This window comes from Neopelma chrysocephalum, unplaced genomic scaffold, assembly GCF_003984885.1.
Source record: "Neopelma chrysocephalum unplaced genomic scaffold, ASM398488v2 Primary Assembly neopelma1_44, whole genome shotgun sequence".
In the NCBI taxonomy this organism is placed as follows: domain Eukaryota; kingdom Metazoa; phylum Chordata; class Aves; order Passeriformes; family Pipridae; genus Neopelma; species Neopelma chrysocephalum.
Window position 1 is genome coordinate 17,771,196 of NW_020897703.1, and position 72,089 is coordinate 17,843,284.

Sequence of the window (72,089 nt, forward strand, 5' to 3'; positions counted from 1 at the left end):
GTCGTGTAAGCACTCTCCGCTACGCTCTTCCCCCCCACCAAAAAAAAGGACAAACGCGGGGCAAGCCGACCAGCTCCATCAGGGAGGGCAGCGGCGGGACTCCCGCCCCAGAGCCTCGCGGAGAGCTCCGCCAGCCTCTTCCCCTTGGCCTCACCCGATCTCCTGCTTGCAAAACGGCGAAGTGCTTTTTCCAACACGACGTTAATGTTTTGCCAGGTTTATTTTACTTGTTATACACAGACGATACAAACGGGCAAAAACCGAAACATTTCTCAATGGAGCATGTACTGGTATAAATTATTCAGTTCCACAGACGTAACAGAACAAATATAAAAATCACAACATTCGATTTACAGAAGAGTCAAAAATATACACACGTTTATGACCCTGAATTTCTATTAGGAAATTTCCCATCGAGTGTAATCTAGACTGAATATTTAGCCTGATGCATATTTCAGTTTGTAATTGGTGTTTTTTCCATATAAAAATGTGTTAATTGTATAGATTTGCTACTCAAAATTCGAAGACTTACTATTCTGCTTCGCCGGGGGGGAGTCCTGGAGGGATATTAGTTCTCCTTCAATAATATTATATAATAAGAGGCTTACAGGAAAGATCACTCTTACTTTCGATGTGCATTTGATTCCCCAGGAAGTCAGATCTCGGTCAGCTACTTTATGAAAAAGTCAATTCCAAAACTAAATGCAGTAAAATATACAACTCACAACTCATCTTCACTGGACTACACTATGGTTACCAACAATTCAGTCGTCTATATCTTTTTTCTTCTTTTTTCTTTTTTTCCTTTTTTTCTTTTTTTTTCTTTTTTTTTTTTTTTAGATTATTCATTACAAAGATTTACAGCAATATAAAGAAAGAGGGGGAAACTGCAAAGAAATTCGAAAATAGTTTGTCAGCATATTTGGCACCTGCGGGGACCAGTAATGGATTTGGCACTTGGGGGTGGGGGAAGATACCACAGAAATAATAATATTGCTGATCTCGAGCTATTCCTTTTAAAGAAAAATAAGAGGCAGTTAATTTTGCTTTTGGAAGGCGTCATGCTACTTTAATCGACTTTCCTACGAGATGTATTTCTGTTCTTTTGAAGGGAAAACTGAGCTATTCCTTAGCTGTGTTAGCCCAGGGCACCGCGTAATTATTTCATGCGAGGAATTGGAAAGAAAGTGAGAAACCCATTACTCGCTGCTACAGCTATGGACCACTTATATTTCCAGAGGCATTTAGGAAGAGTGTGTACCTGGGGAGGGGCACGAGGAAGAGGGAGCAAAGTGCGGGCAAGGGGGTAAAGAAATTTAAACAGGTTTTAAGTTTTGTGACTTAACAAAGAAAACAAAACAAAAAAATCCAAACAAATAATAAATAAACAGAACCAAAGAAAAGTAGTCTGTTACAATAAATAAATACTATGTACAGGCATTTCACAGGCTCTTTTCCCCACTATTACTGTTTCCCCTAGAATCCATCCGTGGTAAATGGAAGGAAGCGCTGTACGGTTTGAGAGTCTAAGCATCCTACTGATCAGTGGGTTTTTCGGATCGGCAGTGCCCCCCACGCCCCCGGGGCGCCGTCGGGCCGGGCCGGGCGGGGAGCGGGGCGGGGGGGGCGGCGGCGGCCGCGGCTCAGCCTGCCTGCCTGCCTCCCTGCCGGGCCGGGCCGGGCCGGGGCACGGATGGGGCATCAGGGGCGGGGGTCAGTGCGCTAACGCGGAGGAGTTATTGTGCAAAAGGACGGCGGGCCGGCGGCCGCGCCTAGCTGTGCGAGTAGAAGCCGTAGTAGCCGATGTCCTTGGCGCAGGTCTTTTCGCAGTCCCGCTGGGTAAGTACCTCGCTCTTGAGGGGCGAGGAACTCTCGGACACCGGGGTGTCCGAGGGGGAGATCCGCCTCCTTTTGGCCTGCTCGTAAATCCCAGAATCAGAGGAGTCGATGGATTTAATGGACGACGGCGTCTCGATCCAGCTGGAGTCGGACAAATCTTTGGGCTTGGAGTCCTCGGCGCCCGGCAAAGGGGACCGCTCGGGGGCCAGGCTCTCCGCCTCCTCCCCCAGGTAGGGATTGCCGGCGGCCATGCGCGCCGCCGCCGCGCTGTTGGGCCAGCAGGAGAGTACAGAGCCCGACTTGCTGCAGTACTGCGGGGGGCTGCGGGCCCCCCAGCCCGAGGGGTCGGCATAGTAGCCCAGCGGCCGCCCGGCGCAGCCGGCCGCCTGCAGCGGCAGCGCCTTGACTCCTGCGGCCGCGTAGGACAGCAGCGTGGCCGCGTTGCCGGCGAAGTCAGTGGCCGTGTCGTAGGCGGAGGCGGCGAAGTCGAGGCGGTTGTTGGCGGGGGCGACGAACCAGCGCTGCGGCGAGGGGGCCCCCGGGTCCTCGGCTTGCTGTGGGGAGAGCAGCCCGTTGGTGTGGGGCACGCTGCGGTCGGCGCCGGGCCCCGGGCCGGCTCCTGCCCCGGGGTGGAAGCGGGACTTGGCGTAGTTACTCACGAACTGGTCCTGGAGGAAGGAGCCGGCCATGGCGTAGCGGGCCCCGGGCACGATCTGCGAGCGGGGCGAGTCGTTGGGGGAAGGCGTCAGCCGGTCCATGTCGCAGCCCGTGTAGATCCTGCCCAAGAGAAGGGGAGAGAGCTGGGTGTCCGCCGCAGCCCGGCGCCCTCCTCGGCGCGGCACCCGGCCGGCCGCGGCCCTCGGGGGACGGACGGGAAGGGACGGCGCCGTCCCAGCGCGCTCCTGCCCGACCCGGGAGCCTGCGCTCCTCTCCGGGCTTTGCCTCCGGCACCAGTAGCGCCAATGGCCTTTAACGGGGAAGAGGAAAGAAAGACGGGGAAAGAATGAAGAGCCAATCATTCGGAACCTGTTGGCCATTTCTTGACGAGGCCGAGATCCCTCTCTCGAGTCCGAACCCGCATCCCCAACGGCTTGAAATCCCGCGCGGTGACACATTGACCGGTCCCGCCACATGCGCAACAGGCAGCCCGGTCATTTGCCGCGAACAGCATGAGTGGCAGACTACGGAATTCTATCGGCTGTTTAACACTTATTATTGGGAGTCACAGACGAACCATCAACATTTTACCGAGTTTAAATTAAGCTAATCTTTAAACACCTACTGTAGGAAATGTAAAGCCAGACACTTCCAGTGTTCCCTGCGTGGCCTATATATAATTCTCCCATGCTGGGCTGCAATTTGCGATTATAAAAACTTTAATGGATGAATAACTACTATCTGTATTTACTTCAGGCTAAAACTGTGCTTTAATTAACCCTCCACGCCTCCTGGAATTTCTTATCCAAAATAAACTTGGCCCTTAAACAAATTCAACGTGCTAGACAACATTGAAGCTTCCCCCTCCCCCATCTCCTTTCAAGTGACGCCCTATAAAGTTTTTTTCCTGTTAAAAAGAGAAAAGCACTTGTGGCTGGGGGCGAAGGCCGTGCAGCCTTTCCAAAGGCCGCACATACTCCTCGCAGAGGTCCCGGAGAGCAGACAGGCCCGGCTGCCGCCCTCTGTGGCACCAGGGACAGGCCGGCTCCTCTCCACAGCCGCCGCGACCCCTGCCCGTGGGAGACAGCGGCCGCACCACAAGCTGCCCCCTGAGGAGAGTTAGAGCTCGGCCTCGGGCCCCTCTCTCACTAGTTCAGCCCTCGGCGTCGTTTCCACGCTTGTCCTGAAATCCTGCTGCTGGTGGGTGCTAGACTACGGTCCAGCAGAGAGAGGCTGAAGAAGGCGTTGAAGATACGCGCTGAGGAGCTGCAAGGGAGGCCGCTCCCCGCTGCAGTTTAGAGAGCAAAAAGGCTTCCCTTCTCAAAGCCGGGGTCCTGTCCCGCAGACCTGGAGCTTGCAGCGGGGCAGGTAAGTTCCAAAGCCGCTCGCCCCTTCGGGCGTGTGAGCCGCACTGCGCCCTCCACCTCCCGCTACCCCGAGCCAAGGGAAGCCTTCCGGCAGGCCTGCTAGGCCGGGATATCCCCACTCGAGACCCGATGGCCGGGAAAGGCAGCGGCGGGGGTCGGGGGTTGACGCCCTCCCGGAGCCTCACTCGGAGCGGCACCAGCCGCATCTACCGCAGAGGGCACGGCCGGTGGGTCAAACCGTGGGAACGCCTCGAAGGCGGACGGGCAGAAGCAGTACAGGGACAAACAACGATTAAAACTTCTGAGGTTTTAGCTCCACCCAGAAGGGAGAGGAGGGCGAAAAAAAAATCCAACCCCGAAGAAGAACAAAACGACATGAAGACATTTCCCTCTGGACACCGGCTCTGCGGCCCCCGGGATGATGCAGACCCGGCGGGTTGCCGGGGACCGAGCCCGTGATGCTCGGGTGTTTTTTTCGTAGCCCTTGTGCGCAAGTGAAACGGAAACTTGGAAAGAGGCGCCAAGATATGTGCCAGGAAAAACCAACAACAAAACCGCCGCAAGTGCCAAAGCGAGATGCGGACTCAGGTGCGGGCAGCGCGGCCCCAGGCGCGGAGGCGGCCACAGGGCTAAGTGGGGCCCCGCCGCAGGGACAGCCCCTGCGCGGGAGCGGGCGGGTGCCTTGCTCCCGGAGGGCTCTGGAAAAGCCTGACATTACACATCTCGGTGTGAAATTAAGCCAGCCCGCCCGCATCCTAAAGCTTCCCCCTTTGACATGTGTGAGCAGCCGGTAGAAGGGTAATAAAAATCAGGTTTACTTACGTGTCATAATTGTCTCGGAATCCTTTTGCGAAAGGATTGTGATCTATTTTCAGCTGTGTGATCTAGGGAAAGAGAGGAACAGAGCTGACGTTGTGAAAGCCTGAAAAATATACCCCACTGCAGCCAACACGTTTTTAAAGGACTAAGGTTTACTCTAATCAATCAAATTGCTCTTAAACAATGAAAAATAAAGATCTGGCGTGCTTATAGACATCACAGTCTAATTTTAAGATTTGCCTTATTTTAAAAAGTACGATGACATTTAATATTTAACCCCATGTTTTGTGACGTGTCAGAATTCCTACTGCAGGCGTACGAAGATATTGAAATCTAGAAATGAGGCAAAACGTACGACAGAACGGTATCTAAGAGTTTGCATTTGCATGGAGCAAAATAATTAAGGCGCGAATGTGGACTGAACATATGTCATTTGAAAAGGGGGCACCAGTCTGTAGCAAAGACAGACCACTCCGAAACACATCCAGGCATTAACGAGCTTTTAATTTGAGGAAGTTTCTCTGTCACCCCCGGCGCAATCAATGAGGATGTTAATTGATCCTTGCAGACTTAAAGCTTAAGCTAACAGCTTAACAGCTAACTGAGCTGTTTCCGACTGGGAGATAAACGCGAAGCAGCGCCCAGCCCCGGGCGGAGGGGCAGAATCGCGCCCGGCCCGGAGGGGAGGGCGATGTCGCTGCGGGAGGGGGCTCCCGGGTTGAAGACGGCGCGAGCGGCTATGGCCGTGCTTGGAACTGGTCAGGGCGGAATGGCACAAAGGGAGAGACAGGGAGGCTCATCTCGCGGCGCCGGAGACCCGGGGGAGAGCGCGCAGCCGCCAGGCTGGCCCTGGTGGGGTGTCCTGCGGGGAGCGCGGCGACCGCGAGCGGAATAAACCAGGGAGCTCTTTACATCGGTGTTTTGGTAGGCGGTGACTGCAATGAACTGGGTCTCAGGGAAGGTGAAGGTCTGCACTCTGCCCGGCTGGTTGGTATCCTCTGTCCCATCTTCGTTCACCTCCACCACATGCAAGCGGGGCTGGTACTTGTGGAGGGACTGCAAAACCACCATCTGTCAGGCATGGCAAAAGGAGGGAGGGGGCCGCGGGGAAAAAAAAAAAAAAAAAGAGAGAGAGAAGAAGAAATTAGAGCGAGAACGACGAGGAGAACCATGTCCGCTGGCCGCCGCCTCCCTGGGACGGCTGTGGGCTCCTCCGGCCGCACCGGGCAGCGGTGCCACCTTGGGCAACGCGCTCGGGGGCGTCGAGGCCCGTGGCAAATAAACGGGAGGACTTTCTCACCACCCCTCCTCTTTTATTTTCACCTAACGACACAATCTAAAAAAATACACGTCCTTTCCGAAACGGCAGGATTTTGCCTGAAGCAATAAAAATAATTCTGGCAGAGCGCCTGCGTTCCCCCACTGACCTGTCCGTTGTTGTTTGATGCTCCTTTATTGTTTGTAAGTTTTAGTTTCCCAAATGAGATTTCCTGGCGCATCCAGTGGGCTCCCGTGTTGGGGGAGTCGGGGTGCATGTAAACCCGGTTTCCTGAGCAAAACAGCCAAAAACACAACCACATCACAGTTCTCGCGTATACCTCGGGTTCTGCCCGTGAAGCAGCACACGAGGGCGAAGGACCCCGTTAGGTTACCAATATTTTACTGCCAAACTGCCTTCATTTTAACCGAAAAGGATTAAAACAGCTCTTTCCGAACACATTTTACTTTCTCCTCCACCCTCCGTATAAAAAAAAAAAAAAGGAAAAACAAAAAAGAAAAAGGCATCGTTGGCCCATTCGCGTTTAAGAATTCGCCAGAGCCAGTCCACGAAGGCATTAATTAATCATTCTCACCTACATATGTGTCGGAAAAAGTGTTAATTGGAGAAACTTGCCTTGTACATTGGTGTCCGCCTTGCCGCAAGGAACCCATTTGCCTCCCTGAAATCTCCAGTGGTTGGGATCCGCCAAAATTACATCCACAAAAATATTGTAGTGAGCCGTGGGGTCGAGACCAGAAATATTAAAGCTTAGGAAAGGGAACATGCGCCTATAAAAAAAAAGAAAAGAAAAAAAAAAGAAAAAAGAAAAGGAAAAGGAAAACGAAGGGGAAGAAGGAAAGCAAGCTAGCGACAGGCACACGCGGAGGAACCAGCCGTTGTGCTTTATCCTCACGGCTGCCGGTATTGACCGGGAAATAAAAATCAAAAGAAATCCCCTCCCCGGAGAGTCGAGCTTTCCGCGGGGAAGGGATGAGGGCAGCGGGCGCGGGAACTTGGAGGGAGGCAGGGAAGGGTGCCTCTGTGGGGACCGGCGCCGACGCTCCCGACGACCAGGGCAGGGACCCCGGTGACGGGCGGACGGCTCCGCCGGGGCGGTGGAGGCTCCGGGCGGCTCCCGCTGCGGAGCCCGCGGCTCAGCCCCGACACGCAGCGAGGGTCCGCGCGGTGGCTTACCTTCCCTGCTTCGTGATGATCATCTCCGTCTGGTGCCGGTGAAATTTCAGCCAGAGTGGCCTGTTGCACAGGTAGACCTGAGCCTTGCCGGGAACCAGCCCCGGCTGGGTGGAGGAGAACTGGTAGAACGGTGCCCCTTGGTAGGAATGGCCATACTGCTGGGGGTACGGGTAGCCCGCCGTGGGGTAGCCTTGCGGAGAAGAGTTGGATAGGAGGCTGTTATAAGCTCCGTTGGTGATCACAGGATGGTGAGCCATGTAGCGGCTGGGGCTGGCGATGGAGAAGGCTGGGTGAGCAGGTCCATGCTGGCTGGGATAAGGGAACATGGTACTAGGAGCAGAGGCAGCAGACTGGGGCTGGCTGGACTGAGAGAGCAGATAGCGATCTGCAGCAGATCCATCGAAACTGTGACGAAGCTCAGAGACCCCGTCCAAGACGGGAGAGAGTTTATTTCTCTGGACGTCCCCTGGTGTGTCCTTGGAGTCAGGAAAATTGTCTGTATCTGACTGATTCGTCATCCCCCTGGTAATTTTTTTCAAAGGTGAACTTCTCTCCAGGTTGTCAGTGGTCGAGATAATGGGATGATCATGCAAGGCAAGCTCAGATCCGCCTGCATGTGGGTAACTGCTGCTCACATTGAGAAATTTCTTGGAGAGCATGATAGAGGGAGAAAGACAATGCTCCAGCTGCATAGCTCTAGCACCACAGTAATAACCCTTCAGTCCCTGGATCTGAAAGGGCTCCTTAGTATCAGAAGCTAGACATCCTGGGACCCTCACTAGGCAGAAAGCACTTCATCCACCAAATGCTTCCCAAACGTTTGATTTACTTTTTTTTTTTTTTTTTTTTTTTTTTTTTTTTTTTTTCCCCTTCCTCCCTTCCCAGGGAGAAGAGATTGGCCAATTGACACTATGCAGCAATCAGGAAAGACTCACTTTTGATCTTGCTGCTTGTGGAGAGGATGAAACGGCTTCTGCCATTGGTTAACCGCTGACAGTAATTTAATTAGATAGACATTAATTAGGATAATCACCTGGCTCCTGGTCGCGATGATCATGGCAAATTGAAGGAGATGATTTTATTGTGAGATAGAAGGAAGGGAAAGGGGGAAGGGAAGAGTGTGTTTGCTGTGAGAGCTCATTATTATGTGACCTTTCCAGCTTTTTTTTTTTTTGACTACGGCTGGAAAATAAATCCAAGCCCTACGATTCCCCAAATATTGCGCACGTGTGCTCTACCTTTGTGCGTCAGGATGGAGAGCGGGTCCTGGGGGCTTCGGGGACCGGTTACGAGGGGAGTGCCGGGCTGGGCAGCCGCTGCCCTCAGCTCACTCCCGCGGTTTGTCCCCAGCGGGGCTCAGCCCCTCTCCCCCACCTCTTCTGAGCGACCCCCGGCACAACGCCCCCACCCTTCCCACCCGTGCCTGCTTTGCGGGGGAAAATACACCCTCTGTCCCCGCTGACAGAGGCCGCCTATCATCTCTTTTAACTTCTGAAATAATCATAAGCTCCGCAGCCGAAGTGCCCTAATGTATTTGCCGCGATGTTTATGGGTTCTTTAGTAAATAAATATTTTATCTGGGAGCCGTAATGCCGGAGATTATCAGCAAAACAGCGTGGAAGGCGTCCACCTTCCCATCCTGCTCCGGATTTCTTTCCACCCGGTGCCTGCTTTCCCCTTCATGCTCGGTCCCGCGGACAGCCCTCGATTTTTGGTAGCACCCTTGCCATGAGCCGCGGCCCGGCCCGGCTCGGTCGGCAGGTTCGGGCGTAGCGGAGAAGCCCAGACCACGGGGGTGCTGCGGAAGGAGCCGCCGACACCCTCTGCCCAGGGGTGTCTCGGCAGAGCCGCGGTCGCGGCCGAGCCCAGGGGAGAGCGGCGGCCGCGGCCCCGGGCGGGGAGGCGAGGCCCGCGCACCTTCAGGGGAATGCGGAGACCCCCAGTTAGCGGAAGGACCGGCCCGCGGGTCCCGCGGTGTTCCCAGTAGAGCCTCGGGCTGTTGAAAGCGGGACCATCCAAGGCGTGAAGATGCGCCTGAGTTCAGGGGACCCGCTCGCCACCCCTCCTCTGCCAAGCACCGGTCTCAATTTCCCTTCCTAGAGAAGCTTGAGAGTTTTTAAAAGCACGAGTTTTGTTTTTTATTGTTTTGTTGATTTTTTTGGGGGGGGGGGTTGGATTTTGGGTTTTATTTTTACCCAGGGAGGAGCTCTCCTCTCCTCTTCCATTTTTATTAGTATTGTCCCCTTAGCAGTTTGGACTTCAGGTATTTTACAGACCACATCTCTTCCCAGGTGACATCAGCAGCCGGCTTCAAATTCAACTGACAGCTAATGCGGTCTGAACCATCACATAATAAGACCAAATAATCGTATAATTGCCTGAAGCCAGGCTGAAACTTTTGCAAACTCAAATCCAGAGAAGACTAGAACCAGGATGACTTGTCAGAATGTGTATTTCAGTGCTCTCATCCCGTGGTCATTTACTTTTCTTTGCTTAACCATGAGCTACTTCAGTTATTTAGTGTTTCATAAATGCCAACATACACACTCTCTCTGCAAGGAAATGATTCTAATAAGATAAAGTATGAAGCAAAAAGCAAGCAGTTCACTGTTCCAGTCACAGTCGGGTGGTACAGTGCATGCAACTTTCCATACAATACCTTCTCCTTTCAGTGCTAAGAAAATAGTTTTATTATTATCAGTTCTAACTAATGTTTCTGACACTTGTTTCACCATCGTATTCACCCTTCCCTTTCCCTGCTTGAACCAACAGGGACTTATAAGTAATGGACTTATACAGGCAGGAGATGGATCAAAACGCAGATAAACCCTCGGAAATGCTGCCCTGAATTACAGAGCTACACCCATATAGATGCAGAGCTGCAATGAATTCAGTGGTATGCTGCCAATCACATGGAAGTGCTAATATATGCCAAAAATCTTCAGAGCACAACTCCTAAACTGGTATAATAGGGGGATATGCAATGGCAGGTGGTGTTACAGAATCGTCATAGAATGTAGAGAGGTTTGCTAATACAATATGCCCGTCCTTCGCGTTGACAGGTGACAAGGGGTCAAGCTGCTAATGAAGGTCTGCTCCATTGCGGCTGGAGGCTCAGAAGGAGGCTGCTCGAAAACCTCTTTCTTCCTCCAAGATGGTATATGGGCTGCTGCTTTTCAGGTTACGGCATACACACACTCTTCCAAATCCTTTGTGTAGCTCTAAAGCACTGGACAAATATAAGGAAAGATGCCCCAAAAAACTACCTTTTTATTATTCATGAAACATCTTGGTAAATGGAAAATTGTGCCTCCAAGTCAAACTGAGCAGTGAACAGAAAGCAGGGTACCACAGCACAAGCTTATACTACAGGAGATCTGCATCTCCAACAGACTCCCTTCAGCTACCCTCTGCAAGATGTACATTTGTCAAAATTAATTTAGAATATGCAAGACTCACTGGTTTGTCTCCCTGCTTACACCAGCCTCTCACGCATGTATACACTGCAGCACTGCGCTAGCTTCTCTTCTGCTCTGCAGTGCCATGTTACCCACGACCTGCCAAACTCTGTCTCCCTCGTGGTGTTACACGTGCGCGTGGGAGTAGAGAGCGGCAGGGATGCAGAGCCCCGCTGGCAGACGAGACCCAGGGCAGCTCCCCCAATCAGCTCCTGCCCCATCTCACCCCGAAGTGCCCATATCCCACAACAGCAAGGCCCAAATGCAGCCTTCCTCAAGAACACGCAGGTTTTCAGTGTAAATCACCAGAAAGTACTTCAATTTAACTACACTCAGGCAAATGTGGTTTGGTATGTCTCCATTTTCCCAGCCTGATATTCCACTGCCTACTGTGGGGGCAGAGGGAAGGCCATAAGGAGGGCAGCTGCAAAAATCTGCATGTTTCCCTCTGAAGTAAGTGCATGCTAAATATACTTCGAGAGAGAGTTATTCTAAAATAGTAAATTAAAAGGCCTAAATAAGAAATTCCAAACAAAAGAAAAATCTTTGAATGGTAAGGAGTAAGTAAATAGAAAAATAATGGGCATAAACCAGAAAATAAGACAATTTTATGGGTTATTCCTTTAGTATGCAAACAAGAAGTCAAATTTTTAAAAAATCATTGTCAACAAGAGATGTATCTAGTTTTAAAATATTTGCTTGCCACTATTATTGTCATTTATTGAAAAAAACAGAAAAATAAAACTTCTGCCCAGACACAAGAATCAGATCAGTCTAAGTACCATCCACTAGTTGAAAAAAACCCCCACCCCAACAAAAAATTCCAACCAGCCCCCTGCCCAAAACCCAGAGCCACTCCCTAAAACCAGTTATTTGGCTTTGCCTGCTTCAAACCAAGCAGCCAACCCACCTGCCTTCCTGTGTTTCCCTCCCCAGTCAGTGGAAATGGTTTTAAATGTCATATTCTAGTTGGGACTCTTTCCATATATTTATATATATGGACATCTCGTGTATGTTCTCTTTCACGGGAGGGAGGGTTCATGTAACCTAGAACAGCCTCTATCACTTTAATGTTTATTCTCAGAATACTGCTATTTATGACACCACTTGTGAGAGTTGTGTGATTCAGTTATCAGCAACTGAATTAATTTTTTTAAGGTCAGTTGTCTTCTGTAGATATTAGGGTTTGAATAATATTCAAAGGGAGCTGACGGGAATTTTCAGCATTTTGGGTTTTGTACGTCCTCAGAATTAAGCACTACTACAATTTTTGTGGGTTTTTTTTATTTTTTTTTTAAATCTCCATGACAGTATCTGGTAATCAATGGGAGCCAAATTCCATTAGAGAATTTTTGCTGTCCTAGTAATTAATATCTCAGTAGTTTTACAGTGGGTAGAAACAAGCCTTTAATAACACTTTTTCTACTCTCTTATTTCCTGCTGTCCTTTCTCAAAAAAGATTGCGCAGAACTTAAAACAGGTTTGTAAATGTATTTTTATTAAGTTGCAACAGTCAAAATATATATGTATTACTGATTTTCCCCCCAAATATTAAATGAAAATGTAATACATTTTTGCCCACATGGTGTTCTTGAATACTTTGTAATCTGTGAGGACCCTGACATAAAGAAATTGAAGCAAATGCACAATTAGAGACTGAAAGGTGTTATAGTGATGCACTTACATTGCAAAAGTCAGATGTCTCTGTTTAATCAAATAGAGCCTCAACAGTCTCTGTTTTGTGAGTATTAGAAACAATAAACAAATATACACAGAAAGCACCACAAACGGTAAATTGGTTATTTAAATACAACTGTATCCAACATAGCAGCTAAACACTGGACAATGTTTGAGGTCATCAGCACGTCCACATGCTCTTCTAAATGACGTTTGGGGTCCTGAAATACAAAGGATGCCATGAGAGGAATGACTGAAACACATCTCTGAAGAATTTCATGTATTTCAGGTCTACTGAAGATGTCCATGAGTTAATGAACACAGGCCAGTAATGCTCCTACATTTTCCATTTTAGCAAGACCTACCAAATGACTGAATTTCTATGAAGAAGATTTTATTTGCCCATACTAACAGTTAAGCCGAGGATAGGTTTAGGAAGTAAATTTCTATCCAGCATCTGAAGAGTAACCATGACAGCTGTGAGTTTTAAGGACAACACACAATATGTGAAATTTACTATACATCTCACTAAGGCCAATATTTTAATCTTAGTTCTGGTACATTGCAATTTGTTTTCAGATCTTTGCACAAATGTGTGTTCTAATCCTGTAAAGCCTCAAGCATCATCTAACACAGGCTTTGAATAGTTGTGTTGACTGCAAGAAAATTAGCATATCTATACCACAAAACATGTACAATGCTCTGTTCAAATGTTCTGAGAAACTGAATGTTAAGCCTGAGCAGTTTTCTGAAAATACACATCCCCACACACCATTACTCAATTGATGTGGGCATTTGTGGGCATCTGCATAGAACAATGAGATTATTCTGGTTGAAAATCATACTCATGCACTTCTTCAGTTTCACAATTGATATTGAGTAATTAATTTCCAAATACTGCAAAAATATCAGGCACATTTAAAAAACATCTCTAAAATTCATTATAGTATTATTGCAGCATTCTTTTGTGTAAAGAAATTAAAATACGGAAGACAATCATGCATGGGAATTAGAAGTTTTTTTAAAAAAGAATTACTGTCAAAATGTAATGAACCCATCTAAGTTTGCATAGAAGTGTGCTAGGCAATCTATGTAACTTTCCTTCTTAAGTAACTCATTTTCAAAGATCACACCAATATTTTTTCTGTTCCTAATAAATCAAGCACCTAATAACACTATATCCCTATTGTGAGAGGCTCTTTGTTTATAAGGTTTTTTATATAAGTTCCATCAAAAAAAGCAAACCCACTTGAAAATTACTTCACTGAACAATTTTTTAATTTAAAGAAAACTTCAAAATTTTAACGGGAAAAAATTTCTTTGCTTTTTGAAGAACTGTATCAAAACAGATTTTTTTTCATGTATGTGTAACAGCTAGTGAAGCTCAAGTTCTGTTTGAGATGACTTCATAACCCTTAAAATACAACCCTTCTTACATATTTTATATGTATATATTTATGTATGTGTAGGTGTGTATAAACTCCATTGTTCTGAATGCTACAGAAATACATGAGTGACTGAACAATAGTGCAGATGTGTTATGACATTGCTGCTAGAAGCTGACACATAAGAGCAATCCAGAATCCTTTAAATTCTTCTACTGCTACTAGCAATACAATAAATACTGGTTCTTTAAGGACATGCTAGATACTTTAAAAGCTATTTCTCGTTTCCATTGTCCTTCTTGAATTTGAATACAAGCTCTTACAAATTTGCTTTGCTCCCCTCTTGGTCACAAAAGCATATTTCCTCAATCTTTATGTTGAAATCAAATACAGAAATAGTTTTCTGCTGAGTCTTTATAGATAAAGACATTATACACTGCCATTGCAAAGGGATGGAATGAATCGAGTGGGTGTTTTCAGTTTCAGCTATGGTCCTGAAGTGTTTTCCTCAAGCACCAACACAAAGGAACACAGCTTAACTTGCCTGTGTGTGGATCGAAGCACAGCACTGACAGTGTGTTCATGAACTGAGGACGGAGGTGAGCTGGCTCTTTAGCCATGATAATGTATAAATAACACTCCCACCTTTGTTTCCATGATTACTACTTTTTAAAAGCCTCCACAGTTTGGGCTTCCCTGACATAGACTTGGATGTCTTTATGCCTCTTAGAAGAAGTTAAAACAAAAGAAGAAGAAAGAAAAACCAAATCTCAACAATGCTCCTCAGCATGTAATACAAACACATGTAGATAGCTTGCAGATATTCTGCCAGTTACCTATAGTCAAAAGCCCAGTTCCTTACACAACCTTCAACAAAAATAAATTTATTACTTAAAGTGTTGAGAATATCATGCACGTAGAATTAAAATCACCTACGCACATGTAAAAAAATTAGTATTTAGAATGAACGAAGCATATCATTCCACCTCACTCTAATTCATCACACCTCACCTGCTTGCCAACATTTTTTATTGCCAGCTGTTCAGGTGTCATCTTATCTTCTTCCTCAACAGCCTGTGAAAGAAACACAGAAAAGGTCAGTGTTTCAGATTTCATTTACTTTCTCCCCAAGCCACAGATTCTCAAAATACAATTCTCTTTCTCAAAAAAAAAAAAAAAAAAAAAAATCAAACAGCAACACATTTCAGAAAGTCAAAAGGAAAAGTACTTCAGCTTTTCAGCAGACGTGGTTTTAATTACCAAGTGTTAGTGCAAAAGATCAAGGCAAATATTCATGAATGGTTTTATTGTCAGATATTCACAAAACTGTTACTGAGCAAAACTCTGAAATGAGTAGTATCAAAAGTTAAAGATAGTTGAACATAGTTAAACTAGTAAAGCAGAACCAAAAGTGAACGTAATAATGAATTTTGGTTTTAAGGACTTGTAAGAAGTTAAAAAACCCAGCACTCATCAAGAATGACTGACACGCTTACTGCTCCTAGAGTGCTTGTTGAGATCTAGTATTTCTAAGAAATATTTCTAAGTGTAAGTGCCAGTATTAAAACAGTAAAAGTAGCTGTGATTCCTCTTCCTTACAACACCAATAACAAATTCCTTACCTAACAAGAACATTGAATTGGGCTCTGGAATGTGTTCTAAATATTTATTATTTATCTATCTACTGGACTGATACAGACAGATAACCTTTACTGTGCTTTAGTGATCAAACAGTCCTTGACTGAAGGATTGAAAAATATGATTAACTGATTATTTTGATCTACAGGAATCTTATATTCTCTTCAGTAAGTAAAAATACAAAATTGATGTGATTACTCACATTTCAAAGCAAAGTACGTAATTAAACACTTTGACAGCTTAGGGCAAAAGGTCGGGTGGCAAAGCTAATATAGGCAACTTCACACAGAAATGATATGTAGTTGATTACTAAGAACCACAGCCATTCTGAATAAAATTTGCGATGATCAACTCCTTATGAAATGAAGTAAATAATTTTTTCACTTCAGAAACACAGCTGCAGTTATACTATCATTATAGGATATGAATACCTTGTTGTAATTCTTAGCTAATTCTAACATCTCCTTCACTACTGTTTCATTGAGTTTGCAATGGTCACTGTAGTCCTGAAGTGTCAAACCTTCCATCCAACTCTTCTTATGCAAATTTAGCAACATCTGCAAAAGAAAACCGCTTTAGAGCATTCATCAGAAAATACTTTCAGAATACGATGATCTCTTTGATAGAAACCCAATTTATAATAATAATATAATTTAAAAAAAGATCTTAATGTTTAAAGAGAGGAAATACAATCATCAACTATTCTGCTAGAGTAGATGATAGATTTTGCATACATTTTTCAAGATCAATCTTCTTGAACGCTAAATATGAAAATGAGGCATGGAGACCTGGGAGTATGTAGGTTTGCTTTCTGGGATTTCCTATTTTTGCTGAAGGTTGAGAATGCACAATAGCATTGTAGAAGAGCTAACAGAAAGGTGAATACTTTAGCTGCCAAATAAGGAATAGTTAAAGCTTCTGCCCTCTAACAAAACTGAAAAATATTTTAATGTTTGGATTAAATTCATAATCAATAATTCATTCATTAATTATCTGATCTGTATGCGTGCAACTGACAGAGTTATGATGAAGTGAACTTAGTAAGCAAGCAAAGCATGACTTCTTGTGTCTTTGTCCTCCTACAAAATAAACAGCCCTAATAACAACATGATAAAATGTTGTAGAGTTTTGAAGGTGGTAAATGCAGGCACTATTAGAAATATTTGAAATGCCTTACTTGACACAGATGTCGTTCTTGAAAGAGTGAAGGAATAGCTACAAAGGCAATTTCTGTATTTTCATGAATAAAGAAAGCATATTTTATAGATCTCCTGCATGTTTGAGGACTGTAGCGAGAACCTTTTCAGCAAGAAGTTTCAGTTTATCTTCCATTTACAAACATTTACTAGACATCTTTGAGAACTGGTAAAACCTGGAACCGCTATCAGCTGAATAAAAGTACCTGTTTCATCCTATGTACAGCTTTCAAAGAAACCCGGCTTTGGAACACATGAACTGAGTTGAAAGTTTGTGTCATAATTTGTATTAGCAAGATCTTAGCTACTGACAGAAGGAGTCGTAGGCAAACCGCATATGGACAGTTTAGCTAGGCTATCTTGATTTTAAAATTATGGTTTGGTGTGATGAGCTCCTAATCTAATACATGAAGCATGTACTCTTCTTACTACAGATGGAGACAACAGATCACCACCGCCACGAGGGGGGTTTGAGATATGTATGAAGCTGCCTTATGAAAGATGTGAGAGAGAGTTGTTGCCTCACAGATTAAAGTCTTCCTAACTCGGTCAGGATTATTCTCCCACTTGCAAAGGTAATAACTTACTTATGTAAAGCCATTGAAGAAAATACACACTTGGAACTTCAGAAAAGACTGGATTTGCCATATTGTTGCATTTGAATGGAAACAATAACCCCTGGAAGCTTCACAGACATTTCCTGAGAGAGCTGGTTTTGTTGAATCCATTATTCTTTTCAGTAACAGTGAGGTCTTGAAAGTCTGATACTGCCCTAAAAACAGTTGTGCATCTCACAAATTCTCTCCAACTCCCTGATTTGCACACATATTCTTCCATTACTAATTTTTTTCTTATTATTACTTGTAACTCTCTAAAAGTCCAAATTAAGTGCAAAAACTATTCTGACCATCTTATCATAAACTTCAGCTATGAGATCAATTTACAACCCTAACAACGCTATAAGCATACACAGGTATAACTGAGGACAGAATTTGGCTTTTCAAGAATTAACTTCTGTAGATGATAAATAAACCTTTCTCTTTCTTTCTTTCCCCTCCCCCCGCCCCCGTTTCTTTTCCTGCTTGAGGCAGTTTGACGCAAAAGTAACAGACAACATTTGTTGCAAGTCACTTAATAATATTTCTTCTGTAAATGCAGGACATGACTACTTCCTCATATTCAGCCAAGTCTTGGGGAGCTCCATTCGTATCAACAGAAGTACCTTCTGTCAAAGTGACTATAGCTAATAAAACCCCAACATCCCTTGGTTATACAATTCCATTTTGGAAAACATGGACTCCCAGCCCGTGAAAAACTAAGGCAGCTAGTAGGTCTTTCAGCTTCATCACTGAAAACATGAAACTTTGCACAAACTGGTTAAGTGCAGAGAACAGCGTAAGGACTCTCCATAACACGTGGACAAAAGTGTTATCAAACTATTTATATGGTTATTAGAATGTGGTTTTGGAAAGTTTCATCATCATGACTACATATCTAAGTGCTTTCTGGAAGAGAAGCTATCTACTCCAAGAGAGTTAAAACAACTACTGAAAAGTAACAGCAGTTGAAATCAGAATATTGCCAAAAATCTTAAACAGTTTGAATAATGTTCTTTGTCCTCTGAATAAAATCTGAAACAATTACCTTCTGTTCTAGTTCATTCTTCCTGTAGTTGATGGTGATGGAATAGTAATGTCTGTTTAGTCCATGAATTAGTGCCTGTAAAATTCAGGAGAAAAATTTAACCTCCACTGAAATGAAGAAATATTAGAAGGGAAAAGCTCATTGAAATACAACCACCTTCAAACATGACTCAAATAAAAGAAAAACCACAAACAAACAAATACACAGAGATAACAAGTAGGTATCAAGTAAATATACCTGGACCTATTTCTCTTTTAGTGTTCATTTACTGACAGTTCTGCTTTCTATTTCTAAACCACAGATTTTTTTCACACAGTAACAACTATAATAAGAAAAAATGGTAACTGCCTGCAAACATTTGACCGATACATATGCACAAACATATTTCTCTCAAATCCTTCCTCTTTCAATAAATATGATTATCACTTCTATTAAAATATTCAGCTGTGTTACAAACAAAAGAATATTAGCTATCTATTTATTTAAAACCACTGTCATTCTCAAAGGTACAACACAAAGAGAGAATACCTGAAGCAGTGAGTAAAGACCTCAGTTATCAGTTAGACTATGTGCATCAAATCAACCTTGGATATTACAGCCAATTTTTAACTTTAAATTTAAAAAAGACCACTTTTTCATTATAATTATGCCCTTCGTGAATTTGTTAAACTTGTACATCGCAGCCTGAGCTACTGAGATTAGGTTAAGTGATAGCCATATGCATCTATCTTCTATTTTGTTTACGTGCATTTTTTTTTTTAAATTTATGACCGAAGGGTGATTTGGATTAATATTTGGGGGGGGTTAAAAATTCTATGATAAATCCACATCACAACTAAAATTGTCTATTTGTCAAATAAAATGTTATAAATGAAGTATACATTTACAAATGAGATATGATAAATCATACATACAATATGCTGAATTAGTGGTATTTCTTATGTTTCAGACATTCCACCTATTTATATTTAAATATGTTTTAGAGCTATACAAAATGAATGTGTATTTGCATCTTATGCAACTTAATATTTCAGCGTTCCAATATGACCTGTATGAAAGCTGAAAATGTTCTCACATACATTTTAAACATATTTCTTTTGCTAACACATATACAAAGATAGAAAACTACTTGAACAGTTATGTTTACGAGAACAGCAGTTAGAGATAACCATTACTTGTCCATTTATTCTAATTAAAATTGTAAAATACAGGTCTTACCATCAATCAAGTAATTTATAGTTGAAACTGTTAACAGTAAGTAGTTTCCACTACCATCTTCTTATCCCACCCAAAATGATTGCATGTGGGATTTTTGTGTTTGTGTTTAAACTCAGGTGCATTAGAGGTACTTAGGAAGTTTTCTCAAGCTCTTAAAATTTGACAAATATCTTTGCCTTCTCCCACTATCCTTTCCTTTCCTCTCCTTTTTCAAAACCCATTCTTGAAAAGAGTGGACAAATGTAAAAGATAAACAACTGTAAAAAAAGCTGTTGATAAGGGAACACGAGAAACACACACACACACAAAGGAAGGAACAAAGTCAAGGCATGTACTATTCTACCATTCTTATTGCTGAGATTTTAGGGAAATTCCTGCTTCTGGCCTAGCTGAAATAAATATTTAGTTTGCTTCTGTCCTCAATTGGGTCAGAATTCTATTCATGGTCCTAAAATAAAAGCAACACAACACTGTGAGAGCCCTTGCAGTTTTAAGAACAGAGTCATTTAAAACTATGATTTTTAGCTTAACAGTGACACTTGCAACAGCTCACTGCCACCTTGCAAAAAATGAACACAAACAAAAAATACCCACTTCAACAACAGAAACCCCAAACTCCCATGGCCAAAATATGCCATGCTGTAGTGACAGTGATCTTAAAATAATGAAGTTGAACAATACTACAGGGGTTTCCAAGGGAGAACATTACACATGGTCTAGGAAAGCCCAGTTAGAAAAGCCCTGAAACATGCAAGCATGGGCTTGCCTACATCCAATCAAGAGTACTAGCTCATTATTTCATATTCATGACTATTTGCAGTTTTAACCAATTAAAAAATAAAAAGTAAAAGAGCCTCCTGAACCAGGCACTTTAATTTAAAGACTTCTTTTTTTCCTAGCATTTTTTTATAAATAGGGTTTCAACACATTAGTAACAAAAAAACTGCTCTTTTGAAAGATAGGGGTATGGCAGTCTAGTACCTCATAAAGTTCAGCCTTTATTTCAGTTCCGCTGTTACTAGTGTATGGTCTTTTTCTTGGATTTTTATTTAGCAAATATTACTTCTACTGTTCAAGTAACAGAACAAAAAAGCAGGGATTGGGCTTCATGGTTCCAAGTACACATGCCTTTTAGAATACACAGTAAGGGAGGCAAGTTTTTAAAGGAAAAAACATTGAGGCAGAAGAATGACAGGGATAAAAGCATTAACTACTCCAGAGAACACTTGTTTCAGGACAGGAGCTATTTCTCAAAATAAAGGCTTGCTTTGATGAAGATCAAAACTTTTGTCTTACTAGTGGAAGTCAAGTTTAGAAATCAAACTTTGAATATTTAAGTTTCACAAATGTGTATTCAAAAGAAACATTACAGCAGAAGCCAATCAAGCACTCATTTTATCCATGGAATATCCTCTTCCACCATTTTTCCAACAAATTACTGCATTACATAAAAATCAGAAATTAATTATTTAAGACATAATACAAGGTTTAGTCTAGATTACATAATAAGCAAGAATCTCTAAAAACATACAGTAAAAAGACAAGATGAAGAGGGAACTTCTTCCACAATTTACTTGAGAGTAACTTACCTTTAAGTTACTTATCTTAAAACCTGAGATGTTAATAAGCAGCAGTTTTTAAATTGCAGGACTGAAAACAGTACCTATCTTGCATCACGTTATGTCATCAATTGTCACTTTTAAAAGTTTGCATTTCCATAAATCTGTACTTGAATCTTTGCTGTACACGTTTAATACATTCATTCCCACTTAGGTAGCTAATTTAGGGCTGAATTTTAAACCCCTCACATATATATCTCCACTGATGAATCCCATCAATTATAAAAGCATGGAAAAATGCTATAGAGAACAATAAACAATTTGTAACCTACAGTTTTTAGGTACCTTTCCCCAAAATTAATGAATAAATCTTGAAATGTACAGGACTATCAGCATTGGGTTTACCTGGATAGATGGCTTGTTTAAGTGACCCAGATTTGAAGTTGTTTGTCTTGGTTCATGTCCTAAGACCATCATATTAGCATTGATCAATCTGAAGGCATCAATAACAACCTGTAAAAACAAGATGTCAAGTCAATTCTTTTTATAAAATGCAACTAATAGAGCCAAGCAACAGTGGACAAGGCACAATCAACTCTCATCTGTTTTTGGCCTTTATCCAGAAAATCATTTAATTATAATATTAATAAAAAAGAGCCTCCTGCTGGCTATGTGATCAGCACACTACACTACCTTGTATTGTAAGGTGACACCAATTATTACCTTTTCCATGGAACTGCAAGTTTTATATACATTATATCATCATATAACATTGAATTTTGTGTACACTTACTCTAAGCTTCAAAGCTATGCATATGTTTGTCACCTAAATCTTATCCAATCAAAATGAATGACAGAGAGAGACTAAAACTGAAAGTGAGCACAAGCTAAGGGACCAAGTCTAAAGCCCAGTCCTGTCACATCAATTACACTACCACAATACTTGAAATGACAACAAAATTATAGCCAGCAAGGAACTTGCCCCATGTATTCCCTTCTAGTCAGATGCTTTTTGCTTCTTGTGACTACGAAAGGGTCTCTAAACTGTCTGATGGATTAAAAAGTCCTTGTCAGTGTCATGCTCACAAGTGAAAAACAGAGTAAAAGAAAATCAAGGTCATTTATGATTTAAAGGTACACAGTAGGTAGCATTCAGTGCTATTTCATTACAAATAAAGTAAACCCATCACTGATTCTTACTCTGTCCTGTGCTGAATTTGTCTGCAAAAATTTTTCAAAACAGAATTTCCCGGTCCCATACAATAAACACCACACTCCTATCCAACACCTATATGAGGTGAAACAGACCTAAGGACGTACCAACAATACACGCAAACCCACTCTTACTGGATCCTCACCATTACAGGTTTATAACTGCAAGATAAGAATTCTTGTTTAGGTTCCAGACTTTTACTGTACCAGTGCACGTACAACCTTGTACCTCCACAAACAGTACCAGACAGACTTTGCAGGCATCTTGTCTGCATATGCTTGAAGAGTTACTCTAGTTCAATAAACTAAATAATTTAAATCTCCTTTTAACAGCTTTTCTATAATAATTTTTATTCTCTTCGTCTTTATAATATGAGTTGGGCAACAACAGATGCATTTATATGGCTGGTTTGGTATTTCGAGGAATTAGATTTGAACCAAATCTTTTATGTTGTGCAAACAAGAAATCAACCACTGTCACTGAAAGTCTTCAGAGAAAGTGACATCGAGTCTGCTACCTTGTTCCAGCATTTTCCTCTCCATTTACACAAATAATAATAAGTACATATGCAGGTTTCAAGATTACTAGATAAATATTGAGGTCATTAATGTGGAAATAAAGTGAATCAGCAAGTATGTATAACAAAATAAATTATCAGGTGTGAACTGAAAAAGCCCACCAACCTATCACCTGTTGTATTTACTTTTGAGAACCCAGTAGAGACAGTGGTGTTGAGTGACTGGGTGCCACTATGGGCTGTTGCCTGGACCCTCAGCTGCTGGCCAGATCCATCTGCATATGTCGTGTCTTAAAATTGCATGCAGAAAACCTTCCAAAAAAGATCTTATTAAAAATGTTGTGACCCAATTAAAGTGAGTTAACAGTGATATTTTTTCTCTGGACAAAAAAACTCACAATTCAGATTTAATATGCAGCAGAAGCATGCTATCTGACACCAATGCTAAAAAAAAAGGAATTACATTTAAAAGAATTTAATTCTCAAAAATATCTGAAACAGTTTCTCTATATCTATACACTCTTTCTCGTAACGTACAAAATAACTCTGGGGTTTTTTTCCTTTTTTTAGCACTATCAGATTTTTCTCTATCTCAAAACACTTGCGGATAAGCTTTTGTATATATCTCTGTATTCCATTTTAACCAGATGCTCTAATTTATGAACACCTGGAAATGCCCAACCATAACAAACAGGCAGTATAAATTAAAAAGTCAAGCAAAGCAAAAAAGAAATCCACACAGGTTCTCCCACGACTAGTTACATAACGGGAAAAAAACCCCAAGAAAGCAAAAATTTACCCTGAGGAGCAAGAACATGAACTTGGCAGTATACTAGAATGACAAGGAGCTGCTTTAAAACTGACTAATGGCCACACTTTTAGATCTCAGTTTAACAAAGTGCTTCACTAGACAATGTTGAGTTTATCCAAAAAGAATGGCATCGTCCAGCACGGATTTCTTTTGGGACTTCAGTCATGTAAAATAGAAAGAGAATCCAAAATAAGAAAAAATTATTTAATTTTGTTTCAATAAGAAAATTCAACATTTCAGTTAGTGTTCTCAAGATTAGTCAAATTTCACATTAAAATATGAGAATGAGTTGCTAAAATATTTCCGAGCGATACTGAATTTTACTCTAGCATCTTAATCCTGACCAGAAGTAACTTCCGATATGTTTCAGGTACTATCTGTTTAGGAAAATACTGCACTGTCTATCTGTCCTCCTGAAGGAATGACATGAAAGTATTTCCAAAGCAGAACAAACAGAAATCTAACAGAATGTGGCATGAAAAATTAAAACCACAAATCGCAAATGTTATGATTTTAAAAGGGATAAAACTGCAATTCCTACAATCTCAGAGGGGTACAAAAAGTATGTGAGCAAATGATATTTTTCATCTCAGTTGCACTGTAATGACCAATGGAAACTAAATACTTTAACTACACTAAGATTAAAGGAATTTGCTGCTATCACTATAGCAACCATCTTAAAGAAACTAACATGCTCAGCAACCTGAAGGCTAAATTTAGACCTAATACGCAATAAAAACATAAATACAACAATAAATCCTACATATTCATTTCTATGAAATGCAATTGCTTTTTTCACAGTGAGCATAAATCAGTCCCGCCTTTAGAGGATTACATAAAAAAAAAATAGACTCATTAATGTCCAGTGTACTAATGAGCAATGGGTGAAGTAGGTGTTAATTATGCCACAGTAAGATCCAAGAAAAAAGCCCCAGTGAGCACTTGGAGGTGTGTACAAGCTGAAGTCTCATCTCTACGTTTGTGTATTTCAAAGTACAGCATGATGCAATCAGATGACAGAAACATGGTCACCCCATATTCTACAATGGAAACTTTGACACAGTATTTTGAACAAAGAACTTCTAAGGATTAATTAAAAGCAGTATAACCCCCCACTCAGTTTCTTAGATTTTTGTTAGTAAGAAGTCAGCATTTCCCAACCAAAAATTTTAAGCTTTCATTGTACTTGAATTACCTAATGCAGCATGTATCTTTTAGTAAAAACTCCAGTTTCCAAGCTTCATGCTAAATTCCCTTTCTGAAAAGACATTAAAAAGTTGAACAAAAGTCTATGCCACTGGGATGTTTTCCAGAAATATGAAGGTAGATTTTTTTTCTAAATGCACTTCCATTGTGCAACTCTTTCACCACTCTGACCATTTAATTTTTCCTTGTGTAAGTGTCTTCAGACTTTTCAGAGGTCATTTCAACAGCAGACAGCTTATAACAAAACCATTAGCAGTTTGGCTAGCTTAAGGAAACCTCTTACTTTCCTTTTTTGTTTATTATCACTGCATGAATCTGCAGCATATGAGAGTTTATAATTTCTCAGGCTTGTTAAATTCATGTTAAAGGTCTGTTTTCTTGTTGAATAAATTTTGTTCATATAATGCTGCCTATTTCATATACTGAGTCTTTAATAGCACCTTTGGTCTATGCGCAACTCACAGATCAAAACAGAGGACTAAAATAGGGGTTGATGATGCTATTTACATGTGTGATTCCTGCTGTCTTCTTGTTAGTAGCTTTAATATAATAGAAGACCTTGTCTGTTTTGTAATTAACACATCTTTACTGGAGAGATATTTGGAAGTGATTGCTGTGAATATACTGGTTAGTAAAATAAACACAATCACACACCACTTTCTGTTATCAGACAAATTTGTGAATTGTACACATTATACTCCAGATCAACAAACTGTGATATAACAGCCAAGTAGAAGACACATTTATATAACCCTTTATTTTTCTGAAAATATGTATTCAATCTGACCTTGCAAATATAATTAGCTTGTGGGATGTGTGGATTTCAGTACCATGGATGCTTTACTAATTGCAGCTCTTGGAAATAGATACTAAATATTTGGAAGCTGCCAATACAAAATAAAAACTGCATCTTTTTGTACATCTGTCTTAGCTTCAAAATGCATAATAATCTAAAAAACAATAACTATACAGCATTTTTTTAGCATTCGCCTGGGATCAACAGTCCATATAATGTATTTTTAGAAACAAAATTTACAATTATCTTGAGTGTAAATTTCAGCACAGCTATAATTAATATGATTCAAAGTTACTCACAGTCTAAGACAAGCGCTGGACTCCTCAACTGCTAACTAGATAAAAATCTGGCCTCTTATAGTCTGCACAGTTATTAAAAATAATGGCTTGATTAAAATTTAAGATGTTTAGTGCCAGACTTCTTTTAGCTTCTTCTGAAAGTGTGAATGTGATATATATATATTACCACTTTTTCTAAAACAGTCTTCATAATTTCATAGGGTATTTAAAAGAAAAATAAGATAAATTCAAGAGTATTTTACACACTTGATTCTTAAATCCCTCCAATATCAAATCTCTGAACAATACTGAATGAAATAGTCCTGTTTTTCAAGACCCACTATATTTTAATGGTAAACTTCAGTTAGAATAAGTCAGCCTTTATTGTTTAAATTAAAAAAAAAATCTAACATCAATATTTTTCCACTGAGGAATCTATGGCATATGGTGACTATCTTTAAAAATGCATTGTGTCCTTGAATTCAGATAGCGATGTATTGTTTATGCCATATGTTTATGAACAAACATACCAGTGCTTAAAGACAACTGCAAAGTATATAATGTGGTTACGCCAGGTGTGGAAGAAGAAGTAATGTCCCATCTAAAATCTCTTTTATCACCTGCAACTGACCTGTTATCAACTGCTTAGTTTGTTTCTAGATTCTTTAAAAATGAAATGGAACATGTGACCTGAGAAGTGCAGCTCGGGTTTATGACCATTTCGTTATTTATGCTGCCATGCACTGTTAGACAACTACAAGTGAAGAACATCTTCTGTCCCCTGCAAGCCCACAACATAAAAAATTCAAAGAAATCTTACTTTTTATGCCATTTCCAATGAAAAGCACTAAGAACTGAAACTGACTCATGCCAAATGCATATCACTGAATTGCTGTGATTGTGAGTTTGAAGTTTGCAACATGGAAATTATTTATAAAATGTCAATTTTAGCTCTGGAAAACATATTCCTGGGAGTATGTGCATTTTCCTTCTCTATCCTTAGAGAATTGTTTACTTGTGGTCAAATCTGCAGTACAACTTCAATATCTATACTGGAAGGAGAAGAGAACTCAGTATAATACATTTATCTTGACAAGTGAGGGCATGCATCCATAACTCCCAAGTAGCAGAGCCACAAGTTTTAAAGCTATAAGCCTTAATGAAGATAAATGGACTATTCCACATCCACCACCGCAAAAGGAAATTAAACATTTAATACTTTTCAACAAAGTCTTCTTGGAACTTTCTGTTTTAAGGAAGGGCATGAACTGAAGTAACCTATGTAAATGCTTTAGTAGGTAAACATACATTAGTTAATTACATCATAGCAAGTCCAAAGGACATTGTATAAAAAATTTTAAAACACTAGCATTGATATTAACAATCCTGGCATTCTATTAAAAAATTAGAAGGTAAAATATGCAAAATATGTTATTCTGAATATGTACAACTATTAAAAAATGTTGGTTTTCAAACAAAACAGTAACAAAACAGTGGTATACTGGCAGTAATAAAATTTTAGTTTATACTGAGGTTTAGAAAAACACACCCTGAACTCAAAACACCAAGTGGCCTACACTGTAGTGTAGATGTAATTCATCTCTTACAAATGTGATTCTCCAGGAAAACGAACATCAATCTTTACTGAATCAACAGTGATCAAACCCAGGACAAACATACAGTTTTCTTACTTTCCAAATCAGACTCCTATTGAAATTTGGTTCCTGTCTAGATCAAACTAAAATGTTTCTGTCCAGTCAATGGTAAGAAATAGCACAGTACTGTGACAGTATCTAAATGTACTATACACTGTGCAAAATGTTCAGTGTACTCTCAGTATTTCAATCAAAACTACATATTGTAAATTTATGTTATCTATTTTAGGTTTTTTCACTTTACAATAGAAAAGTGTTAGCAAATCCAGGTCTAATAATGAAAGTTGTTCCAAGTACAAAAGATTCTGACATAAAATTGTAGGTATCATGTTTTAAAATACATTTTGTTGTAAAATGATATCTGCATAATAATCCACAATAAACAGATGTCTCCAAAGCAGTAGTGACAATACAGACAATTTACTGCTTTGTTTGGTTGTTTTAATGAATAATTTCGAGCTGTACCCTAAAGACTGTTGAATTCACTTGTGTCTAGTGAAGATTTATTATGGTAAAGATCAAGAAAAATACAAGAAGTGGGAAGGGGAAGTTGGGTATATTTAAAGTTCTCATAAACTTAATTCTTAATGAGCTATTTTGAATTTCAGGCATTACACTAGTGTCTGCACACATCTCATTTTAAGGATTGCTTTTTTTCCCGCCTTCTTAAAAAACAAAGTCTCTATCAATCCTGTGGTCAATTAAAACAACAAAGGGAAAACGACAAGTTCAAAAGAAAAATAATAGCACTGATAAAAGAATGGAGGTCTGAAAACATGCAATCTTTCAGAAAACTAGTGTAAGACTTATGTTCAGCCGAAGAAAATCTTGAAGCTAGATGGTAATTCCAACAGTCAGAAAAGTAATTCTTAAATTACTATTGGTTTTACTGTTTTAGACAAGTATCAAGTAATTACCAAGTTATGAAACCATTCACATACATATTTGTCTTGATAAACTGGGAGGATTTACAGCACAAAACTGTCTCAGAAAAGGAGTTCAGCTGCCTATCTCCAAGGAAGTCACCAATTTGAGACACTCTAAGGTACAGACAATTTAATCTAAACTGGAAAGTAAAAGTAGCAGAAGAGATTAAAACTACTTGCAAATCACTATTCTTATGATCAGCCCTCAACAAAATGATCATCTATTACTTTGAAGAGTTAAAAACTGAAATCAGGTATTAACAAAACCGTAATGCTCATGTACATGACTAACTACACACAGGTTGTCACACAGATTTACAAGTACCAATGGACAAAAAAGGGGAAGAGGTCGCCAAAACAAGTCATCCAGCTCTCCTCAAGTCTTCATGTGTTTGTAAGGATAAAACCAGCATTTATCTTTCTCTCTCTTCAGATAATAGCTATTTTAGGACAAATAATGCCTTTTTTTTTTAACACAAGGTATAACTGTCACTCTTTGGGGCTTCTAGGAGCATGGTAATTTTTTTTTCCACACTTTAAAAATTAGTAAAAGAACAAATCACAAAGTTCAGCACATTTGTTATTCCTTTTAGGATAAAATTCTAGAGATTTCATAAACTGAACAAAAGAAAGCGATTTTCAACTTCTAATGAAAAGAAACTGCATGCACAAAATGGTTTTAGATTACAGAACTCCAGAGCAAGGTTCTTCAGTGCTGTATGCGGCAGGAGATAGCAGTAATACGCTGAAAAGGGGAGCTGCTGACTGTATGCACACAAGGGGAAAAAAACAACTGCAAGAATAATAAAGTACTGGAACAGGTATTGCTATGAGGTTGTTGAATCTCAAGACTCAAGTGGATAAAATCCCAAGTGAGCTGGTCTGAACTGAACGTTGACACTGTGCGCAGCACAAGGTTGGACTAGATGACCTACAGAGATCATTCTCAACTGGAATTATTTTGATTTACTGGGCTACCTGAATGTACCTGTTTTTTCTCCTTTTACTTTGGGACTGAGATTAAGATAAGGATAAAGTACCGTAGCAAAACTCTTTCATCAAAGTGGCAGCATCTGGTTTAAGCACAAGATTAAGATGCATAGCATATTTGTTTTCATCTGTCAGAAGGTGACTGAAGTAGAATTTACAAAAAGTTATTGCAAAGACAAATATTTTCCTCAGTAAACAATTAAAAAAAAGAATTTTGCCATAAACCAAGAGACCTTCCTACAAATATTTCTGAGAGTGTCTTGTTAGGAAAAATTATGCTTTAACAGAAATGAAAGATTGCTGTATAAGAGATTTTGCTACATATCCTACTAAACACCACAAGTGCCAACAAGCTTCTCAGATATACAAAATGGACTTCTGACAATTTTGAATATTTGACTGATCCTTATGCTAGCAATTATTATACAAGGGAAATCAATGAACTGCCTCAAAAAACCATTTTAAATGGTGACTTTCTTATAATAAAGATCCTAAGTTGAAAACAGTTCTCTAAATATGTATTACAAGTTCCATGGCACAGACTGAAAAACTGGAGGGGATAAAAGAAGGGTTTTTTAGTAAGTATAAGATGAAGCAACAACTAGCCAGGTTGCCCCACTGGCCATATCCCAGCACGTTTACTTTGACTTCGTTCATAGAAATCAATTTTTTAAAAAAAAGTCAAAAAAAAGCTTTTTCTCTCTGGGTTCTGATAACATTGACCTTCAGTTAAAACCACAGATCTGTTGTGAGTTTATTTTACAGACAACTAGAACATTATTAGCCTAAATATTGCAATATATGGTACATGGTCATGAAAAAACACACTTTGTGTGCAAGAGCATGTAGAATAGTAAGATCAGTATTTAAAATTACTTGTCCTTCACATGTCCCACTATATTAATGTAGAAATATCCCAGTCCTAAATTGGCCATTAAAGCAGTTCGCATTTAATCTACAGATCTCTATAAGAGATCTTATTTTTATACAAGGATTTTATGTGACTTTATTTTTGTTCATTGGCTTTAAGACATAAAATGACTTTTTTTTTTAACTGATGAGAATTACAGGTATTCTTATCTTGAAACTGCAATCATACATCCAGATACCTACAAGGTATCTGGAACACATGTATGCAGATGAGGCAGTTAACAAAGAACTTAACAAGTTTTCGTTTTTTACCAGTAACAGGGCAAACTGCTTTTTAATGTTTTAGCTAGTCAAGGTGAACTTGAGGTTCCTCACCCGAATTCACTGCAACTTCCTGACACATGACAATAACCCAGTTATTCTTCACTAGTGCAACCATGACAGCTTCAGTGACCACAAGCCACACCAATTTACATGGGCATGGACCTGCCCCGAGGCAGGTTTAAAATCAGCTAATGTGTTATTTTGGACTTTGCTTTCAAATACATCTAATCTCAGTAAAAAAAACCATATTAAAATTCTCTATGCCACACGTTCACTCTATTTTTTTGCCAGATAGACATGCTAGTATAAGGTATAATGAGTAATGAACCTGGACTCATGCAGCTAAAGCCCACCAGTATGGTGGCTACTATACCAGCAAAATTACCTCTGCAAGTGGTTCTTCTTTTGCCGGCACTAACAAACACAGATAATTCCCTGGAATAGGCTTAGCTCGAGCTGTCTAACGTACAAAGAGGCACTGGATGCCATAATAACTTAGACATGCACATGAAACACTCAAACCTGGCCTAAGAAAACCCCTTTAACTTTAATGTAGCTGTTCTTCTCTCGCTTCATCTAAAATCCAAACATATTTTAATGTAAGTGATCTTGCCAACCAGGATCATAAAAGTCATACATTTTCCACATTCTTCCAAATCAAGAAGTCATTTAAAAGTGGTAATCATAATTTGGAGGATTCTTTCTATTTCTAAGATTTAAAGGATGCACTTGCCAGGAACATGACAGATGTTAATGTTTTGTAATGCAAAACCTGAGAATGTAATTTAATCTGACTGTAGCAACTAAAAAACGTGCATGAAAAACAAACATTACAAGACTTCCAGTAATCTCAAGTACTGGCAGCAACGCCCTAACAGCAGCTGTAACTGAGAAAAGTTTAGATGGACAAAAATTTATTCACATTCAAAATAAATATGCTAAAGATTACTTTCTTGAAATGATCAAAGACCTCAAAGATAGACATCTAAGTCAAGCAACAGTGGCAACAAAATTATTTAAAAAAGAAGCACTTAGTTAGCAAGTATGTGACTTACTGGGAGGTTTTTCTTCTTAATGGATTTAATAGTTAATGAGGTCTAAATTAATCACTAGTAATATATTTTGACAAAATAAAAAGAATCTTATTTCAATTTTTCTACTGGAGCGGGAAAATAAGAAAAAGCAAAGGGAAAAAGTTGTAGGAAAAATAAGTCAGGAATAATTAAATATTCTACTGCAACTTTTTTTTTCCCCAGAGTACCTGTATTTTCTTCTACTCTTTATGCAATTTAAAAAGGAACAAAATTGATTCAGATGTCTAATAGCTTCCAAACAAAAAGAAGCTATTAATTTTTCAATTGCCTGTTACATAAACATATTTGCTATAAAAATCAGAATTAAAAAAACCCCAACTGAAAATGCAACTGTAGCTTCAGAACATTCTATTACGAAATTAAGGGAACCCATAGTGTTTAGTAGCTTTAATAGGATCTGCCTCACACGAAATATGATACTATGGCTTTATAGAAGATGTACACTTTTAAAATATTTATAAATTTACATGAACATCATCCATATATACCATGATGCATTTCAATAATTATTCTACAATACAATGGGAGTGCATGCTCAAACAAAACACCTCAGCAGTATTTTAAAGCAGTAAACCACCTAGCCAATTTCTGTACGTTCTGTAGTTTTTCTAATCCACTCTCCCTGTGGTTGAGCAAAATCGAATTGCCTCTCACATTTGCAGACAGCTCTGTGAAGGTGATAATAGAGCTGCTCCCTGCTGTCATGAGGCAGGAAATAGGAAAATGGCATATGGGGCTAGAAAGAAATAAAAAGAGAACTAAACAAGAACAAAAGAGATTTCAACAAAGGACAACTATAACCCAATATGCTTTGCAAGTTAATCTCTTTTCATAATAATTTAACATACTTAATAATTTATCTGCACACTCAAATGCTTGATATCAACTACTCTGTGAAGTTTTATTGCCCAAAACATTTGGAATAGAAATTATACTAAAAACCATCATATGCAACGCCTGTAAATCAATGCCTTCTTAGTACTCATGTTAAGGGGCTGAACCTTTTCCAATCTGTTAGTAACTGATCTTAGATTTTGTAGCTAAAATGTAACATATAAAACAATGTATACTTGGATTATTAGTTGCAAACCTGTTGAGTGACACCTGAATAGCAAAATATTAAGAGAGGATTATGACTGGTTATGTGTACTAACAATATCAAAGACTTCCAGCCTGTTTAAGGACTACTGATGTAAGATAAGGAATAAACTAGAAATGATCTTTTCATTTACAATGAGGTGGGTTTTTTAAAATTTTTATTTTTTTTAATACAGTATAGGCCTCCAAAAATCAAGAAATTACACATATTTACAGTGCTTCTATATTAAATCTTACTGAAGTGCCTTAAAAATAAAAAGCAAGCCTACTATACCTTTCCTTTTACACTCTGAATGGGATCCACCACCACAGCAACAGCTCTTTCTGATAAGGCTTCAAAGCTCTGCTGGGTATTGATATCTACACCAGACAACCAACAGCCAAAGCCAGGATGACTATGATACCAACCAACTACCATCTCAGGTCTGAAACAAAGAGGACATTGAGATTCTTAAAAATATAAACATGTATCACAAGAAGAAATAGGAACGTATCAGGGCATAAATTACAATGAGCTGTGAACAAAACACCATTGGTAATATTTAAATTATTCACCATAGTATGGTGAAAACATGGACATGAATAAATGCGACAAAAGAGGGCTATCATTAAGGGATACACATTAGCAGTGGTAGATCATGCTTTCAGTTTTTCACCCTGTTACCACACCTTCCCTGAACCAGTTTTTACCCTTTCAGCACTTGAGTAAATATCTACTCTTTAACTCCTTGGCATCGAAGGTTGAATTTTCACGGCAGAAAGTCCATTTCAGACATGGACAACGGGAACCAACGGTGGGAAAGGATTAAATATCAATTAAACCAGCAGTAGAACTAGGAACTCAGTCAAAAAGCAATTTGCACTGTTCTGTTCAGCTGCTGAGCCTTTTGCTAACATTAATTTTGAAGTTTTTCCCACAGTAAAAGAATTTGAGCAAGCAGACGACAACTGTTGAGAGGTAGGAGTAAAATAAAAAATTTGTTTAAATACTAGGATCTTTTACAAAATTATTGTCCCTTTCTTTTCATTAAAATTGCTCATGAAAGAGCTACATCTTCCTAATTTTTTAAAATTTTATTTAAAGAGTTAAATAAAAAAAATCAATCTTTTAAGCAGGTACTGTGTAGTAATCACCTACACTAAACTGAGCAGCATTCTAATCTTTCTGTGCGATAATCAAAGCTGTAGGTTTAACAGGAGTGACAGTCTCCTGACAATTGAAATGCAAGAAGGGAACTGAATTACATGCTACTCACCTAATTTCTGGGCCAATTATTTATTTTTAAACATTATGAATAGCCCCTAGACTACTAGTTTTGCAGAAAGCCAGCTGTTTCTTCTAAAAACTACGCAAGGAGTATTTGTTACCGACAGCCCTCTTTGCACTGACTTACCTTCCTGTCTGTTTCAGCATATCCAACATTTTTGCTTGAAATACAGGATCCACTGCTTCCACACTGACACCCTGATTCAAAAGACAGACAAAAATCATAGTAGTTGTACATAAAGCAATATTATCTTTTAACTTGTTACTTTCCACACAAAAAAATATTTATAAGTATCTTTTTAAAAAGGCAACCTGAATATTCCAGTACTACATGACAGAACTCCCTTAAATGCAAAATACAATTTTTAGAAATGTATTTCAATGTGATTTTTAAAATACTGAAAGAAGATTTTGAATTGCTATGTAAGTAATCTCTACAATGAGTAAACATGATTAAATAGGCATAGGAATTTATCTTTTCCTCCTCTGTTTGCTCTGCAAACAGTGGCCTGTTGTTTCTCACAAGTTCAGCTCTACAGGTTTTATTCAAGATTAATACTACATATTGGCTTTATGCAGATTTTCAAATTATGCACAGGTATAGAATTAACTCAGGACAAAAGAATTTGAAAATTTAATTGATGTGCAGCTCTGAATTACAAAGGGATGCCATTGCTTCTTTTAAGAACATTTCATTCTGGTTACACAGTTATGCCCCTTGACTCACCTCTTTAATCTCTTTATAAAATGGATATTCTTACTCAAAATTAAAGTACATAATTTTTTCACATCACAAAAATATCGTTTAAGAGACATGCTACTAAGATCTGTCAAAGAGAGCAAGTTTGAAGCATATCTAGTTTGAAGTGTATCTATAACACCATCACAATCAAGCACATGATATGCTTCTAATCAAACATTTTAAATTTTGAATCCTTCCAATGGCTCACAGTAAATGAGTTCTGAAAGTTATCAATTTATAAATCTTATAAGTCATGTAATACCAATATATTTATACTACATAAGAACATAACATCTGCATATATTGATATACCTACTTAAGTACTAGACTTTGCTAAAAAAAAGTTTCTACTAATTTTTTTTTCATTTACTGAAACCCTTAAATCCATTTGACTTGTTTGAACTATAACTCACAGATTATACCTTCGGATTGCATCAGAGGTAAAGCACAAGAAGCTTTCCAAAAATAAATTTACCATAAGGAAAAAAACAAACAAGCAAACAAAACTATCAAGGTCTAGATGCAAAGAACTCACCGTTCCAGACTGTGGCATTGCAAAAACATCAATCACTCTCACAGTATAATCATCAACAAATTCTCCAAGCATCAGACCCATGACTTCCATAGGGACACCAGCACGACCATGCTTCAACATCTGGAATCAAGACCAAATGACACTATATGTTTAACAGGAGATTCAAGTTTGATTTGAGGTAGTTCTTTCAGCCGTTGTTGATCTATAGTTAATTTGCAACTTGTAGCACATTTGGAAACTGTAATGAACTATAAAATGGTAAAAGCAAAGCCAATAAAGCAGAACTAATTAAAGTAAGTTTCTGAGTGTTCCAATCAGTATTAATTTATTTTTAAAATTAGTCTGACCAGCATCTAGGGAACACAAGTCCATAAACTTTGGACAGCTGCCAGGTGCTCTATCTCCAGCACTATACCCAGACACAGTATGCACGGTATGCACAGAAAACTTACTTTCAGCAGTGCAAGGGAAGAGATATAAACCTGTTCTGCTGTATCAACTGCAGGAGCATCTGTTGGTGGCCCCTATGAAAAGAATAAATAATTATTTTCTCCACCATTGTTATTCTGCAGTTTCAAAACATTTTCTTTTGTTTTCCATATTACAAAACTTACAGAAAAATGCATGTATAATTGTGACTTTATGGGTTAGATGTAGTTTTTACAAAGAGAACAAAAAAATGCACACCCAAACCCCAAACAGTTCTTTACAGCACCTTTCTTCACTAACATATTTTGTAAAAGGCCACCTAGCCATCATCTCATCTCCCCCACCCCAAAGAACACAGTCTAAAGAGCAATCTTAATCACAATCAGTCAAATATAAAACTGGCAAGTATTGCACTGGGTTCAAACGTGTTACAAGCCATTCAGGCTGAGTCAGATAAGTTTCCATTAGTCAGCCTTGCTGCAATGCAAACCTTCGTCAGCTGTAAAATATGGCCACTTCTCCAATTAACTATGTGTTTCTTACAGTGGTGTGAATGTAAATGCTGCTGGGCTAGCATGATTAACTGGCAGCAACACAAACAGCAATTTCCCTTTGCTTCATCAGCTTTCAGCTAAAGAGGACTTGCAGATAAAGGCTATGGGAGTACTTTGCAGATACATTGGTACAGTGAGAGAAAAAACGGACCTCTGATCCCTAGGTGGAAAAGCTGTGAACAAAATACTTTGCTCTTTGCCTTATGAGTAGTTATTCAAAAATTAGCACAACTGTCCCAGGTGTGAATGATTGGTTGAAACAGGTTCTGTGTACTGCTGAAAATGAAAAACACAGGAGGCAGCAGTTTAAACGTCCCTTTCTCAAGGAGCAAAAGAAATGCTGCTGCTCTTATATACAGAATTCCATATCAGCATACCTCATTACAGTCAATTAAGAGCACATTCATTAATTTATTATGAAATTGTGTACAACAAATTTCTGCTGAAAAGACACAGGTTACTTCTGCATGAAGTGATGTAAACTTTGAAAGGCAACAAAACAACACTAGGGAGTATGGTAAATAAAAAAGATACTCCACATTAAGCTAAAAGAGGGAAAATGGTGCTTTTAAACAAACATTTTCCAGATTTAGAACTTTGATTCCAGAGTTATAAGCAAAATTGGGGAAAAAAAGGAAAAGTTTCAAATAAATTCTAGATTTTTCCCTGTAAGAGGAAATTCAGTACAATGTGCATCCAGATGACATCAAACAGAAGAAAGCAATCAACACATGCCATTACCTCCTGAAGATAAAACCAGGTACTTAAGTAATCAAAATATTACATTTGTATAGTAATTGTCTTTTCTGCATACTTTCATTTTTTCATACACAGAAAAACGACATCTAGTCTTCAGAATACAGACAATAAAAAAATTCAGTCTGGGTTTTTTTCCCCCCAACGTCAACAAATACCTTCTCTATTAATTCCAGACCCAACCTTTATATTTTGAATTCAATCTTTGTATTTTGAAACTCACATACATGCATGGATCTGTGTCAACCATAACTGCTTCATAATAGCTTCAAACCTTTATTTCCAACTTGGATATTGCTGACCATCACCTCTTGATATGTGTTCTTCCTCACTTCTTACTACTCATTGCTAATTCCTCTGTCACTTTGGCCTTTTCAGCAATCTTCCAGCAGTTTTAACTTTTCACCTTCTACAGTATTCTCACCAAAGGTCTATTTTGCATCAACCCCACCCCTTCATCAAAGGCCTGGTATAGCCCCAGGCCAACAGTGAGATGCTCCAGTGGAGAAGTGCTGCTCTAGCACTCATGCTGAAAAACTCTATGAGCAGTTCCTCAGAATATTTCACAGAATCAGATGCACAGAGCATCTGAATCACTTATACCAAACTTTCTACAATTAAATTGTTTGACTGGCAAAGCTTCAAATGTCCAATAATTTTCTGATGCTGTTCCTATGTTTTTTCCTCCATAAGAATGTCAGATTACTTTTTTAACCATCTCTCTCCTGCTTTAAGTTTATTCTAATGACTCACTTTGAAACATCCACTTAGAATTCGGAAAGCACAAAGACTCAAGTTTCCACAATCACTGCTAAGAATAAAGCCCAGATAAACTGAGTTTTAATTTTAAAAGTAACTTTCTAGTTTGTTAACAACTCCTTTTTTCATACATAAAGCTCTCCCAATTTTCTACCGGTTCTAGACCAGAGATGGTTTGAAGTGAGAGTAAAAATACAAACTCAGTAACCTTCTGCTTTAGGAAGAACAATACTACCCATGCTGTGATCACCATACACATTCTACATTTGTTCCAGATTTTGTTCAACATTTCACTGTAAGCAACTATCCCATTACACCATTCAGTATTTTTTAAAATAGAGAATAGCATAATAGAAAAAATCTCCCAAACTAGCATAAGTAGTTTTATGATTTCTGGAAGGCTAATGTTGCTGTTTGACTGAGACTAGCTTCTCAAAAATCAGGAGCTTGAACTGAAGTTTACTCTACAGACTATGGTTCTTGAATAGGTTCTCCTCGATGGAATCTCTAGTGTGTGTTAAGATCACACTGACACCCATCTTGCAGCTGAGGCATTAATCATGTCTCTGTCCCCTATACAGATGCCTGTGTCACAACCTGTAAGAGCTTATTCTTTATAACTTTTCTGATTTTAAAATCAGTCAGGAGATTCACCGCTTACGGGGAGGAAACAAAGACAAACATTAATGCTTTTTGTTTCTGTAACATGGCAAATAAATCACCTTTAGTTTAAGTGAAGGTAGGAACTAAAGCAGGGTATAACCCTACTGTATTAATTCCTAATACTTCCTTATGATTTCTATATTCCTTGGAGCTTCCAAATGCTCATTTATCTTGGTGATGGTCCAGAAGAGGGACTTCATCAATTTCTGTATTCAAAATTTATGTTAGAAGTCCTCTTGCCAGTTGCCAGCACTGATAGTCAACTATTTATTTTCAGCATAGCAAATGTTGCTAATTCATAAAGGAATGCTTCATTGGTGTAAATCAACTTGCTTAGCTTTTGCTAGGTTGTTTTGTTTCTTTTTAAGCCATAGTATTCACTGAGAATGATTTTGCACACTAAATGTGTTTAAATATATATATATAAAGGACCACGTTAGGAGGTATCAATTGCAAACTTCACTGCTCCACTTTAAGCATGTGCCATGAAACAGTAAAAATATTAAAGATCAGCTTTCACTCTTATCATGCAGTTCAACCACTGTACCTAAACTCATAAAAATTAGTTAATGGTGGTATACAATGCAGGTTCATTAATTCTCAGTCATCTTATAAAAATACAGCACATACTCAGTATGTCCTTGGTCACTGATGTTTCTTTTGTGTAACCTCGCTATCTCCTTTCTGTCTGCTTTGTTCTCCTTCTAGATTTTAATTACTAGCTAAATTATGGGAAAAGGAAACTCATCATTGCACCGCACCAATTATGTGTATTAATTTTCATGTTAATATTCCTTCCTTTGTTTTGAATACAGATTAGAATGAACTGCTCAAAAGAATACTGAAATTCAGGAATTTTGAGGAATTTGAGGAAGAAGTAATCCATAGGTCAAGTTTCACATTATTTTTCTACCAAAGATAAACTGTCACATAAAATATTATAATTACGCATTTGTACTTCCACAGAAAATGATAAAGGCAAAGTTCATCGAATTCTTAACATAAAACCTTTAAAGATTCAATAAATAAAACCAACAGAATAGATCCTGGGTCTTCCAGGTAGTTTACTTTACTTTAAATGACACTATTTGAAAAAACAGATATTTGGAAACTGGAACCAATTTACTTCCATCTCGGATCACCTTCCTTTCCACAAATGGCTGACAATCTAACATAGCCCTGGAATGACAGCCCAAGCTTCTGCATGTTAGTTACACAGTATGTGGGAGCTAGCTATGAGTTATATGTTTTGAGACCTCTTTGGCCTATTTCTGCTAGTCTTTCACAGAAGTTTATGCATTTCTTTCATCAAGAAAAGAGGAAGAAAGACTTTATTAGCTAATCTCTACATGGAGGCAAGTATTTTACACTGACCCTCCACAGCATGTGCTACCACTGTTCATAAACTTCACTGCCTGCCAACTTTAACAAAGAAGCACCATCCTTATGAAGCAGAGTACCAAATTAAATTAACTGGTGTCAGGAACCCAAACAAGAAAGCATTTGTATCTACAATGCAAAAGATCGGCTGGTATTTTTGGTTACATTATGGTATTCAAAAGACAGACAAGTTACCCCACTAGCACAGTTTTGGAAGACTGTCCATCTCACTGCAAAACAGCAAATGCAGGTTTATTGGATTATTTCTCAGGGAACTGGAGAAAAATCAGATTTGGAAACTGCAAGGAATATTGAACATTCTTTTTCCCAAGCATGCCTATATAAGCCGGGTATAGTAATTATTAAAATTAAAAAACTGCTTTTAAAAAATACTGTTATGTGCTACTTACTGAAAATGGATGTTTATTCTGAATCAACTATACATGCTGTCAGCCAGTGAAATGAGCTGCCTGATGGCCAGCCATCTCATAAAACCCAACCAAACTCTGGGTTTGTTTTTGTTTAGAATGGCAGAATCCCAAGTTCAATAATAATTGATAAAATTAAGTTAGCACTATTCAAATACATTTTTACTTTTTTTTTTTAGTACAACTTGTAATGGAAAAAGAATCACATGCAAGTTATGAACAGAAAATTAAACTGTAATATAAATTATGCATGATACTATTTTTGCTTCAAACAGTTAAAGAAACGATCCAATATAAAAAGCAGCCCTTTACTTGGGCAGCCCTTGTTGACTAAGTGTTAAAGGCATTTGCCATTCTAACAGGATAAAAACTAACGCCTTGAAGTGTTATCTACTCAGGCCTTTTAGCAAATTTGTTAACACTTTTAGGTATATTACTTCACCTTTCTCTTAGTGTGAACTGATATCAATTATTTAGCCAATTTTATTATTAAATGTGAACTGAAGTGTCACTTTAGAGCACTGCTCTTTATTTGTACTATTTTACATTTATTCAAATAGGTATAGAAGGTGGACTTGATTAATTACACAAGCAACTGAGAAATAGTCCACAAATGGATACACTTTCCATTGTTTAAATGGATCTTAAACACTGCTCTGGTGTCATGCTAATAGCACAAAAGATGATTTTGAAATACATCACTGCTGTTTCAAAGAAACTCAGTTTTGCAGGGGCAACTGTAATAAAAACCCAAAGGCAGCAAACTAAAGTACCGCAGAGCACATCTTAGCTTTAATGCACCAAATACATATTACTGTGTAAAATATAAGAACTGCCACAATCTTTACTACTTTTTTTCCAATTTATTTTTGCAATTGGAACAATTTAAACATGAACATAGGACACACAAGCAAACCACGACTGCTATAGTGTTTTCTTTCTTTCCCAGTAAGGTAAGAAAGAACCTTTTAATACTTTAATTTTGTGAGTATTAAACAACTAGTGTGAAAAACAAGCTGCATGTAAACTATTTCTACTGCCTCTGCTTCAATGACTAGCTGAGGCAACCTGTTATAGGAGGTGTTAATTGGCAATAGGAGTACAAGTCAGAAGCATGTTCCCCATCGTCCTAACCCAGCAAGGCTAGGTCATTAAAGTGGAAATGAATTCTTTCATGCCGACTTAACCCTTTCAATACGTATTTTTCAGCTGTTATATCCAAAGACAATTGAGAAAGATTAACTAAAAAAAAAAAAAAAGAAAAAACCCCCTTGCATTACTTATGAATTTAAATAAGCATTCACCCCACACTTTTTCTTCATTTCCCTTCTCTACCTCCTACAGAACAAGTGTTTCAGGTAAAGATGACATTTTATTTTGTAGGTAAGGAGGATAAAGGCAACTGAGGTATAAATGCAGTGACAATCATCGTAAAATAGTAATTTATCACATTAAAGGATGCATGGAAGGATCAGAACACAAAGAAAGCTTAAAACTACAATTTTACGGAGGTAAATTCAACTGTGTGTGTATAGTTTCGTGTGAGGGAAAAAAACCCATTCCAGAATACTACCTGCAGAGAGGACACAAGCATGAGCATGAGCGCAGAGGTATTAGTGATAATAAGACCTTAGAAGTTCACCAGAGTACCACTGCTCTTCTCTACTTGCCCTTTGTCACTAAGTGGTACAACCTGGTTATATATTGATATAAAGAATAAAAGATGTCTTAGATCAGCATAGTGCTTTTTACACACTGCTAAGCCTAAAAATCTAAACAGAATTTGGATTGTGGAATAATTTTTTCCTGTACTGAGACAATACACTTCTAGAAATTACCAACTCATGTTCCATCAGTAGAAGCGGCAAAGGGAGTAAACCATACTCCTGGATCTCAATGGTTCTAGCAACTTTGCCATGACAAGCACCAGAAGCCACGTATTGCATTTTCTGCAGTACATGAAGTTAACATGATCAGTCATGACAGAGAAAATTACTGAGGTCATAAAAAAATTTTAAAATGAGAGTTCATAAAAAAAAAGAAAAATACATTATTTTGCACTGTGAATCACACACTAATTGGTAGTAATTTGAAATTTTATTGCTATTTTCAAGCTAGTACACACACAATTTTGAAGTTAGATCCACATCAACAGGATTCAACTTTGAAACTAGCATTATGCCTAAACAGTTTGTATGTTTAGATCCATTTTTATACCAATTATAATCAAGCATACATAACAGACCACAAAATACCATAAGCCTCAACAAACAGCCTAGATTTCTCAAAGGATCACATTGTCTTCTTACACCATGTCAGATGAAATAAAAATTGTAGTAACATGTTTAGTCTCATAGACTCCAAAATGGAGTAGGGATACTAGGAAGTATTGTGGCATCAACTGCTACTTTAAATTGAAAACCTCTGAAAAAAACCTCCACCTTAACAGGCCAGATAAAAACTGCCTCAGTATGTTTTACAAATTTCTGTCTCCTAAAAAAAGTTTATCCAGGTTCACATTTACAACAGAACTCCATAAACAGCAATATAGATGGACTTGAAATATGTAACATTTCCAATTTCCCTGTATCTTCAAAAACCAAAATTACAGAACACAGAACTTTGTATAGCTTTGAGCAGTTGGTTTAACGGGTTGGGATCATAAGTTTGCCAACACCTCTTTGGTGCAAAGCCAAGACGTTACTGCTTTGCTTTTCTGCTTGTTTGCGGTTTTAGCTTCTGTGGGGTTTTGCAGTTTTCTTTTGTGTGTGTGTGTGTGGTGGTTTTTGGTTTGTTTTTTGGCTGTGGGGGGTTTTTTTTGTTGTTGTTGTTGGAGTTTTTTGTGGTGTTTTTGTTTGTTTTTATTATTTGATTGCTTTTAATTAAGCAGAACTTCAAACATAAATAGTTTCCAGTTTACTGGGACACTAGGAGAACCTGGCCAGAATTTCACTTAACAGAAGGAAGACATCAAAGTTTAGCTTATGTTTCTATCCTATCCATCTATTAGTAGTCTCTACTGCACTACTAACAGTTTAATGGAAGAGGTATAGTAAGTCGCCAGTGTGGGCACATGCAGGATTTCCCACATGCTCATAGAATGTAACGTTTCACTCATCTAATTGCCCAAAATTGTCAAAATTTTAAAAGGTCTTCCACAAAAAAGCAAGTACTTCTGTTTTCCAACACTACCTTTTGAAAATATTGTCAAAGACAGAGGCTTAAAACTTACTAAGAAAAAAATATTTACCAGATTTGGCATCAAATGATGCTAATTGAAGTTATTTTGAGGTCCGTTAAGTTTAATTTTACTACAACGTACTTTACAGACATTCTATTTAGTCTAATTTTTATCAGAAATAAATATTTATTACCCAATATATGATATAAAACTATTTACATATATCACCTTGATGCAATTTGCAGTAGTCAGACTTTCTGCAATTTTCCCAACACAACTGGTGCAAGAAATGGCCACTTAAGTGTAATCTTTCCTCTGTCTTTACCCCATATAAGCTACAAATTCATTGAGACACATATCACAGCAAGGGAAGGTATGCTGCATCACTGCAGTTAATATCCCTTATTATCAAGCACAAGCACAATTTGGACTAGATGACCTTTAAAGGTCCCCTCCAACCCAAACCATTCTATGATTGTATGACAACATTATGATTAGCAAAAAGCCATAAGATCAGGGACACAAAAAATCCTCAGTAACACTGTACATCCTTTTGAAAAGACCTACTATTTTTCATGACCTCAATCTACTGGAAATAAAATGAAAATCCAGAGCTCAGTTTCACTCCAGAATAAAACCAGGACTAACCTGTTATCTATTCCTATCAGCATAACAGAAGATAGTGGGATTTAGAACCAAGAGCCTCAATGCACGTGACGAGTCAGCATTTGTAGATTTTTGTCTGCCTCCAGAAGTCTCTAATGCAGATTTTTAATTACCTTATTCTAGACACAGTTCTGCCAAGAAGGCAAGTATCCATCAGCAGGTGTTACCTGAGATCACCCTAAAGTACACTTTGAGCAGCAAGCAGTTTACTCAATATGTAGAAAAATGCACTGGGTTCTATATGCCTACAGGTTCTCTGTTGTGAAGAGCTAGTCCTGTGGATATGAGCAGGTGAGCTGGAGATTCAGTAGCAATATGTAGGAAGGTTGGTTGCAGCACTTGAAAAACAACCAACCAACCCTGCCCAGAACCACACCACTATTAACACAAGAACGCTTCAAACTTCCAGGAAAAGCCTAAAGATGACTCCTACACGGTAGGAAGCAAACAGAAGCCCTTGTTCAAAGGTGCTGGATAGTAGTATTGCAACTTAGCATGGGATTTCAGAAAGAAGATACAACTTCTAAGAGAAAGAAATTAAATCAATCACTGTAAGGCAGCTTACAAAAAGGAATATTACAAGTGAATAGGTGTAATGCAAAAGGCACAAGGATGTCTCTTCTTGTTTAGTCTTTTTTTCCTCATGTTCTTTCTCATTATGGCTACACTCATTTCCTTGTCCAAGCTCCTTTGCCTCTTCTGGGGAAAGTCAGTTGAACTACACTGGCAATTAAATCGAGGAGAGAGAAGCTAATTGCCTAATTATTAGAAATATGGAAGTTTAAGATCTGAGGCCAAGAGGAGGCAGCTAAAAATGGTCTCTAGAATAAAACAGTAGATCAGAGGAAACTGATAATGCTCAGACACAACCCACTAGCTTTTTTAGTTTTATGTTTGTTTGTGATTAAAATGTGAGGTGTGAATGTAGTGCAGCCATCTTACTGGAAGACAGCCTTTATAACACAAAATACACACAGAGTTTAAGTACAATGATATGACTGCTCCTAAATCAATTCTATCATATTTCTATCTCCCTCTCCCATGAGCCCTTTAGGATATAGATCACGTTACAATGAATCAACTCTGCTCAAAGGTAGGCAAAATATACTCTGCCTTTAGCAGTCCCCAACAACTTTCAAATAAGCCTAACTCGACCCATGGAGTTATTGCCTCCAGTGTAAGCAGACCCAGGCCACACCTCTACCCTAAATTTCCTATGAAGCTTTCACTGCACAGCCCTTCACTAAAACACTAATCAATGCAGTAAAATACTCATCGCAGAATATGGAAGAAAAACAGCATATTTACTATACCTAAGGTGCTTATTATCTCCTTAAAATCATATATTTTGGATATATAAACTGATGCTAAGACTTTCTACAGAAGATAAGGTAGGCAATCGATTAAGTCTTCTTAACTTCTTATGGAAGTTGATGTCAGATATTTTTAATGGATGAAAAATGTTAGTCACTGAGAACATTTTTTTTTATTCTTTAAATGGGTTGATAGCTTCCAGGGAAAAAAAGTAGAACTGGAATAAACTGCCCAAATTGTACGCCAGTTACATTGGAATTCCAGAAATAGTAACATCCTTTGTACTTGAGAACTTTGCTGGAAAATGTCTCAGAAGCAATGGCACAGAAACGATGCACAATTTTAAGAGCTCTAATTCAGATTTATTACTCTGGCAGAGTATTGTCAAAAGGCATATCTGAAGCGTCAAATACATGTGAGAAGCAGACAATAGTGCATCACTACAATTCAAACCACACAAAGCTTATACACCCAAGAGACACAGAAAGGAGAAAGTGGTAGAGGTGCAAGAGATACGGAGATACAAGAACACTCTACAGTTTTTCAAGGAAAAAAGCACTTCATTAAAAACAACACATTTGCATCCTTCAAATTAACATACAACCTGTTTCAAGAATCAATAAACCAAAACAATCTTCAATAAGATGTATGCTTTTTTTCCTGGTTGAGTTTTTGGTGTGGGGTTTTTCTGGAGAGGAGGGATGGAGGTGTCTGGGTTTGTTTTGGGTTTGAGTTTTTTTTATTGTTGGTGGGTTTTTTGTTTACATACGGAAGATGTACGATGCAAGAACAAGTCATGTACTTCAAGAGACACATCAGTTTAATGAAGTAATCCAAGGAAACTTGCATGTAATTCTTAATTGGGAATGATCTACACTGAACCTGACCCTTCTCTGCCTGCCAGAGCACCAACTCCTATGCAGAAGTCCCGCAGAAGAGTGCACTGTGTTCTTCTCTAATAACCATCCTGCCTAGATTAGCAGTTGAAACAGAACTTTAGATTAGCAGCAGGTCTCCCAAGTTCCTATGGTGCCACAGATTTACTAAATAGGATAAGCATGTTCTAAAAAACTCATGATCATACAAGGGGAAAAAGGTTCCACAGCATCAAACAGTGCAATGCTTGAAACCTCATAATCAAAGTGACAGTTTTTAAGTGCCATTTACAATGCCCTAATCTGGAAACATCCCAGCTAACCCATCTGATCAACTATTTCACAGATGGAAGCACTTGATGGCTAATTGGCAAGTCCATGATTCAAATAAAATAGCTATCTGCACTTCTATTTTTTATATTCCAAGTCAAGGTGTAAACACTCCTTAAAAGACACAGGTCAGTTCTCTGTCTCCCCCTCCCTTCCCATTTGGACTTTTTCCCTTCCCCTCTGTCATCAAATATGTTAATTCAAAAATACAGAACGAGTTTTATTTTTCATTTATTGTACTAGAACAGTTGTCTGCATGAAGAGAGCAGTGTAAATGAATATTTTCAAAAATCCATCAAGTAATGAAAAATTACTTCAACAGCATTTTTAAGAAGTGTCATTGTTTTGCTGCTTCCTATCACATCTGGATTCAATATGTGCTAGCATGGACAAGAACTTGTATTGCTTGGACTATTGTTCTGAAAATGTTGGGGAGAGAAAGCTCGGCTAAAAATGCACTTAATTTGCTCACACCCTTTAACAATACTCAGTAGGATTGCCTAATAGAGGCATATGTGGAACTGATTTCACTAGCAAACAATAGTTCAGCATACAAAATGAAGAGGAGTGTTGCTCCAAACTCCTGCCTGCTACATAAGTAGAATGCTTTTACGTACCCCACAAAGCCTGTTAATTTGTCTGCAGCAAATGTACAATGCAAAGTAAAGCACTAAATCACTGGTGAAATTCTGTGGTAGGCAATATTCCAGAGGGATGAACAGGGAGAGATGGAAATGAATCAGGAAAAGAAGATAACTGGAAAAACCCCCAACGTGATAAGGGGAAGGAGAAGAAAGAGAGACGACCATACAAGCAAAGAAAAACAAGGGCATTGCCAAAATCTTAATTTCCATTAACTACAGGGAGGGAAGTTGAAGTAATAAGCATTTTCTTTGGGACATCACAACACTTTTACAGTTCCCCTACATCTTTTTGAAAAAGCTTCCATGATTGGTTCATCTTATGCGTTTACCACAAGAGCAGAAATTCAAGACAATAAGAGGTTATTTCCCAGGTGTACAACACCAGTCATGTAAGACAAACAATTTCTGCATGAGAAAGTGTTCCAAAGAAATCATATTTTTGGCATCAAGTTCAAAACTAAATACCTTCCCATAAAAAGAACACATAGTCAATGACCAAGTGCACTGTCAGAAAACACTATGAATGGCTTATGTAATGCCAAAAACTATAAGGTTCTCTTCCCCTTTCCTCTCTTGTCCACCTGCTGCCCCACAAAGACAGTCCTTTGTCCATCTATGACTAAAAGAGAAGAAATGGCTCAAGATTTCTAAGCCACAAGCCACTGGAGGGAAAGCTTATTGTTGAAATATCACTCGAAGATTACTTCCTTAAAGATTTGTTTATTAGCCATATGACGACAGGCTTAGGGCAGATGCAATTTAGAACTGACCACCTCTGGACAAGTGAAGGCCAATCAGTGACTCAGTAGCATCCTGAAGGAGCAAATAGTAAGATAAGAGAAACACAAGTGCAGTGAAAGTAGTTCTAAAGTAGAATACAGTACACCAAAAAACTTAAATAGAATATTGCAAAAACATTAATTCAAAGAGCATTTGGGACAGTATATTTGAGTTTGGAAATGAAGAAAAAAAACAAAAAAACCCTAAACAAGATAATAATCAGAAGAGGTACTTTTACCAAGGGGAAAGAGCCGAGAAACTACTGCTAAAGCAAGTCAATGAGAAAGACTACCTTGGCAGAGACCAAGAAAGAACTGTGCTGACCAAGCAACTGCTGTTACTTTAACATCAGTTACAGAGAAATCAAACGGACTGACAGCAGACCTTATGTGATGCAGTCCTCTTGCTAAGCAGACCCCTAGCTACAAGCAAAAAGTAATGCCCAAATTATGTGATAAAACTACTTTGAAAATGCCTCTTTTTCTACCAGACTATACACACAGATGATTCTTATGCCAGCAAGAATGACTCACTCAGATGTTTTTACTATGTTCGACCTTTAAAGCAAGAGCTCAGAACAACTGTGACACAGCAATAAGAAAAACAAAAAGCTTTGTACAGTTGTTTAAAACACTTTAGTGAAAACAAATAGTAATAACTGTTTACTTTCTAGCACTACAAAGTTTATTCAAGAAGTATCCGCCTTCTCTCTTCTAACTCAAAGACAGCTGATTCCCTATGGACTAAATCTCAATTACTAATCAATTGATACTCAGAACAGAAGTGACCTTTGAAGGTCCACTGAAACACAGTACTTTAAGGACATAAAAATAATTTTTTTAAAAAGCTTTCCTGCTGATTCAATAAACCAAAAGACTATAAAAGTAGTCAAGACATCCAGTGCAAGTAGCAACTTGTATAAAGAGCAATTCAGTTTTCTGCCTTTTTTTTAATCCAACACATACTCATCAACTCATTTAAGAAACAATTCCATATTTAAACAAACACAGAGCAGCTTTGCAGGCCAAAGCTACCAGAGGAGTTCAGAGCTTCTTCTGGATGTTATATTCTATTGTCTGCCACAATTTTCTAGCAAGCTTTAAGTAAAAGATGAAAAATTCAGAAAACAGCAGAGAGTTAACTGTAAATTTGAAAAACAGCTTTAATATGCGTCAAGTTCAGAGAGGACTAAGAAGTGAAAGCTTGAGAGATTAGACTGCACAGATGTTAAAAAAATGAAGAGTCATGAAGCAGGCTGGCAGCTCAGAGGAACAAGAGAAATAACTGTTCAAGAAAATTAAACTAGAAATAACTGTGAGCGACTTGAAGATTCACTAAGAGAGCGTGAATAGAATTTTAGCTATAAAAAGGAAAAAAAATTATGCACCAAAAGTTACAGTTTATTTGGCAAAACACCTAGAGTTTGTAAATCAGTCTAGAATATTTCACCAAATGCTTCAGTATTAAACCCTCTTTGTAGTTATACTGGACACAAAGGCACTACACACAAAGAAGCTCCGGGTTTAGCAATTTCAGGCATTCCAGAAGCAACCTGGCACACACATCCTGAAGTCCAAGACACACAGAACTGATTTCTCCAGAAGAACAAGAGTCTGAATCTTGATTTAAAACAGAGCCCTGGAGGCAGATGAGGAAGGCAGAGAAAGGCCAGCTACTGCAGCCAGCCAAGACCTCAAAGAAAATAACACTGGAGCCCGTTCCTTAGGGAAATAACTCTTCCTACAAACCTCAAACAAAGAAGTTCCTAATTATTTTTTCCCCTGTATCCACAGTGATCAGCACAATGGAATAAGATGAGCTTGGTTTTATTTTTGAAGACTGCTGGCCATGCCACTTGACCAAGGCAAAAAGCACTAGGACTTGCTGTAGTGGCAGGAGAAGCCATATAATGTGAATAGGTCTCTCACTAAAACAGGACAGCTGGCAGGGAAGCCTTTTTACTGTGAGTAATGTTACAGCAGTGAGGACAACAGTCAACAGGAGAAGACACAATAAAACACACATACAGGTGCCTACAAGTATCTACAAGTGATAAATTCAGCTCAAATTACCTCTTGAAATTTACGTATACTTCAGTATCTTATAAGGCCCCATCACAAAGTGATCCAAGGACTGAAATATATCATTTAGGAAGGAGCAGTGGATACGTTCCGCCATTTAGAACACTCTTCATGTTCTGAAATTCTGTATTATTGCAAATTGATTTTTTTAAAATTTTATGTGTTTCCAATGCTTTTCAATTCAAACTTTAAAATGTTCAGACACCAAATGAAAGGCTTATAAATGTTATGTAAACTCAGTGCCAAAACAAGAATTCATACTGACAAAAAAAAAAATGTCAGGCTATAACAATGATTTGCATATACATAAACAATTCCTAGAGTCAAAGATCATTACTATGAACTCTGTCTTTTTTTTGATGCTGCTTTTAAATATAAGAAAAGAAATATTCCAGAATTGATTAATATTAAAGATTGACAAGCTCTATACTCACCTGTCCGAGTCCAGGCATACCTCCTCCCAGTCGCAGAAGTCTATCCATATTTCTAGAAAAACAGAAACAAAGGAAAAATGTTCCCAAGCTCTGAAATGTTTACTAAATTGCTATCTATATAATTCACCTTCAGTCACTGAGTATGTCAAAAATATTGGTGGTAATTACAACACAACATCAGACTTCCTGTTAATTAACACCACATATTAATTCAAGAAGCTGTCTTCCATGCTAATTAACAGACTTTGTTTTATTGCTTTGGTTTTGGGTTATCCCCAGTTCTAAGGATGAGCACTCTTGTCAAACTTCTGAAAACTTTCCTATCATTCAATTAATTGGGGGATTTTTGTTGCTTATGATCAGCACCTACAGCCAAAAAGTTCCTAGAACTTTATTCTAAAATTTCCTAAAACAAATTTACTTCAATTTGTTCAAAAATCATGAATAAAAATGTTAAAGTAAGGATTTTAGCATCCTCATTAGTAAGTTCTGTGCTAATTAACTTACAGCTTGTCAGTTATCATCAAAACTACATGTGAAAGACACTAAGCAGATTATGGATCTCTGAATTAGCATCAAAAGCTTTTTTTAATGAACTCATTATACTAAAAGAAATACTGTAAAGTAAACATTTAATGTGTATATAGTTAGAAGACTAGTGACAGTACAGTCACTTAATACATTTCCAGTGTTGCATGTGCCATTGCTTTAGCACAAGATTATTCCAATCAATGCAACTTGTTACTTAAAAAAAGAAAACGCAGTTTTTGTGTCTTGCAACTTTCAAAGGAGTGATCTCCAGGAATAAGAGCTGTTAAGGTCCCTCAGCTAAAAATATTACAGTGATGTTTCTTTCTCTGCAGTTTTTTCACTTTCTATTGTTGAAACGACAACAACCATTTCATTGTGGATACCTAAGTATCCACAGGTTCTGTCCCAGTTTTCACAGAGCTTTATCCTGCTTTTTTGTCTTTTTCAACTTCCTAGCTTTATACAACAAAACTCAGAGATAAAAAAAACCCCAAACCCCAAATATTACTTTTTAAACAGCTGTCTTCAGCAAATCAAGCCATTTCCAAGACGTACGGAAATTAGAAAATGTTACTGGTTTATTTTATTTGTGAAATAGAAGATACAAAGTAAAGCATCAGAAACTATGATCTTAATTGGACAAGATTTAATACAACACAACAAAGCCTGTTTAGGTGATAAAAGGAAGTATGATTTCTGAAATACATTCATCCTCCAAATGGATGTTACATTACAAATAAGAGGATTATATACATGATTTCAGACTACATTAGCAATACTAATTCAACAGCCTTCTTTTAAAAAGTAATTATGCAAAAGAACTTGAAAAATAAATTTGCTTTGTATATTAAAAATAAAAGTCTTCATGTTGAAGGTGAATATAATCTCATTTCTTCTGAAATTTGCTAATATTTTTACTGGCTAAAAACTAATAGGCTTTATTTCAGTATAAGTTTAAAACAAATAATTTAAGCTTCTAAGCACACAAAGAAGCAGCATTTTAATTCTTACTTTAATAATATCATAACAATATCAAAGATACATGGATCAATAATACTTGCTTTATTTGCTAATTTCACTTTCCCAGTCTAATGCATTACCAAGCTATTAGTTTAATTTGATTCACTCTCTTAATTTTGTAGGTACATGTGAACCTAACAACTGCAGCCTCAACTAACAGTAAGTGCTTTCTTAAAGCTCCATTGGAACTGTATGAATTAAAAAGGAGTTTATTAAAGGGTCAATGGTTATCCTTCTCTTTTTCACAGTCATTGAAACCAAGCTTCTTTATTAGAGGCAAAAGCTGCACACAGTGCATATACTTTTCTATCCTGAACTACAATAAATTCCAAATCAAGTTGTAGGATTTCCTGGGAAAGGTTAAATTGCTGTTTAAAGCTATTATGTAAGCATATGTTAAATGGCTTCAATGAAACAGTCACAATGTTACCATAAATTAACGCCAACTACATTTCATTTTACCCCGTGTGGTAGATACTCCTCCATTGAAACACACAATGATTCATCTTCTGTGACACTAATGAGGGCTGAAGAGTAACTGAGAAGTAAATTTAAACTACTAAAATTATTATTTTAATCCATCATGGTTGTACACTTATTTTAAGTAACTCTTGGTCTCTACAACTGATAACCATAAAACTGGGCGTTCCTACAACTACACAACTTCCAAAAACTGATGAGGTGTATTACCTATGTACATTCAAGAAATAATATTGAATAACAAATCTTTTAATGCAAGTGAAAAGCAATAGTTAGTACTAACTAGTTAATATTTTATTTACACAGTTTATTCCAGTTTCTAACTCAACAGAATAGTACATCATTTATAGAAGCATATTTTGCCATATTAAAGCTGGATTAGAATAATGCGTTAAACAAGCTGATTATTTATCAGCAAAACCTTACCAAAAAATCTCATTGCCTTATACAATTGGAGAGATGCAACATTTCCCACCTAACTATCACCGACTAATCACTGAACAGAGATATTTAGATTTTTAAGACAGCGGCACAAACACAAAGTCTCCAAAAAACAGTTCTAGATGCACTGCAAATTGTTTCACTAGCTCCATGAGTTGACTCTGGTTAGAGTTGTGGCAACCACTACTTTACTTGCCTATTTGTAACTGAATATGTTTTAGTAGGTTATAGCATATTTGGACCTAAACATATTTGTTTACTCTGTATAAACATCTGAAGAATTTAGGTTAGCGAACCAAATCAAAACTGCTTTTAATTTTTGTCAATCCACTGTATCTAAATATTATTTCAGCCATAAATTCCATTTATGAAACAATGTTTTTGTAAACCTTACAACAGTTTAGGCAAAATTTTTAGACCTTAATTAAGATAACTTTAGCCTTTACAAATAAAGCAAATATGCATTTCTAACCTGGTGCTTAGCAGGAGGTGATCACAGATCAAATGTGGCAGCAGCTCCCACTTTTTGACTGTAAAAATGATACCAGTAAGTCTCTTTCCTACACAAGGAAATAGAAAGAAGGGGAGAAAACCGGTAACATTCAGAAACACTAGCCCATGTAAAAAGAAATGTTACATGGATGACCCCCAAAAGGACAAAGCATCATTGAAGAATAGCCTAAAGAATGTTTGCTGGGTTTTCTTTTTCCTTTTACCATATAATCCCTTTAAGCGGTATATGTCACATCTTGCTCAAGTACAACACTGAAAGTAAGTTACAAGATTCTCAAAATGACATGTAAGAGTATTGTAATAATCCATTTAAGCAATTTAAAGCTAACTGATTGTTTAAAATGTTGTTAGAAAGTGAAACCATGGTCCTTTTTTACTATTTAGAAGACCTTGTCTAGCTAAGATGACCATAGCGCCAAGGTTAAGAGCAGTCTGCAGGTACAGGTAGTTTTGTTTATTTCTGCAGGAGCAGTTCGTGTGACTGGAAAAGTCAGAGTCCTTTAGGTTTGCCTGAATTCAGGTTGAGAAAGACTGCTTCACATTCAATTTAGGAATTAAAATTCATGTTATCCTCCTCTCAGAGAACACTGCCCACTAATTGCATCCACTCAATCATTTGTAGAGCAGTGTTTTAAAACAGATCTGTGAAATGATCTGTGGCCATGATTTGATAGACATTTTTTTCAATGTCAATGTTAACATAAGGAGCAGTGGGGAAGCTGCTGCTGCTTACCAACTTGATGCTGCTTTCTCAGTACTGCCAGGACAGCCATTTGTGCAGCCTTGCAGAAAACTGATAGGCTAACAAAAACGTTGGTTTTAACCCTGTTCACTTCTCTGAGACGATTCACACCGCATCCCAGAAAGAGTTGTCTTGGCGTAACAGAAAAAGAGGTCTTGGAAGAGCTGATTGCTTCTAACACTAATCCAGACTCCAGAAGACATTTATGTCAAATCATTCTTTAAGCTAAAGCTGCCCAAAGAATATGTGGGTTTGGGGGTTGGTTTTCAGGTTTTTGTTTGGGTGGAGTTTTCTGTTTTGCTTTGTTTATTAGTAATTGAGGTAATTTAACAGAGAGTCTTCTGAACCTTATCTCAAAGTAGTACAAGAGCAAAGAAAGATGTGTTCATCTTCCTGGAAAGTTAGAGGAGAAAGAACAAATCAGAGTTTCTCAGTGCTGACAGGTTGGGGTGGAATTCCACTAACAATTCAAATGAAAAGTTACTATACTTCTGACAGCTTTGCAGAAGGAAATGATCCTTTGCAGAAGGAGAGATCACATGAGCCGGGACCACAACAGCCAACAGCACAGGCTACAACAGAACCGGATCCAGTTCTTCAATTGGGCTTCACTTTTAACACGTTGACCACCCAGGCGACTTGCTTTCCCTTCCCCACTTACTACAAGGGTATTAAAGAAATAGATCTCTGTGAGCTTGGTCTGTTCCCCAGAGAAGCACACAGCATGGTCACCTATAGCTGAGAATTTTTCCTCCCTCTGCTAAAAAGTGCAAAAAGCTAGTTTTGATTATGCAACTTACCTATTGTTTTTTTTCCCTACATTTGCACACACATACACACACATATAAATAAAAGACAGAAAAGTAAATAAACAGTATACAGTAAATCTCACCTCCTTTCCTTCCAAAGTCAGCAAAGGTATTTTGATAAGGTTTCCTTCAATCTGCAAGGAAGAGTTAACAGTCTCTGTTTAAAGCAAGGCTTTAAGGAAGTGAGTAAATGTATCAAATAGTTCCATATCAGGAAAATGCAAAAGGACAGTTACAATCATAACAAACTTGCATTTTGGTGCAACCAGGATTTGGATGACATACACTCATCGCTGAGATAATTATGTTAACTAGTGGCTTTAAAAAATGAGTTAAGTAGCTTCTCTGCTTATGAATGTCTATGATTGAAACACCTTCACTAAAAAATCTTGGTCATAGGATAGTATTTAAAAAATCCATGCTTCCATTGTTGTAGTTTTCTTTTAACTGTCCTGGCCTCAAAAGGGAAAAGTCTGTGGATATTAATAATGCAGTGAACGTATACACAGAGCATCTCAAAACTGACCTGAAAACAGAAATTTTAAAACCCATGCCTAATATTTGCTCATAATACTACTGCTAGGTAACTAATAATTGGAAAGAGCTGCCCATTTGGAGAACTCTGGTTCATCAGTCAGTTGTTCATTGGTACTTTCAAGGTACTTAAATGGTGACTTTTAATAATGAAAACATTTTTCCTTAGGTAACATAGGGATGAAGTTATATAAAAGGATTATGCACAAATGTATATACACATGTAGGTATAAACCAAGAGCTACTGTGTTTATACTTGGCATGTTTCAGCATGTATTTTGAAATCAACTTGAAACACGATCTTAAATTACTGTATCTCTTTGCATGAGACACATGAGTTTCACACTACAGTGCACTATTTTTATCTAGCATTAACACTCCATGATGCAATCCCTCAATGAAAGATGGTTCTCCTGGGTTGGCAACTCTTGAGTTAGTAAAAAAACAAATATCAAAATCAGCTTCAACATACACAGAAAAGAAAACACTGCCTACTAACTGCCGTATTAGTGGAGAGAGTATCAGGCTTGACTCAGGTGACAGCAATTTACTTCACAATTTGTACACTGAGGGACTTGATGCAAATCATTTCATCTTCGAAAACTCAGTTTCTACACCTGAGACTACATAATAATCTTTGTACAAGCACTTCCAGGTCTCCTGTTGAGAAGTTATACATAGCAGATGATCAACAATTTTATTAACAGCAACTAAAAAAGTGGTTTAAGGTTTTTGCTGCAACTGTAACCATTTCAACTTCACTAGGGATGATAAACAGCTACAAGAGCAAATCAGTTGAGAAATTACATACTGCAGAAAAACATCATTTCACCAAGAAAAGAACAGGTAAAGTCATCAAACCAGAACAGATACTTCACACATGAAAAGGTAGAGAGGGGGTGGGGCTAGTCTACCTTCCTATACATTTTGTATGAAAAGAGAAAAAACAATATTGATGTTACCACCAACTGTCAGTCACCTGTTCATTAAAGCTAAAGATTAATTTCATGAATGAGTGTAGTCTCAGCAGTGCAAGTCCAGAATAACACAATTATTTTGCTTCTATAACGTGCTCAGTTCTATAAATCCAGATCCTATTTCAAGATCACATAGACCTGAATCTCAATAGACACGAACTGGACTGGAAGGTCTGCAGGTTCTGGACTCTGCTTTCTGACTTCTAGAAGTACAGCAAACGTAATTCTACTACGTTCATTGCTGAGCTGGAGTGACTGAAGTAACACAGACTGAAACAAACTACTCTAAAGCTACTAAAGTATATTCATACCAAACTTACAGGTAAGCAAAGATTCATTAACAAGTTGCATCACCACAGAAACCCACAAAATTAATTTTAATTTTATGCTACATATAAAATAATAGACTTCTCTGAAATCTGCAGAAAGGCAAGTAAACACACAACTATTGTGGAACCATCCCATCACCAACTCCAACAAATACTCATCATACCAGTTCTCTATTATTCAAGGTATTCTCAATACCTGTCCTTTCCTAAATCATTCTCTTCCATCATCCTAGATGTTTGTCCTGGTTAGAACGGCTGGGACCAATTCATCCCTGGATGGGTGTAACCCAAAACTGTGTATTCTATAGCCTCCATGCCATTTCCCAAAAACTGCTGTCAGTAGAGGCCTGCAAGGTGAGAAGATGTTCCTGTACCCTTTTATGGAATTCCCCGCTCTAATATCCTTATATGGAATTCCCCGCTCTGATAAGAGGGACTGAACATCCACATGCCCTTTTATGGAATTCCCTACTCTGAGGGAGGGACTGAGCACTCCCGCCTGAACTGGAGAGTATATAACTGGGAGTTTCAGAGCCTTGGGGCTCTCTCTCGTGGGACCCAGAGGAAGACAGCAGACCACCGCTGCTCCCAATCAGGCTGAGACCACCACCCTCGACTGGACTGCAATCACCACTTCTGACCAGACTGCAGCAGCTCTCCCACCAGCAGGTTTTTTTCCCCTCTCCCTTTGCTTTGGACTTGGGGGTGGGCCAAGGTACACCACTTTTGTTCATACCCCAGGGTGCTGGGTTGTACTTTTGGGTTTTGTGGGTTAAAACCAATTGTCTGTCTGTATAATTGTACTTATTGCATTATTTTAATAAATTGTTATTCTGACTTATAAATCTCTCTTTTGAATTGAGTTCATTTTCCCTTGCTGGTTAACTTTTAAACCAGCACAATGTTACAAGACAGTTTTAGTATATACTCCATAATGCTTGTCAGGAGTGAATCACTTCCAAGAAAGCTTACAAACTAATTTATACGTTGGTGTTATTTAATGCTAATTTTAAAGCATTCCCTAGTTTATAATTTTCTAAACCATAGATATCAAATGAATATCACTGACATGGCATGTTTTAACAGGTGATTTTCCATTAAGCTACAGGCTAAACTCAGTTGCTCAAAGTCACACAAAGTGATTCAGAAGCAATTCATATGCAAGCCAGTTTCTGAATTTCTTCACAAACACAGATATTTTTCCCTGTTTCATTAAGGTCACTAACAGAGGCAGATAGTACACCTCAGACTCACAGGTTGAAAGCTTTAAGATGAATACAAACCTGTCAGACTTTTCAGCTTACCTAGTGCCATTTCAGTTATATACAGCTTTCAAATACATTTACATAAAACTTCTCTTTAAAAAGTAAATCTCAAGCCTTGTGGTTTTCTGTTTTTCCACAGCATACCTAAAACAAGTGCAACTGTAAGAGATGACACCAGCATATACCCAAAATTGCCCAACTGTTTACAAGTATCCAATTATATTACATAAAGTTGTTCCAAATCCGATACTTAAGTCGGCTGCATACTAGAAACAGCGCTGTTAAATTTTGTTTATCGCTCCTTCTCTACTTAATTCTGCTTCTTTCTCCTTCGCGTATCCCAGCCAGTGCTCTGCCCTAACTTCCCCTCCCTCTCCGGCTCCAGCTGCAACACTGCCGGGGATCGCGGCACTGCTTCGCTCCGGGAGCAGCAGCGTTGCCGCCCGTGAGGTGTCTGTGACGGGGCCCAGAGCGCACACCAACCCCGCTCTCGGCGCTGCCGAACCACGACGGGCCGGGGCGGAGGCGGCCCGGCCGCGGGGCCCGTGCGGCGCCGAGGCCCGGCCGAGTCCAGCGGCGGGGCCCCTCCGCGCCGCTCCCCGGCCCCTCCCGCCGCCTTCCCCCTCCCGTTCGCAGCCGCCCTGGGGCCGCTGCTGCCCCGAAGCGCCCGGACCTCCCCGGGGCGCAGCCCGCACCAACACGAGCGGGCCCCGCCGAACCCCCCCGAGCCGGTGCCGCTCGCCAGACCCGCCCCGTCTCGCTCCCTCGGCACAGCCCGCGTCCCCGCCCGGCGCCCAAGCCACCCCCCCTGGGCCGCGGGCTCCCCGAACACCGCAGAGCGGGGGCCGCCGCCCCGGCAGGCCGGGCCCTCACCTGGGCCGGAGCCGCCCGGGCCGCGGTGAATCAGCCGGATCTCATTCAAACCGAGCCCTTCCCGGTTCACAGGGCACCCGGCGGCGGCTTCCGGCCCCGCGGCCCGCGGGGAGGAGCTTCCGAGAGCGGAGGCCTCTGAGAGGCGCAGGCTGAACCGAAGCGCCCAAAACTGCTGTGCTTAGAATGCTGTGGGGTCACTTCGTCCACAGTTCAGGGTCACGCTGCAGCCGAATGTCACCAGTGCTCAAACAACGAGACATCAGAGTAGCAGAAGAACTAACGAATGTGTCATCGAATCAATAAAAGGATGGGAACAGTGCATGTACTCTCTCAAAAACAGTGTTACAGAAAATAGGAGGATTTAGAGAAGAGCAATAAGAGTGGCCATATGCATAAAACTAGCAGAAGCAGAAATGGGAAAGAAGGGTTTTGCCAAACTAAGACAATTGGGAGATAGTCAGACAAAAGCATGCTGATGAATGATGCAAATTTCTCTGATGCAAACAGGGAAGCAAAATGGAATTTCTATTGTACTCATGTTAAGAGCGGAACAAAAACTCTTTTGTAAATTAAAAGAGGAAAATGCAAGGCCAAGGAAATACTTTTCCAGGCAGTATGTGAGCAAGTTGTGAATCTCAATGCCTCTTATGAAGGCTAAAACAATAATTCTTTTTAAAAGCTGATTGATATCTAGTTACTGTAATATTGCAAATATTTTAGGAAGTATTGGAACAACTTAACCTATAAAAGCAATTTATTAGGACTCTATAATTTAGTTTCTGCCGTGAATGACCATGAAGAGCCTTGTGGTTTGTTTGACAGCTCCTTTAAGAACTGAGAATGTAATATTAGAAAATGATCAGCATTTTCTGCTCACAGACTAACTACATGGAAGCAGGTGAAAAGACACTATATTATAAATTATACAGAAATAACATCAGATACAGATACGGTCACCACTTCTACGACACTTTAGCAGATGTGGAAGTTTTAGGTTTTTATATCAGGAAGTATAAAATTAATCAAAAGAAAGGGAATTGCCATGATACATGCTATTCTGTTTTTTAAGAGGGGCAACCTTTTTGGAAAGCAATATTCTTATAATGGTCTCTTCCATCTCTTTTCAGCTTTACTAGGCTGAGGGAATCACAAGAGTTAAAGTTTCCAAAAGATTCTTAAAAAGCTAAAGGGTTAAAATGTAGTTTACATTGTGGGTCAGTCATTACTTTTTCATGTTACTAATGCAAAACCTATTAGTGGAGTTTATTACTGCACCCACAGCCAAATTACTCAGAAACTAAGAGTAAAAAAAAAAAATCTATGTATGTCTGCCTCAAACAGAAGAAAACTTGCATCCTGCTTCAAACAGGCTGTTACATTCTTTGCTGTTTTAACCTGGCAAAACTTAGCTCCTGTCTTGAGGCTGTATTTTGAGACTTGTGCATGTCTTAATGTTCTCAGAAGTCATTATAATAATTATGTGGTCAAAGATTTTTGTTTTAGATTAAATTATTGAGGTAAAGAATTAATTTAGTGACCTGAAATGCTTTATGTATTTTGCTGGTTTGCACCATGATTTTAAGAGCAATCCTATTATTCCTCCATGTTCACTGGAATTCTAACTCCTTAATGAGAAATACTCATTATATTTCAATTCTCACTTTGCAGTCATGTGTCTTTAAGGAACTCTGCACTTCTGAAAAAAGAAACACAAATATTTATGAAAAGCGAGCATTCCTCTGGGTTAATATGTATTAGAAAGAAAAACAACATAGTTACATCTTTGTATTATGCCTGTACCCACTGACTTAAATGAGCAATGTCATTTCAACCCATTTGAAAATTTGGCCCTTCTCCTTTGAAATACGAAGTGTAACAGACTTTCATTGTTATTCCTAATTACATTTCAAATCATAGTATTGACTTTTTTAATATATACATTTATTGAAATTTTATAAATAAGTATAGTTACAGAAGAAGGAAAAAAGGAGAAAATAGGAGAAATATTTACATTAGAAAGTATAGTGAATTAATTGGATATATAAAGGCAGTATCATGCTTGGTACTTATGACAGATGGTATTTTATATTTTTATATAAAAAAGATATATTCTTAATTGTATATGTCAAAGGAAAGAGACCATATGTTGTTAAACACTTCCAAATCGTCATTTAATCTGAAGGGCACTCACTCGCTCGCATGCTACTGAATCCCTTATTGTTTTGGTCTAACCAGCGTTAATCGATAGAAGATTTTATTTATTGTTTTGCAGTAATGCAGTGCTAAATGAAAATGTTCAAGCTTTGTTCCCTTTTTAATTACTTGGATGGCTGTCATAAGTGATAAAAACTTCCTTTGGCTGGACACTTACGTTCTTTCTGTTTTCCCCATGCTAACCTATCCTTGCTTGTAGTGAAGTGATCAACAGGGATCAGACTTGATAAGAGATCACACCATTTTTTCCTAACTCCTGGTATATAATTTCCCCTCTGTCTGTTTGCAATTGGATTAAAGCAGCAATATTGCTGAAGAATCCATAATTAAAGAATTTAATTTTACAAAGCTGAGTGACAAAATTTAAGAGTTGTGTGTAGAATAAGAAGAATGCATGGAGAGATTGGCCACAATTTTCTTGCAAATCATATATATAGACAAATATAGTCCTAGTTTGTGCTAGGACAGGATGAAGTCTCCAGGACTGAGATATAATATATATTTAAAAAAAAAAGGGGGAAAAAAACCCCAAACCCCCAAGAAACCCAATAGAAGATACAGTTTTAGAAAGCCTGGTATTAGAACACAGGATGCACTGTGGATTGGACAAAATATTAGAGTTGTAGATCATTTTATTTCTATGTTTAAATGTAGAACAGAGTATAGGGAATGAATATACATCGGGGAATACAAGATCTGATGTCATTCTTGTGAGGGGATAATAGAGTCAGAAGCACACTTTTTTTTGCTTAGAACTATGTTTGGCTTAGAACTATTACTGAAAAAGTAATGGAGGAATAGTAGTTTCTTGAACTGCAGCCTTTCACCGCAGAAATGGACTGGAGTTCTGTCTTGGCAAACCTGTATATAGGGAAGTGGCTTCTTCTGTTATACTTGGCAAGCACTCACACAGTTAGAAGTGCTGATGGTGACCTCTGTGACATCCCCAACAGCTTGTACAATGTTTGATCAACTCCTTGCTGCATATAGAGTAGTAACAGGTCTTGTCACAAACAATGAATAAAATTTTACAGGATTAGTTAAAGATAGTGTATAAGAGTGAGATTACTTTTTTTAGTCTTCTCAACAGTTCTACAAATCAGCTGCAGAAGGCTGTTAGAGGCTTGAAAGAGGCTTCATTAATCATGAAACATATGATTATTGAAAACCTGCAAACAAAACTATTTGCATCTCTTCCAGAGCACAGACCTGCCCATTAAAGTATGACAAGTAAAAACTCATCTTAATTTGAGTGAGAAGAATGGTAACAATATATTTGGATATAATCCATCCCATTTTAGAAGGGAGAGGATATTAAGGAAGCAAACATTCCCTACAATGAGCCATAAACACAGCCCCACCCCACCTCCAGTTGGTGCCAAATGATCTTGTTTATATTGGAAGTTTCAGTATTCACCAGCCAATACAAGTTTCACATACAGTCCTAAAGGAAACTGGACTTTTGTTTTTTTATTTCTATTTAAAGTAATGTCTGTGTGAGAACTATCTACAAACCATCTGGAGAAGATAAGGCCAAGAAAAAATCAGTCTCACTGGAAATGCTTATGTTGGGGGTGTCTATGGAAAATTTTTATGAGGAAACAGAAGTGGGTTTGTGTCCCTGGCAATTGCAAAGGTGCTACTCTGTGAGAGACAGTTTATTTAAGTAACTGTGTAGAAGACTGTAAATTGAAGACTGTAAATTAAGAGAAAGGTGGCATGCAAAGTGGACATACTGTGGGTTTTTCTGGATTACTGTGGGATGGAACACCTAATTACTACACCTAATTTCTTTTTTTCTTTATTCAGTGAGAGATTTTCCCCTAATTTGTGACACAATAAAAATAATTTTAGACTTCCTTTAGTACTTAAGATATTTCTGATATTGGACTGAAACATTGCTTTTAAAAGCACTGTGTAACCAGTATAATGCTTTTCACCAGTTTCGGGTAGTGAGGGCCAAGAAATAAAGACAATTTACTCCTGTGGCTTTGTCTGTGTTAGGGAGTAGTACAGACTAGTAGGAACAAATGTGTAGGGCTAAACAGGAAACCATTCCATATTTATTTCAGCATTTTTTACTTTGGATAGCTGTAATTGAGTCTCATAGAGTGAACGCCCATTTGCAACCAAATTGTATTAAGCATGTTTCTGGTCTGCCATTTTTCATATGAGAGAATCCACTTCCAACACTCACAAATGGCAAATGAAAACACCAAAATGCTTTGATGGTTTCCCTTTAAGGCACACTCTGGATCCTGACTTAAACAATCATGTAGATGCGTGATATGTATCATCATTTTTTTTGTGACAGGAATTAACCAACAGTACGTAAAGACAAGATGGCAGAAAGCTGGAGAAGAGTGAAATAAAACTGAAGAAGGTGAAGTCGTCCATACTGCTACACATGGCATGCCCAAAGCACTGGGTATATACAATATGTTCTATGGAGGGCCTGAGGGACCTGTAAACTGCTAGATAAAAACCCATTCAGTGAATATTTTGATCCTCACAAGAGTGTCACTTGGGAAAGACACATTTTTTACAAGAAACCAGCTGCCAGATGAGACCATTGACCATTGTTAAGATCTTTAAAATAAAGCCAAGTAATGTGAATTGGAGCAGTTAACAGATGGATGAATTACTTGTGATATAAGTGATAACCAAGTCAAAGCAAGGTGAGAAAAGGACTTGACATTGCAAAGAACAGCGGATATTTGCAGGGCTAGTAAAGACTGCTTCCCAAATAAAAGTGTTAGCTAGTGGTGAAAGAACTGGAGTGTATCTAATTAAAAATGCATACCAAAGCATAAAGAGAGAATACTAGGGTAAACAAATGGCAGAGACCAGACTTGTTTTCAATAGATGTAAAATCAATCACAACATGGTGAAAAGGTCCTACTCAAGAGGATCGGTGTCCTGTATACAATGAAAGCAGCCATTTTGCAGAAAATAGATTGCTTTCAATTCAACTTGTACAGATATGCCTAAGAAAAGCTATCCATGACTATATGCTGCTGGAGGACATAGTGATGATGACAGCAGCGACTACAGTGACTTATTTAAAGGATGGTAGGGATGATACCGTTCTATGAAATCAGATTTTCTGCTCAGCCAGAACATTTTCCTTTGAAATTACCTCATAAACAGGGATGCAATTTTTAGATTCTGGAAATTCTCTGATGACACAGAAGTAATGAAAAATTCCTAAATAGCTTCATTCTACAGAGCTCTATATAAATGAAATAAATCTGTAGAGATTAAATTACTCTAATAATCACAGAGATATAGCAGTGAATTTACAGTCTTGGTGCCTCTAGAAAACAACGTTCTGATCATCATTTGTGATTTACCCTGTTACTCAGAACGTGAAAGAACCTGTACTTTCTAATTAAATAGAAACTGGAGCTAAATACAAAAAAATGTATGCAACTCATACATTAAATTTGTGACTTCCACATAGTCTTCAGACTTATGCAAGCTATTGATCAGATCACGTTGACTCATCTCTTTAGGATGGCCTCAGTTCTTGAGGCCCATCAAGATACACTCCATGGCAATTTTTCCTCTTCATTACTCTGACTCTTTCTTCCATGTCATCCTTTGTAGAAGTCTCTGCTATACTTATAAACATTAAAGCATGATGTCCTTGTTGTGTTCGGAAATTTTCTGAGGTAACACAAATTATAAATAACTAGCGAAGATAAACCTGGACATTTCTCCTCTTTGTTTGGTTTAGAAAAATAGCTATTTTGTCGATTAAACATGTACATCATACTTCAGTCAGCTCAATTTGTAACGTGAGACATTGGTAGAAGGAAAAGGAAACTAAAATATAGCATAATAGTTTCTTGACTGTACACAGTCTTTACAGTTTTGATCATACCTTGTTCTATGTTGATCACAGAAAAAATACTAGAAGTACATAGAGAAGGTTAGATTCATTCTTGTAGTACCTGAATTGTCAGAAATATAATTTTTCAGGATGTTATTACCCTAAATAGGCAAGCTTCTTACAAACATTGAGAGAAATGTAATTTGGGTAGGCAGGGTACTTGCAATTGGCAATAAACTATTCAGGTAAAGCAAGATCCTTATTTTAACTATATTGGCTATGTGCCATAAATAAATACAGTAGCAATTTATCTCACTAGCTATCTTGATTCAGTTGATTAAAGGCTATAAACTGACTTTAATTATATGTTGTAACAGTTGGTGTTTGGAGACCTAAATATTTGGGTCCATGTGGCAGCAGTTTGAGTCTCCATTGTAGAATGGATCTGAAGAAGCTCTTAGTACTGCCCAGATTTCTAATTTCAGCCTTTTTTTTTTTAAATTGATATGCCTCCAGATTTTTTTCTTCATTTAGAGAGTTGTGATTCTTTTAGCTTGACTATTAAACACTTTTTTTTTTCCTATCTTATTCCATGTCCAGAGTTCAGTACAAGCACCAATTGAACCTAAGCCTTTTCTCTGCAAAGGTAGGATGTAGAAATTGGGATACATTTCAGGTATTTTTTGCTAAGATAATGAAACAGTAAGGGGTTTTATCCTTGCAGAGAAGGTAGATGCAAATATTACACTTACACATGTTATTGTTTTATAAAATGATTTGTGCCTTTTTTTTTTTTTTTTTTAGTTCCTGGGAACTAATGAGGCAACCCTCAGTAGCAGGTACTTCAGGCATCATTGATCTGTTCTTTGAATAGTTTATGATAACTTTCAATTAAATTAATTTTAATTAAATTTAAACTTTATTCTTTTTTTTCATATTTAGTTACTCTGCTAAGAAGAGTAAATATTACTCCCTTGTCTATTCTTGTTATTTAAGTATTATTCTCCACAGCACCATCTAAGTTATTATATTTTGTTTTGCTGATAAAAATGAGTCTAAGTCCAGGTAAGAAGAATATTCAAGGCAAAAATAAATACCAAAGCTTGTTGTAATTAATTAAAAAATAGAAACCGGATAATGGAAAATGGATATTCATTAGGTTTTATAAATTGTTGTGTTGCTGGCATTTAACTTGCTGGGTGGTTAAAATGTGATACAATACACATTCTTTAATTCTGGTTTGGAGGCTTTTTAAGAAAATGGATTTGAATTATTATAGTAGAGAAACATCTTAAATTGTCTTGAGACCACAGATTTTTCTAGCTACCTGATTAAACCAATGTAACTGTTTTAATACCCTAGATAACTTAATGCACAGATCTAAATGACCAGTTATTGAAGTCCAAGAAAATACTTCAGAGACTGCTACTTACTTTTGATCATATTTGAACTTGATACTAGCCCAAACCTTAAAGTTTACTTTGGTTCTTGTTTTATTTCCAACTATTTGTGTCAGTATATGGCAGTAGTTTTCAATCTCTTTTGAGTTGTGAAGTCATAAAAAATGTCAGTGGACTAGGAATTGCATTAGAAACATAGTTTAAAGACAAGGAATTAGTCCATAGGTCACAAAGTTAACATCAATGCTTTAAAAATGTTTTAGAGTAATTGAGTAGTTTTCATATATGAGTTTAATATATCTGAAATATATTATGATGATTCATATGACATAGAGGCAATAAGAAATTTTGGGTGGAATAAATGCAATTGTTGATCTCAAGAGTCTTTTTCTTACAGCAATTATACTCCCTAGAAACTACCTCACCAGAGGCACCAGAGCCTTATGATAGTATTTTTGTGTATTTTAATAGCTTGAAGTTTTTGACTAGTGTTTATATACTTAAACTGTCCTTTCTGTGGTTCCCCCTCTCAGTATTTGTCCAAAAAGCTAATACATTTTTCCTCCTTTCAGCTTAGTTTTCTGCTCAGTATTGAGAACATTTCCCTTCTTCACAAAACTTGGGTATGAAAGTTAATTAAAATACATATTTCCAATTTACCTCAAAAATATGTTTAAGCAAGAGCGATAATATCCTTTAGCTAACAATTGCCTTTTATATTCAACATCCTTCACTTGTTATTTTCAGGAACTTGTTATTTTCAGGAACTGATAGCCTCTAAAAAATCAATCCTTTGTTGCATATTTCTTTATGAGCACAGATGCTTACAACGTCTATTGAGTGACTGTAAATAACATCATTTTTAATTAGAAATGTGCTGATTTAAAACTGCCTGCTCATCTTAGCTCCATCTTTTAGGTAACTGGAGCTGCTAATTACTTTCAAAAACCCAGGTCAAATGGTCAGTATCTGAATTCATTAACCACTCAGTAAAATATCTCTCTCCCTCTAAAAAAGAGGAAAACATTACAAATATTTTTAAAGGTCAAATTTTTTGCTGCACTATACCCATTGACTTTGTTCTTGGTGATGGAGCTGAGATTTTATAGTAGTAATAATACACAAAAAGTTAATATTCTTTAAATGAGTGGTTGGTAAACTAGCTCTGTTCTTTTGTGTTAGAAGACAGCAAAATGTATTCATAACTGTGTACATAATCTGTAACCTTAAGGACCTCCATCCCTCTGAAATACATTCAAAACCAGTTCATTCAGATTTTCTCCATACAGTCTTTTATGATTTTATTTTTCAAGTCTGTAAGAGAAAAATAAATATCAGTAATAATCATCTCATGTAGACTACCAATAATGTGTTCAAATAAGATAAAAATTGAGTATAAAGCCCAAGACTTTTAAACCACATCTTCTGATTGTCTGCGTGGGACACAACTTTTAAGGAGGTTTCTTCTGGTTTTAATTTTTGAGAAAACAATTTGAAGCTATTGTAACTTTTTGTCTTGCTGACAGTACAGAAGTTGTCCATTTTAGATCTGTATTTTTATGTGATTGATATTGTTATACACAGAAATACTTTAGTAACAATTTTGTAAATGCAAGCCACTCTATCTTGAAGCATAAGAATAGGCTGCCCAGTGTGTGAAAAGTAGTAGGCTTTTAATTCTTTGAAAATACTTTTGATATTGCAGTTAGTTTTCAAACAGCCATTTAAGTTGGTGAGCTATTTACATTATTAACATGGTCTAGGACTTTTAATTTTGTGGTACTTCTTTCAGCTCTTCTTCATTTCTTGAGCATTTGTTAAACTTTCTTCACTGCTTACCATTAAAGTTCTAGCTACTTTTGATACTTCTGTTGTACTTTAAACTTGGTTTCAGATATACTAGGCTGATAAGGATTATATTAATATAAACAATATGAACAATAAAGTAGTGTGAGGTTTTTCCTTACTCTGCTTGTGTGATGCTATAATTACGTGCTGTTGTAATGTAATTGTTTTGTTCCTTATTGGTTCTAGCATTATGCTTTACTATACAAATAGAAAAAATTCTTAATATCAAGTCTTTCTTATGACAGAGAAAGAAGCAATCCCTTATATTTTTTATATATTTAAGGAGGAAGAATACACTCTACCTAAATTTGAACATACAGATATATTGCTTCTTGAGGTCTTTGTCATTTTAGTAGTTGAAGAAACAGGGTGCTTTTTTTTTCAGAAGCTGAATGCTAAAGATGCTCTTTCATAAAGCTTCCTAAAGAGCAATGGTTTTATTTTATTTTACATTGACTGATGCCAGTAGGAGGGGAAGGTATGTATTATTATGTAGTATTGCACACAAACTTATTTCATGTTTGCTTGGAGTATATATTTATATTTCTTTAGGAAAAACTGGTTCAGATAGCTCTTCAAACACAAGGAAACACTGTGAATAATGCTGTCTTTCCCTTCTGAGTTACAAACATGTTCAATGTGACTCAAGCCATGGTTGTGCAAACCATTCTACAATGCCCAAGGAACAAGAATCATAGAATTATTTAAGTTGGAGAAGACCCCTAAGATCAAGTCCAACTGTTAACCTAACACCTTCACCACTAAACCATGTCCTCAAGTGCTACATCAACATGCTTTTTGAACAGTGATTCCACCGCTACCTCAAGTATCCTATTTCAATGCTTGACCACACTTTCAGTGAAGACATTTTTTCTAGTATTTTCCTAATATTGAATCTAAACCTCTCCTGGCATATCATAAGACCAGTGTTTGGTCTTATTGGTCTGTATAGACAATCCAGACTGGCATGATCAGCTCATTTGGCGGTCCTCTTATTTTAGACCAGAACTGCCACTGTATTTCAGCACAGCACATAGTAAAGGTCTTGGCTACAAATGGCCATCAGAATTCTGTGGTACTTTGTGTTAACAGCCAAATGCTAAATTCTGCTTTAGTTAATTCTTCATCTAATTGATTATATTGGGGATATTAAAATTCATATCAACTAAGAGCAAGAAGGTCTTTTTTGATACATTTTCCTTTTTGTGCATTAGACTATTGCAGATAATGGCTATTGAACAGGTGTACATCAGAATAAGCAAAATCATCCATCTATAGTGCAGTATGTAAAAAAACCAAAGCAATGGACTTTATTTTTGGTTCAGATGAAAAATGCAAATTCATTAGTATTTATTACCATTTATATTAAATATCTATGCTAGCTGCATGTGTTTGTTCTGCAAATGTTGGTGGAAAATAAGGCCATGCATATTCCTACAACAAAGCTGTTCATTGTATAATTTAGTTTTTAGCTGAGTCTGAACTTACTGCAGGTGAAAATAAGATGATCCAGATCTGTCAGCACTGATATACATGTAGGTGGTTCCATTATTATAATTTGTGAAATGCTCACAAGCTGTCTTTGTGAGGGTGCTTATATAGAGTAATGTATTAAAAAGAAGCAAGATGTTCTACCTTATGATGGCATTGCAGTTGTGCAGTTTGTGTAAAGTAATCAAATGTTTCTAAAAAAGACATGAAAAGTATTTGAAGAGGAAATTTGATTAGTATTGTTGTATGGTTTTGTGTGTATGGTAATACTAGGTACTTTAAGAAGAAATTTCCTGCTTTTTTTGTGACAGATATTTTTCAATCAAATGTACTGATAAGTATTTATAATCTAGATGCTCTTTTCATGAATTGTGAGTTACTATAACAATAACACCACTATTCTTATAGGGAACACTGGTACTAGTTACAGAACTGCTCCTCTCTTGAATAAAGAGTTGTTGCATTAATACCAGTAGAATTTCTGGACTTTTTTCCCTATTTTGAGAAGACCACTCTGCTTTTTTCAAGCTTTTCTTAAATTGTACTTCAATTGTTTACATTTTCAGTTATGAGCTTGTATAGTATGTGTAATAGGTGTTAGAACCAGTCTACAACTGATGAAAATAAATTATTTGGGAAAAAACAAAACAAAACAAAACAAAAACCACCAAAATTTTACTACAAATGTCCACATCTGATAAGCTTATTTAAAAAAAAAAAAGTATAATAATATAGTATAGCTGAATATAATCCGGTGCTTTATGAGCTGAATTTCAGTCCTCTCCTCCCCACCACGTTCAGAACCATAGCAAAACTATGTTTATATTATGAGGTTTTATTGAGAATGGCTGATATAGTTAGAAAGAAACAGGTGAGTTTTTGACTCATGGCCTTTTCATAAGGTCATTCTGCTTAATTTACTTCCAAAGAAGCAAAAAGGAAAAAAAACCCTGAAATTACACCAATTTAAATATGTGCTCTTGTGACTGTAAAGATATGTCATTTTGGAGCTCTCGTTGAGGTATGTGGTATGAATCCATGTTCAAGCCTGAATAATGGAAAATGACCAGCTTCATGATCCAGTAAATTCTTTATGAAAAGAGAATGAGCTGTAGTCACCTAAAATGTGATATAGAGCATTCCTGATGTGAAAAAAATTGCTTGATGGGTATCAAAACAAGCAAGGTATTCCTCATTATGTGAAATTAAGGGCAAAATATATTTTATCTATCCCTGAAAACAAAATTCCTGCCCTCAAGCGTAGTCAACTGTGTAAAAAATAAGGATTGAAAAATAACCTCCAATTGTGCAGCCCTTTTTATCTGTCTGAAGTGTGAGTATTGGAACCATCAAATTTTTGTATAAGTAGCAGCTCTGCTTTTCTCCTCTTTAGTTCTGGCCAGTGTGCCATTTTTGAGATATTCAAACAAAGAAACCACAAACCGCTAGTCACACCACAATACCAGCTTGTGTTTACATTTTCAGCTCTCCAGATCATGATCCTATTGAGTGCACATAGAGCGAGTGCGTGTACACGCGCCCATCCACCATCAGGAGAAACGAAACTGTAAACACAAGCTGGTATTTTGGTGAGGGCACACTAATATGGCGGTTGGTGGGGTCAGAAGGTGGAGGGTGAATTATGGATCCAGAATTTCCTTGTATTTTTAAGTCAGGCTGCTTGCACAGTATCTGCTTTTCAAAATGAAATGTTCAGTTGTTTTATAAGCCTAGGGCCTAGTTTCATTAATTTTAAACTATGCATTCAGACTTAAAAGATGATGGATGAAAGCACTAATGCTTGACAGACTTAAACTGGACAATCAATTATAGACTATATTATAGGGAGTTCTGCTTGCATGAGTGGAGGGTGGGCAAGAATGATCTCACAGTTATTACCATTTATGGAATTCTTTGCTGAACTATCTAGTGAATCATCTTGCTTAATATTAAGCTAAACACTAAAGACATTTTTAAAAATAATATGGTGAGACAAAAGTGACTATCTTTAAATTTACAGAATCTAAGATACACATTTGAATATAAACTCTTAAAATATAGAGCACTTGATGAGTATAGAGATGAAATGTATTTAATTAGACATCTCTAAGAACTTCTTTCTGTTATATGTTGCTTAATTTAAATATGCCTGCAAGTCCCTATACTTTTTTTTGTCAATGAAGTGGTGTTATTTAACTAAAGCTAGAGTACCTGAACAAAGCTTTTATCTCAAGGAGACTTGGTTTTGCTGCTTGCAGATCAGCTGTTGCCATTATGGT

The 72,089-nt window shown here is 38.0% G+C and overlaps 2 protein-coding genes across 3 annotated transcripts; both read right to left on the reverse strand.

Annotated features, from left to right (window-relative positions):
- Positions 1-1,652: 1,652 nt before the first annotated feature.
- On the reverse strand, positions 1,653-7,934 carry TBR1 (T-box, brain 1). 2 transcript variants are annotated; one of them, XM_027678758.1, is made up of 7 exons: positions 7,138-7,934; positions 6,577-6,731; positions 6,110-6,231; positions 5,595-5,753; positions 4,686-4,747; positions 2,499-2,616; positions 1,653-2,393 (listed from the first exon to the last, which is right to left on the reverse strand). In XM_027678758.1, the coding sequence occupies exons 1-7, from the start codon at positions 7,827-7,829 to the stop codon at positions 1,773-1,775; spliced, it is 1,929 nt and encodes a 642-aa protein (XP_027534559.1). In that variant the 5' UTR covers positions 7,830-7,934; the 3' UTR covers positions 1,653-1,772. The 2 variants fall into 2 exon arrangements, with proteins under 2 accessions (XP_027534559.1, XP_027534558.1); XM_027678757.1 differs by having other exon boundaries at positions 1,653-2,616.
- A 4,138-nt stretch (positions 7,935-12,072) lies between these two features.
- On the reverse strand, positions 12,073-59,136 carry PSMD14 (proteasome 26S subunit, non-ATPase 14). The gene is made up of 13 exons (XM_027678759.1): positions 59,023-59,136; positions 55,128-55,178; positions 53,453-53,540; positions 50,509-50,560; positions 35,687-35,758; positions 35,235-35,354; positions 34,085-34,155; positions 32,965-33,115; positions 21,318-21,425; positions 18,136-18,210; positions 15,727-15,852; positions 14,669-14,731; positions 12,073-12,493 (listed from the first exon to the last, which is right to left on the reverse strand). The coding sequence occupies exons 4-13, from the start codon at positions 50,554-50,556 to the stop codon at positions 12,395-12,397; spliced, it is 933 nt and encodes a 310-aa protein (XP_027534560.1). The 5' UTR covers positions 50,557-50,560; positions 53,453-53,540; positions 55,128-55,178; positions 59,023-59,136; the 3' UTR covers positions 12,073-12,394.
- Between the last annotated feature and the right edge of the window lie 12,953 nt (positions 59,137-72,089).

Excerpts from the sequence above, each read along its gene's own strand:
- TBR1 (XM_027678757.1), bottom strand. The coding sequence starts at position 7,829 with ATGCAGCTGGAGCATTGTCTTTCTCCCTCTATCATGCTCTCCAAGAAA. Across the intron at positions 4,748-5,594 it reads CCGCCTACCAAAACACCGAT|ATCACACAGCTGAAAATAGA; the intron begins GTAAAGAGCTCC and ends CTCTTTCCCTAG. Across the intron at positions 2,617-4,685 it reads TTCCGAGACAATTATGACAC|GATCTACACGGGCTGCGACA; the intron begins GTAAGTAAACCT and ends TCTCTTGGGCAG.
- PSMD14 (XM_027678759.1), bottom strand. The coding sequence starts at position 50,556 with ATGGATAGACTTCTGCGACTGGGAGGAGGTATGCCTGGACTCGGACAG. Across the intron at positions 35,355-35,686 it reads CTTCCCTTGCACTGCTGAAA|ATGTTGAAGCATGGTCGTGC; the intron begins GTAAGTTTTCTG and ends TCTTGATTCCAG. Across the intron at positions 33,116-34,084 it reads ATGCTGAAACAGACAGGAAG|ACCTGAGATGGTAGTTGGTT; the intron begins GTAAGTCAGTGC and ends TCTTTGTTTCAG.